At 41.8% G+C, this 56945-nt stretch overlaps 1 protein-coding gene across 1 annotated transcript; it reads right to left on the bottom strand.

Annotated features, from left to right (window-relative positions):
* Window positions 1–11942: 11942 nt before the first annotated feature.
* On the bottom strand, window positions 11943–51785 carry PEX14 (peroxisomal biogenesis factor 14; the record flags this gene model as incomplete). Its single annotated transcript, XM_009703902.1, has 7 exons — window positions 11943–12736; window positions 14973–15064; window positions 18297–18394; window positions 19666–19768; window positions 21034–21119; window positions 27863–27985; window positions 51634–51785. Coding segments are annotated over 7 exons (1120 nt in total), but the record flags the coding sequence as incomplete, so codon positions are not given.
* Window positions 51786–56945: the final 5160 nt, after the last annotated feature.

Below are 56945 nucleotides of genomic sequence, written 5' to 3'. Positions count from 1 at the left end.
AAACACCCTAAACAGGATGGTGTGCTCTGATTTACTTGAATCTGGTCTCTTCAGCACCTGCGTTATTAAGAACTGAATATTTTTCCACTTGAATTTAGTGCTATTAGAAATTTAATATATGTGTTTTATTTATTTGATTTTTTTTGCATGACTGATGCAAGGTTTGACATTTTCACTCAATAAAAACTGGAAAAAAAACCCCAAAGTTTTAAGTGATCAAGTTGTCTTCTTGATTGAGGAGGTGTTTTATTTTTTCAAGCGCTAACAAGTCTTGGAGCAGTTTGGGTCCTTTAAAGCATTGCAGTCCTAGTAATGGCCCTGCACCCATTTTCGCAGGCACTGTTTTAGCACTGGTCCTGAGGGGGTAAGTGCTTTTTTAAGCCACCCTGTAGTTTTATCTGAAGTGCTCATCGGAGCCCCCCCATACAAGTGATGCTTACATCGCCACAATTCGCTAAGCCGGGATCTGGAATTAGAGATGTAACTGCTCATATTTTTTACTTTTCCCATCCCACCTTGCCCTGCAAACTCAGGGTGGTGGACTGGGATCCGTGGTGGAACTGCGCTTGCTGTAACCCTAAAATGACAGTCAACGTTTGACTAGCACCCTAACAAAAGAGCGATGAGGAGCATGAACGAAACATCCTGTCTGCATAGAAGGGGTGGGGGGCTAATAAATCTACTGATCGCCACTGAAATGCAATGTTGAATTGTATACTTTGACAGACCGTAACAAAAATGCGTAAAGCTGTATGCCATGCATCAACAAGCTGAAAGAACGCATTCCTTACCTGGCCACTCCATAGCTTGTTCCTGCTGCAGAACCTTGCATACACCATGAGCTTGCCAAGTACGCCGCCTGCCATCTGGGCCGAGACCTTCTGAGTCTTTCAGGCAAGAGAGTGTCCCGACAGCCACAGTGCGACACAACACTCCCCTGGTACAACTGACCCAGCAGTCATGAATGCTGCCTGTAAAGGAACAATAGAGTCAATAAAACCACTGCACACTCAATGCAGCTTGTCCCCACCATTCTCCTACCCTCGACTCAGCCCAGGCCTGGGCACGTCCTCACAGGAGGTGGGGCTGGAACAGGCTTCCATCACCAGCATCCCTGCTCTGGATGAGGCAGACAAGGACAGGCAGTAGATGCCATTTTACATGGAAGTAAATGTGAGTTATGGGGAGGGGGGATGGCTGGACCCACAAAAGTGTGTTCACAGCACTTCACGTGCTCTAAAGTAACTGCCCTCGCAGTATCTGCCAGGCACAGACACGTCCCTCAGCACTTGCCCCTCAGTGCAGCCGTCCTTGGGGACATTTGTACCTCTAGCAAGCCGTAACGCCATAACCATGAGGACTGCACGCAGACCAGCACACATCCAGCTGCCCTTCTGGTAAGGCTGGGCTCGAGTGCCCTGGAAATGCAACTGGTTCTGCAGCAATGGCAGGTATTTGGGGGGGGTGTGTGTGTGTGTCTCTGTATCCATCCCCGCTCAGCCTCGGTCACAGCCTCTGCAGTGCCAGATGAACTGGCCTGGCATGAAACACTGCTCTGATGCCTGTCCTGCCAAAGTGCTGTTGCTGTTGGGGGGGGGGGGGGAGAGCAATGTTAAAGTTCTTTCTTTTTTTACCCCAAGACAGCAAAGAAAACCCGTCCTGTGCGGCTCTTCCCCTACCATCTCAAAGCAGCTGGGCCTTCGCAGCTCTCTGCCACCCGCCAGAGCATCCAGGCGCAGCAAAGCAGCCCTGGCCAAGCCTGATGCATTGGCAGCAGCTGCCTCCTTATTAGCAGAGAGGATTAGACTCCTCTCTCTTTCAAAGCCCCCTCGTTGCTCTGCTGCAGCTCCCAGCCATCCTGTTTTCAGATGTCATTATCTGAACATGCTCCTAATCCGACCTTGGAGCGCGGAGGTTTGTTCTCACTGGAGCGCTGCCCACAGCACATGGGCTATTTACATGACTCTGTTTCCGGGGGGGGTGAGGACGGGGGACGGGACAGAGGACACAAACGACAAGACTCGCCGCTTGAAAGCTCTTGCTGGAACTTGCCTGCTCTCTGCGGACCTCTGACTGCACTTCATAAAGCAATGACTAAGTCATGGAGAAGCTGCAAGTTGAACAAATCAAAGCCTCTCTATTGCATTCATTCCAAGCCCTCACAACTGGTGACACCGCAGCTCCGCGTCCGGCCCCTGCAGTTGGTGAGCACGGAAAGCAGCAGACACCCAGCAAGGCTGCTTGTTCTAACGTCAGGACAAAAACTGGGCAGTTGCTGCTGCTATTACACTTCCATTACATCAAGCGTACCCCTGTAACAGCTTTTTTTTTTTTTTGTAAGTGCAGGGCCCTACAGTTACACACATAGCCACAAAACTACACTGCCTGTTTTACGTAAGACACTGGGTGTCCACTTTTCAGCTCCCTACCAAGTCTTCTGCAGCACCCACCAACACAGGCACCCACAGCGGGAGCATCCCTTGACACGAGCCCAAACATAAAACGCAAACAGAGGAGCACTGCTTTCCCCCCCTCTAAACAATGCAAGACTTTAAACCAAGAGAGGCAGCAAAAGTTCAATCACCTCAAACATAAACGAGTAGCATTGAAGATATTCTAGGACACAGAATGGGAGACCAGCTGGTTCTGCTGCTGCTGGTTGTTAGGTGTCATTAACCAAACATGCCTAGTCCAGCCTTAGCACTTGGAGACCTGTCCTTGCTGGAGCTGTAAGCACCAACAAGGACAGAAATGAAGAGAGCAGATTATCAGTGTTGGCCAAAAATGAAGGTAATAGCCATCACGGTGGCTCAGAAAGATGATCATCACTATTCATCCCAGTGCTTCCCACAGACAGTCTAGCAAGGGCATTTTTGGAGATTACTACAAAAATACTTTGCGTTACACCTCTCCTTATGTCCCAGACCTACAAGGAACAGTTTTTCTACTGTGGCAGGCATTCGTTTAACAGGAATCTTTCTGACAAGCTCTTATCATCTCCAAACTTAACTCCCCTTGAGTCAAGCAGCCATCTCACAGGGAGCGGTGAAGACCAGAACGCAGAGCAGTCGGTGTAGGGCAGCCAGCGGTCATCCCTGAGCCGCCCCATCAGGTGTGCAGGGCTGCTGCACGTGCCCAACAAAATACTCACAGCTTGCTCGGCTGAGTACAGAATGCAATAAAGCATGTCTGACTCCGGGAGGATATTTACTCTAGTGGTACGATGCCTCCTACACCCAGACAGAAGGAAATTCAGAATTCTGATGCTTACCGGTACAGAGGAAAAGCAGCTGTTATGACACACAACACATACTGGGCATAACGTGCTTGCAAGGACCAACGCTTAAGACCGGCTTCCTAAGGCTTAACGACATTAAGAGAGACCTGGAGACTTGCAAGGGAAATAGGTCTGTTAAATAAGCTCATCTTTATACCTCTAGGTGAGAGAATCAAATTTGGAACTGAGCAGGATTTTAGCACAGAAGAGCAGCGGTCAGGTCCCTGGGTATGAGAGCGGCTGAGATGCCCACAGGAGCACAGTTTCAGGGGAATCCATAGGGCAGAAAAGGGGAACTACACATGTGCTGGCTGCAGCTTTAGAGAAAGCTACTGTTGAGAAAGTAGGGCAAGCCTCTGATCGGGCGGTAGGACTGGAGACTCCTAACTCTAATCTTAGAGGACTAGCAAAGATTCTAACACATCCTACTCCCTGTAACAGGACAAGAGGATAGAAGTAGAAATTTTGACAGAACACAGACACAAAAGGGGAAAAAACTCTCACACAATGGAGAAAAAATTAATTGAGCCAGCTTTAGGTACTGTCCATGTTGCTCAGGTATGGGAGCTAAGATAGAAACCAGCCATTAACAGATAACAACTAGCTAATAGATAATAAATGCCTTGAGACTTCCTGGTAAAAATATTTTCACTGGGCATTGGGTATAATAACACAAAGCAAGAGAGGAGTATTATGACACAGAAGTGAACAACAGAGCGTGGACCAATGTTTAAATCTAAGACCTTCACTTGACCTCTAAAATTTCCTTCAGTTCTGCACAAGCCCTTTCCAAGAAGTAAGGGTCCAAAACAACAATCCCGCTTACATGGTACATACAGACTGCATCAACGGTTTGTGTCACAGCTGAGTTTTGCATTTGCACTTCTGGGCTGTTGCACAGAGGCACAAAATTGTGTTCACAAACCTGCAGGGGCCTTTTCTGAAGGCCATGGGAAGCCCTTTTAAAGAAGCAGCTCTTGGGGAAAGCAAAGAGCAGCTATAACCAAATATCCCCCCCCCCCCCCAGGTCGGCATGCAATCTGCATGCAATCTGCATAGAAGACTGAAGCTTTCAAACAAGACAATTAAAAACTCACATCATCTTCAAGGGGAACATGAACTTTAAAGACTTCTCCGAAAGTCAATGAGCAGCTTGTACCTATTCCAAACCAAAAAAAAAGCACGTAGATTGTTGGGAACGTTTTTGTGGAGTTTCACATACACGTGTATGTGTGCACACACGAATAAATAAATAATTTCTGTCTTTCTCTACAAATCAGGGAGAGCTTATTTTAATATGACCAAACTTAGAAAGAATGAGAGCATGCATGAGTATATCTATACACAAGACTTGCACATGCATACCTACAGCAAAATATACAGGTTTGCCTAATACTTGCACGGGGACAAGGAAAATACGCCAGCTTTGGTGAAAGCATGCACTAGCATGTGAAGGAATTGCATGTGTGGTATTTACCATACCTGGTATATTTTATGGGCGTCTATAAAAAGGTAAGGGTAGGTGAGATGTTTTTGGAGTCCCTCTGTTGCAGACATTGTCACATGGAAATCCAACATTCAGGCAGGAAGCCCCTGCTTTTGGGGTCTCTGTCTGCTGTCTTGAACAAACTTCACCAGTACCTGACAGCTGACACCACCTATGCTGGAGGCAACAATCTCTACCAAAGGGGTGAGCGCAAAGAGGGGAGAAAGGCACTGAATGGCATTTGTAGGTACAGTAGGTGTTAGAAGGGACGATGAGTTCTTCATGCCAGCCCTGGGGCGAGAACTGGGCTCACTGGAGTCCCTAACATGCATCTTCCCTCCCAAGGGCCAAGCGGTTGCTCAGAAGACAGGAAGGTGGCCCCTCCAGAAGCAGATCCCTTCATCTCACCCGGGGGAGGCAGGGTGCTCCGGCCCCTCGTCCCGCTCTTGCCCCTGAAGTGCCCCAGACCCATCCCGGCTGAGGAGGGGTGTCCAACAGAGGCAGCTTCCCTCCTTCCTTTTGCTCTTTTTTGGCAGGGAAACTCTTAAACAAACAAATGAAGAAACACTGAGGATTTAAGTAAACAGACGAAGATTTATCTGACAGGCAGACCGAGCCCTTCCCTACCCCCTTCCCTTCCCACAGGGCAGGGTGCTGCCTTCTGCTCTCGCCGTGAAGCCAGCTACCAACAGCATTTGCCCCGAGCCCTTGCTGTCACCCACAGCCCCTAGGACCCTCCTGTGATCCCAGGCCACAGCCAAGCTCTGCCTAAACGTCAGAGCTCTACAGTCCGACCCATTAAAGAGGGTAAAACAAAGCCATTTGGTCGGTGGCCAAAGCAAGTTAGAGAACCTCTCACAGGCAAGCAAGCTTGTTCATCCAGCTACCAGGCACTAACCCTGCAAGTCACGGCTCAGCGAGAGCCAGTTGTGCTCACAAGATGGAAGGGAACCAGCTCTGGCTGGAGGCAGCACCATATCCACCTGCCTGCGCCCTGTTCCCAGGCCGGTAACACAGCCACCCGGGTAGAGGTGGATCCCCGCAGCTGAGACGGCTGCAGCCCCTTCACATCCTCTCTGCGGAACTATGGAGGGGACACGCACTGCCAGGGGATTTCACTGCACTTCTCTGTTTTACACAAATTTGCAGAATTTAGAGTTGGGAAAAAAAAGGAGGTAAGAAAAAGATGCAATAGTGTGATGTTCCAGTTTCAGTTGAAACACCAGGCTGCACCTAGGTCATTCTGGGGAACAGAAGAGACTGGGAAACCAGAGGGAGCCCCAACCTCCATCTCACACCCAAAACTTGCTGGCTGCTGCAGTGGAAGCATTGGCATTAGTGCACAGCAATGCACAGACAAAAACGTACAAGTAAGCAGGTAAATACATATGCAGAGATGAAATCTACTGTTGATACTGTAAGAGGGCAGGAAGCAAAGAATAGTTCATCTACACAGGAAAGCTGCGGCAATTTAGCACACAGTCTTTTGTGCATGCACGTATCAGTTGAAACTGCTTAAGTAAAGAAAATCTGTTCAAAGAGATGGAAGAATGTCCAGCCAAGAATTTGCTCTGGTTTAATTAAATCAGCTAAAGAAATTAATTTTAAAGAGGTGTTACTCTACCTCCACACAGATAAAACTTCAGTACTACCTTACAGAAGGAGAGGGATAAAGTTGGAAGCAGTCTGTTTCTGAAGTGTTAGAAAGAAAAAGGAAAGAGCATTAGGAGACAGGCAGGCATGACGGAAGAGTGAAAAACCAACAGGGATGCGGTACAAAACAGACTTGCCAAGCAAAGTGACTGAGAGACAGACAAGCAGGCTGGCAAAGTGACAGACACAAAAAGAAAAATAGTTGTACTTCTAGATCCTCTGAATCAGCCCTATCCAGCCAATCACCTCCTCACTCAGGAGACAGAGTCCTAAAGAAAAGCAAGCATTTTACCTAAACCAGAAAAAAATATAATGTCAAATCCCATCTCCCCCCCCCCCGGCATGTTCTTGCAGCCAGCATCATAAAACATCTCTCATTATTTGCGCAAACATAGAGGGAAAAAAAATCCTGAAGGGTTAAATCCTTCAGCAGATGCAGAAAAGAAGGGCTTGGTGGGAAAACAGGGGTGTTCTTCTAAGATGCTCCATAATGTAAGTAACCCCTGAGAAGTCCTTGCAAAGCATCTGGGGAGATTTTTAGTCTGAAAGACACTTTACAAAAATAAATTGTAATTGAGTTTAATAATCTTCCCCGTTTCAGAAAGGGCCTGACAGATGCTGCCTAGTGCTCACTTCTGCCCCATTTCAAATATTTTTACCTTATTTGGATGAAATATATTATTTTTCTAATGAAAGGAGGTTGTTGTTTTTTTTTTTTTTCCAAAGAGCTGGTTTTCCCTTCGTCCAGCTGGTGCCTTTATTAGGTTAGTGCTTGCTCCCTTTTGGGATGGGACTGTTTTTTTCCCTGAGCTGGGAGAGACCATGCCAGCCCCTCAGTCTCCAAGTGCGCAGTTCAGAGCTTCTACTGCAGAGCAAGTGGAGGAGTTGGGCCCTGCCCTCCATCTTCCCTCTTCCCTGATACCCCGACATTCACCTTAGAGACATTTCCAGTGTTTTATTTCATTTTTTGAAAGTGTACATACTGGTAAGAGCCAGCCTTTCATCAGCATAATAGGTGGACACAGCTCTAAAGGTGCCTACAGAAGCTGACTCCGGAGGAAGCAGCATAGTCTGGGGATACGACGATAAAAGGGAAAATGGAGAAAGCTGGAAGCTCTCTCCTGTGTCCTCAGGTAAATCATTTCCTATGTTTCACCTCCCAGCATCCCTTTATTTATGTTTTCAACCCCTGGAGGCCAAGCCCGTCTCTTGCTTTGCACTTGCGTATCACCCAGTGATATGAGAGGTCAAGTCCAGGCTGGAAGACTCTCAGCTCAAGCTTAACATCACTCTTTGGTGTGCAGGGTCACCACTACATACAAGTTGGGCTTAACATAAAGCACCACCACACAGAAGGGACCTTCCAAAGCTTCCTGTTGTCAAAGCCCTTTGGAAACACTTAGGTGCTCCACAGCCTGCTGGGTGTGGAGGGTCTAGTCAAGCACGGAGACCTTGACTTTAACCCAACAGGTTTGCAACAAAAAGCTGCTCTGGATTTGCTGTCTAGCCTTTGTTTTCCCCTAGCATCACACTGCCCCACCAAAGGAAAAGCAAAGGCAGCCTCCGTTTCTGTAGCAGGCACTGCAAATGAAAGCAACAGAGTAGGCACAGACTGGGTTTTTCCACAGCCCACTCCCTGCCCCAAGCAGCAGCCCAGCATACACCGTGCTTCCTTCCCCCAGTACACATCAGGATAGACCTTCTGGAAACCCTTCTAACAAACCCCAGACCAGGGTGAGGTAGCCACTGGAAATGCAGACAGTTCCCCCACTCTATTGAAGACAAAAATCAAGAAAGAACAGAGTTATTAAAAAGCACTTACATGCCAGAAGAACCTGGGTTGCAATAAGCAAAGGCCAGATCTAAAATGTCTGCCTCCGAGCCAGGGCAAGCTGGTTAACCAAGCAAGGCAGGCTGCTCCAGGAGGGTAGGGCAGCTCCTCTCCCACAGCTGTGCAGCCCAGGCTATGAGGGGATAGTGGCCGCAGCTGGGTGATGTGCTGCAGCCTCCCACGGCTCTCGCTCCAAAGCACAGCAGTTAACGGGGTTGGGGTTTTTGTGCGAGCTGCAGGACCTAGCATGAAACCTGGTTCCCAAAGTTGGCTTTCTCTGCAACTTGTCTTTGTCACGTCTCTGTATCTACCAGCCAGTATTTTTTACCACCGCATCTGGAAACTGAGGCACATTTATAAGTAAAATACTTTGCAAAGCATCATGCAGCAAAGCAGCAAGATCACAAGGGATCCTACAGTCCATTATCTTCCTTCTGATCCCAAACACTGTTAGGTTACACTCCCAACACACAAAAGACAATAAATTCGTCCTGCTTTTGACAAAGATGCACATAGGACTTACTTGTCACATCTTGGGATGAGGAAGGTTGGACAAAGATGATCATGAGACATCTCTCAACCCTTTCCCACATTTCTCCTGCAGCTATCAAAAGGGAGCTTTTTTATCCTCAAATTACTACAAACCAACAGCCTGATACTGTTTCCTCTAGGAGAGAGCGCACAGGCTCACAGGGTTTCACTGAAATGTGCGCAAATGACACTGTTCAGAGGAAGCTCCCTTCACCTGCTTTCTATATGCTACCAAGGACCTCTGGAAACCATGTTACAAACCCACTGAACCCACCAACCAGGCTGTTGTTATTCTTCTTCCTGTGTCAAAACAAAGGCTGATTACACAGTGAAACAGAGCACTCGAATAAGCCAGATGGTGGGTAACTGCTGCTGCTGCTGTCTTTCTTGCTCTGCAGAAAAAAGGTTCACTACCTGGTCATCTTTCAGCTAGTATGATGCCACTCTCAGTGCCTACGGGCCAGTGGGCTAACCATTTCACAGGGCAGCTGATCTAAGAAATTTGTTTCTAGCAAAAGAAAAAGAAAAAAATTACAAGTTAGCAGTCAGGCTACGTGGTTCATAAGGACCAAAATACTCGCCCTACAGCTGTTGCTATGCTAGAAAGACAAGGAACACAAGACAGAGGAATAAAACTCGTGATTCATGACAATACCTGCTCGTAAGAAGGTCTGGCTTCTTCCAAATTCTCTGCTGGTGGGTTGGATCTCTTCAACAAAGTACACAAACACCCCATCAGCAGCCAGAGGCCCAGAGTTACATTTTTTTGAGCAACAACGGCTATGATGGAGTTTTCTGGGATTCATCAGGTTGGGGACAGGAAAAACTCCGACCTATTAAATTGGTGAAGGTTGTAAGAAGCAAAAACTAAGGGAGGGAAAAGGGCAGTTGAAGAAAACTGCCTTTTACTCTGTACCAGAAATCTTGAGGTAAATTAATTGAACACTGGCAACATGGAGGAAAAGGGGGGAAAAATGAACCCACAGGGATGCTTGTACTGTAAACCTCGTAAGTCACTCTGCAAGGCACATACCTCAGCAACATATTTTCCACATTTCACCAACTGCTGTTGTCCAGGCACTTTCTATTTTCAAAACCTTCTATGTATATAAAATGTACACAGGCAGGACAATACTTTTTCATCACATCCCTACGTTGAGTCGTGTTTTCTTTTCACAAGGATTCTTGGCTTGGAGGAATGAAAAGTGCCATCTCTTAAGAAAAGCCTTTCCTTTTAAACACTTTCAAATTTGCCCTGTTTTAGCTAAACGTGACGTTCTTTGTGAACGTTAAACAGTGGAGAGAGAGACTGGGAGAGAGAGGGAGGGAGAGAGAGACACACTCTCACTCACTCCTGGGGAAGATATTCGTCCATTTAAGGAATGAGAAATCATCACATTCAGCAGCAGGTCTAAATACAGTAATATGAAGGTCCCTTTCGCTCCCCCTGAGCAGGAAAATGTCACTGTGTACCAGACACCCAAATACTCAGGAATCAAGTAAATCCCTCATTTTTAAGAAGGCAGCCAAATACTTCTGTTGAACAAAGATGGAGCTGCAGTAGCTACAAATTACTTGCTGTATGCCACTTCTTTCAATGGCTTCTGTACCGACATGGCAGGGTGAGACCAGTCATGGGGCATGGCACAGCATTCCCTGCTGATAGAGAAGGCTAAGAGGTCATGGGATATGGCACCCGCTCCCTTCAGCTCCTCCTGCTGCCAGGGGTGGGAAGGAGCGGGGTGCTGTGTTTTGCACCCTGCAAAGCCTCTTGCTGGGAGGAAAAGAAGCAGAATAGCGACATTTGACTCACCGGATGATACGTCCGACTCACCGGATGATACGTCCATCTCACCCTCTGCAACCGCAGAGGCAACCTAGCATTGCAGCGCTGTTGGAGCTACTTACAGTGTACCTTCTATTGCACTTATACCGTTCTCTACGCTGCCTCCTGCTGACAAAACCTAGTATTGGAGCAGTCAGAAAATGAACCATCCATGTCCTTCAGAAAACATTTTATAAGGACTGAATTTTTGTAACAGTCCCTTTTCCTTCCCTTTACCACCCTGCATGCATCTCTCTCCCCAAAATAAGAGCCACAGTAATCCAGTAAAAGCCTGGTGTTAAATAGTGGTAACTCATATTTATTACAATTATATACAATCATATTTTATATTTGAAATCTATACATGATCACACAGACGAGCACACTTGCTTGGTGAGGACAGTGAGACTCAGTTGTTACAAGAATTGCTCTGCTAAGAGGCTCTGATGCAGTGAATAATATAATTGGACACCACCATTTTACCAGCTGAGAACACAATGCTGCAAATGAGAGGTTTCAAAATTCATTGTTTTAATTTGTGTACAGCCCCAATAGGGAAAAAAAAAGGCTGGACTGGGCAAGAAGGGCCAGTGGTTAACCTCAGAGCTGGAACTGCTCTCTCTTCTGTAAAGACTGCTTTGCTGAAGCAGGTGCCTGCCACTGGGTAGGTACAGGTCTCAGCTGATCATTAAAGACGGGTTTTCTCCGCATTTAGGGAGAAAAACAGGCTAAAAACCATTGCAAAGATTCAGAATTAACCAACTATTTCAGCATCTGATATCACCTCATTCATTCATTCATTCAGGGCAGCTATAAATACAATGTAAGATGTCAAAAACTGATGTGAGCTCCTTGTCTTTGGAGGAGGAAGGGTAATAATTGGGATGAGTGGAGTCAACGTCCTTCAAAGCCTTCTTTTACTGGGGAGCAATGAGTAACAAAGCCACCTGTTCTCATGGATTTTACTGTGGCCATGAAACCTGGACTTGGTCCCTAGCAAGAGGCCACTTTTTGATGAGCGTAAGCATGTGGGGTGGAAACAGTGTTCTTTGGACCCCACAGAAATTTAGTGTTTTTAGATGCTAGGTAGTTTCAGGAATTTGAGGCTTGACATAAGGCTTGGAAGAGCCAAGACTGAGATCTGGTGAGCAATTCAGGGTTAAAATGTTCTTTTTTTGGCAACAGAATATCAAGTAGTTTGAGAAATAAAACAGAGGGTTATTTTGGGAAACAGAGAACTGGTTTGGGCCTTATGTGGGGATTAAAAGCTTGGTTTTCTGATTGGTTTCTGAAATTGGACAGAAGGACTCTAGGATGCAGCGAAGACACTGACTGTTTCAGGAGAGATGGTGTTTTTGTAGGAGGACTTATTCTGTAGCTGTGGTGCATGGTAAGGCGATTGGTCTTCCAGCCGAGGCAGTGACCCCAGCTCATGGGGAGAAGGTGGACCTGGGAGGGGAGAAGAAGCCACTGCAACACTGCAAAGCCCTGTGGTGAAGCAGGGCCCACCTTGTTCACTGGGCAATCATGACCCTGCTCGAGGTCAATCATAGGAGAATCACTGGAGGGGATGGTGGCACTTCTCTCCACAAAATGGGAGAGGCACCGGGGGACAGTGCAGGAGGCTAGGGAAGATGTACAGCAGCAGCAGCAGCAGCCAGGGTGCCTTAGTCAATCTCATTCTCGTTGCTGGCCCCCTCAGGTCTTCGTAGCTTTTCCACTTGCTCATTAATCTGACCATCCCCTCCTCGCCGGTCCTCAGTCTGGACACCCAGACATTCCTCCTCATCCACATGGCTAACATCATCATCCTCATCGTCCTCTTCTTCCTCTTCATTCCTTTTGGTTTCCCTTTTCTCCTCCTCACCCTGCACCTCCATCCGCACTTGGCTCTTGACGTCAATCACTGCCTTGTTGCCCTCCTCCGTGCTCAGCAGATGGCAGCTGACCTTCGAACCCTCAGGGCTGTGGTTCTCCTTGACTGGTGATGAGGTGGTAGACTCGTTGCTGACAGGTGAGATGTCACTGCTGCTATTATGGTTGGCAACAACAGGGTTGGAGGGTGAGCTTGGCTTCACTGGGATCTGCCATGATGGGATCTTAGGAGCCGAAGGGGAGGGAGGGAATTGCCTCCTTGGGGGCGGGGAATAGGGGAAGAAAAGGAGAGAAAGGGGCTTTTATTAAAAACATTGAGGGGTTATCATTAGAGAGAATGGTATTTGCACTGGGGAAGTCATGTAAACCAGGACTGAATCTGCAAGTCTCCTTTGCCATAAATGAACAAAACCAAGGCCACTTCACTTCTTCAGCCAGAATCTCAAAGTGCTTTACAAGCACCCAGTAATCGAGCCTGCACACAAGGAAAATATCACAGCTGGGCAATCTGAAGTACTAAAATGATCTGGTTTGGCCAATTTCACAGAGTAAGTTAGCACTCAGGAATGCTGCCTGTGGAAAGACATGGGTGTTCCTTTATAAAACAATCACTAATCAATTGGTAAAGAAAATTCCCACTGGAGCAAGAAGTCAGACACACCAGGTCCTTGTGCCTGAGCCAAGGAATTTCACCACCTGGCTCTCACCTCCACTGTGATACACAGCTACTGCATTCTGGCTCATTACAATCCAGAGGCTATCTCCTAGTCCCAGCATGCACTTTACATGTTTGGGCCAGGTCCTGGCTGCCATGAACTGGTTCAGCTTCTCTGACTTGAATGGAGTCATACCAGCTTGCACCAGCTGAGAAAGCTGGCTGCTCTGTCCTCCGAGTCCTTTCCAGGTGGGCTTTAAGGATTTGATAGTGGCAGGCTAATGCCCAGCCCTAAGAGAAGAATCCAAGTACCAAACAGGACAAATCTAAGTGCAGTGGGGAGCGCCAGTGCCCTCAAAGTCATCCATCATGAAGAGCAAAGCAAAAAAGCATGTCTGATCTAGTACTCCCCATGCATCCCTGCTTGTGTATATGAAAAGTGGGAGTATGAAGAGGTATCAGATCAAGCTTGGAAAAGGATGCTGTGTGGCAGGGAGTCCTCATGCCCTTCAGGTGAGCTGGCTTGTGCCACAGACAAGACCAGAGTAGACAAAAGCTGGCTGCTCTCCTACAGTGACTGTTCAAACACGGCAGACTACATTTTCTTAGACTGAACTAGGAACAGTAGTTGCTCTCATGTCCTTCTCCCTGCTGCTGCCACCAACCATCGAAGAACTCTGCTGATCTAACCTCCATCTCCTGTGACTGCAATAAGCTAATGTCTGCATTATTCAACCGGTATCATAAATACCATCAACAAATTCAATCTGGACACCTTCTTGGCTCCTGTTGCTGCGTTGCCTCCTCACTGCAGAAACATTTGCCTTCTTGTTAAAAAACAACCCCCCAAAAAGTTTTCTTTTTTCCAAAAAGCACTTATCCCCCAGCTGCAACTTTCCCATTACTGAAGAGGTGTCATTACGTAATGCTCTCTCCCCAGCAGTGACGCTAGTACGACCCAACTTAACAGACAGTAACTTAATACGTGTCCTCAATCCTCCAACACTTCCTGCTGTGACTCCTGGGAGGAATGGGAGGTGTAGCGAGAATTTAAAAGGATATTAAAGACAATACACTTTTTAGACTTCTGAAAAGACCACTTGCTGAGATCCAGAACATGTCTAGTCCAATCTTAAGACTGATCTTTGAAGTCCAGCTCTTAGGAAACAGATGACTTGAGAAGACTTATTTACACGTAGAAGGAGGCAAGGGAGGCATATCAGAGTGAAAGAATCAATAACTGAAAAGCTAGATAAACTCTTAAGTAATGTACTTGGAAAAAAATAATTTCCTCAAGAAATGAGATCTGATACCTGTTCTTATGACTGTCCCACAAGCTGGGATTTATATCACCTCATTTCAGACATACTCTACATTATAAGATGTCTATACCTGAGCTAGCTGATCGAGAGAAACAGGCTCTGCTGAAGTGCTATTCTCTTCGTGCTGGTTATGCCCTAGCCATGAACAGGTCACCTGAACTGTATCCAGAAGTGACTCTCTCTGTAACAGAATGCAGGTGCAGATGCAGTCAATACCTCAGACTAGGTGAGAGGCATCCTGACTGTGGTGAATGGCAGAGAATTCCTCTATCGCAAACAAAAAGGGAAAATCTTATTAATTACCCAAAGTGCTCTGTGATTTAAGGCAAGTTTGAAAAGCATTTTGAGACCTGCGAATAGAAAGTGATAGTGGAGTGCAAAGTGGCATTATTAAAATATCAATAACAGGATATACAGCTAGTTCCTGTTGGAAATGCCTTTACTCTCCATGACTGAGAGAATCCCAGAAAGCAACCCTTTCCCCGCACAATAATCTCCTCATGTATTCCATCCGTACCGGTTCAGGAGAAGTCCTTTTAATGAGTAGATCTCAGACTTCAATTCGTTAATATTCTGCGATTCCAGAATCCAGTTGGTGGAAGTTGTGGCCTAGAACATGAAAAAGAAGACATGAAGATCAAAGTATGAACTGGGAGATAGTTCACAAATGTCACTTTTTTCCTATGTTATCCTCCCTCTCCTCCCATCTGGGAATCTTGAGCCCTGGGGATAATATACATAAGCTTTATCATTTAAAATCTCTCAGATCTAAGCAAAACAATTTCCACAATAGAGAAGGACCTGAATGGATCCCCACGATGATCAGAAATAATAATTGTCTCAAGGTGCTAAGACTATTTAAATATTTGATTTCCATTTGGGGGACTAATTAATCTTGCTCCAACATACCATGCACAACCATTGCTGAAGGGGACCTTTCTTTTTTGATTAGGAGGAGGTCAGCACTTGTGAGAATTCAGACAAAGGCAGGTCTACATAGGATATTTTCCGCCAACATATCAAACAGAGCACAATACACAAAGAGGTAAACTAAATCATTTGACACCAACCTAATGAATGATTTCTAGAGAAGAAGAACTAGAACTAGGATTCTGAAAGGCAGTGGGAGTTGCACTGAATCAGGTCCTTTACTCCTTCCTGTGACTGCACTTAGCTGAGGCAACAGATTCAAATATTCTATATTAACAACTATTTTTAAACCATTTGTTCGTTTCTCCAAAATCATGAAATTAAGAATTGATTATCTGCACTCTGTGGTGTTTAGAAGTGGGCTGATAAACTGATGCTTGAAAGTTGCAAAAATTTTCCCTACTAGATCTGAAGAATTAGAGCTATGCTTGAGTTACCAGATTGTATCTCCAGGAAGCAGCTGGACTAGGCACTGTCTCTTGGATATTTCAGGGCAACGAATGCAATTTGTTGGGGAAAGACGGTAAGTAACTCATGGAAGGCTGGTACAGCTGCTGTCAGCACTGCATCAGAATTGGTGTGGGCTATCAGGCAGAAATTAGAGTAAGGTAACAACTGAGGAGAACATGCTGCAGCTAATACTTTTGGTAATCTTTCTTTTAACCCTTTGGGGAAACTTGAGAAATGGGAGGAACATTCTGAAGGACTGATCACGGCCTATGGTTACCCCATCCTATCACTCCAGCAACTCCTGTAGCGCTGGACTGAGTATGGGACCAAAGAACACTCATATCTAGCACTTCCCACAGTAACTTCTGCTACAAGCCATTAGGAATGAACCCATTTGTGAGCATTACTCCAGAGATACTCCTAATAAATCCCCTGACAAAGGTAGGCAGGACTGCAGTAACACAAAACTCTCCCTCAGCAGTTCCTACTAGATGTAGCCAGAACTGGTTGTTCCTACTTATTTTTTAAACAGACTTCAGCTAGTGCTGAGTAACCCTGAACACCTTCACAGCCAGCACTCCTCACAGAGACTTCTGGGCTGTGAACCCAGCGGGTGGGGAGAGGCTCAGTCTGTAGTAGCTGTGATATACACAGATGCGTTCCCTTGGGATTCACACTCCCAGCCTTCAGGCAGCAAGAATCCAGGAGCCACTGTTCTGGCTTTCCAAGACCTTGAAAGCTACAGCAGCACATTAACAAGGGAGTGATTTCCACTCACTGGCCTGCAAAGGACTCAAATTTCCAAAACACATATGGTGCCAGATGCCTAGGATTTCGAAATAAAATCTGACATCTGGGGCTTTTTAGCCAGTCTCTTTAAAAAACAGTTGTACAAAATTCAAGCCTTGAATTTTTATGTACGTTTTTTAATTACTTAAAGTCCCTCTTTTTAATTTTTTACAGCATGCCAGTAGGAGTTTGAAAAGCAGATATAAAAACTTACATTACAGCTGAGAAAACACAGCTTTTATTCTTTGGTTTGTGGGGTTGCCCAAGTTTTTCTTTGTACACATGAGGTTTAGATATCATAACAATGTGTGCTACCATTTCAGTGCAGGGGGTAGAGAAGGGGAAGGAAAAACTTCTTCAAGACTCTCTAAACCACCAAGACTCTTATGCCCTTTTTCCTTCTTAAAGCCCAACATGTGGTCTTAATCTTAACACTTAAGACCTGAAAACAGTTTTCCAATTTCCGGACTGGCTCCAGGCCACTGACAGGCCACAGTTCCCAAGGAAAATTGAAGCAGGGTGTTGTGACCATAAACTGGCTTTCATGGTTGGGTTTACAGCTGTGCGACTGAGGGATTCCTACTGTACAGTGTGCACACCACATAGTCAGCTGTGGCCCACCAGCTACACACCATCAAAGGGTTTGTACAAGATTAAAGTATAGGTAAGGGGAGAAGACGACTGTTCATGCTACAGAAAAAGACTAAGTATTGTCTAAGGGATTTCACAGTAAAAAGAAAAATCTCTCCCTGTACACATAATACTGCAAGACAACTGGGCCCTGAATAATCACAAGTTTGTGAGTGAAAGGAAGCCTTCATCTCTGTGTGACTGGTTCAAATCCATCCCACCTCTCATGTAACCAAGACTTACTGGCTGATAGAATGCTTAGGCCAATGGCTGCGAAGTACTTTGGAGGTAAAAAGCACTAATTCTCATTGCCACAAAGAAAATCAATTTTGGTTAAAAGTGGTTACTTGTAGTTACATGTGTAACAACACAAACTAGTCAGAACTGACGGTTTTATTACCAGGGTCAAGTCAGGAGTCAAGGGGAATAGGCCACTGTGCATCACTCATGTGGTTGTGATGAAGCCACCTGTTACACTGAGATGACCAAAATCATTGAAACAAGAAACCAGATATCAAGAATATTTGGCCATTACCTGGCCTGGATCTGAACAAGTGACTTAAATACAGTACTTCAAGTGTGTGCTTGGCTGAACAGGATTAAGTCACTGTTTTGACAATGTAGAAGGGTACAGGAGAAATATAAACATGTAAAATTACATAGTACACACAAATAAAACCTCTGCACAACTGGCCTTTACCTCTTTGGTCAGCAGACTAACAGCACAATTATTTCATCTCAAATGCAATGCAAAAGATACAAAGCTGAGAACAGGTCTGAGGCCTCAGACACATGGGCTGCATGCAAAGCTGTGTAACAAAGCCCTCTCAGATATATTTCACTGTGTACCCAATTAATAACCAGTGCTTTGAAGAGACTGCCTATGGAGAAGTCAGATGCATAGAAACTGGCCGGGGATATGACAGAGCTGAAGGCTGGATTGTGAATGTAGTAAGGTGCTTTCCACATGCCCACAAAAGAAGCCATGCATGTTCCAAAGAAGATGGTGATGTTCTAAAGGCGAAGAGTTGGAAGTGAATACCTTAGAAGCAGCCAGTTCTTGGGTGAGCTCCTGGATTTTCTGTTGCTGCTGGATTAGCAGTTCCTGGACAGCTGCTAAAGTTGTCTGTAACTGAGTCACTGTGAGGGAAAAAGCAGGAGAGTGTTAAACTGTGATACACGCACATACACACACTCACGCACGCCCTTCCTGCTGTCTAGCTACAAAGATGCCTCTATTCCTACTATATTTAATTTATCTACACCCGCCTGCTCACTTTAATCCATATGATTTATCTGCACTACGAGTAATCTACCTGCACTGCATCTAACCTCCAGTATTTCTAGTTTATCTTTCCATTGTATAGATGTCTATAGCCCACAGTATATCCGTCCAAAACCTCTCCCTTCTAATTATATTGGTTTATGATTTGTACATCTCCCTGAACTTACACAATGTTTGTATCATTTATCTATCCTGGGCCTCACGCAGGCAAACACTGGGGCTAGCTCCAATCTGGGAAGAGGCTGGTTGCAGGATTGACCTTAGGGTACCACGAGAAATGAGAGATGCTTTTCTCCTCACCTTCCACTAAAAAGTGTAATTAGCAACCTCCCACTCTCAACCCACCAGCTCCTTCAACTCCAACATCTTTAACAAACTTACTGCTGAAAATCATAATTTTTTCCACCCCACCAACTGAATAGACTTTGCGCTTTTCCCGTTTTATTTCAAGAGAACACCCTGTATTCCCCTCCTACACCCCATCAAACACTGAAGAACTTCTGCTGGACTCCGAACTCCAGCTGTAGGACAACTTTTTCTACTTTGGCACTTTATCCAAAGCTTCCAGGCAGTAAACAAGCTGATAAAATAAAATAAAATTAAAAACTCTATTGGTGTGACAGGTAACAGCTATTCCAGACCATCATTAGGGCATCGGGTAATGAACAGACACCCTATAGAGTCAATAACAGAGAAGGTGGCTCAGGTCAGGGAGGCACAGTAATTACAGACTCTCCTGACCCTTCCTCGGATTTTCAGATGGAAGGTGGGGGGAAAACACCAAAAAAAAGCCCCTGAAAACATCAGAGAAGCAGAAATTAAAAATGAACTTTACAGCCCTCCGAAAGGCTGTCATTTTATTCCCCTTATTAATATTCTGAGGTTGGGAGCCTTTCCGTAAAAACATAATTAATTGAGGCCGCGCCGACAGTAAACAAGCAATTTCAAATTAAACCGAAATGACGGCGGCTTCATTTGCAAATGTGAACAGATTCTCAGAGCAGATAAATGAAGTCACCACATAAAGTGGAGATGGAGGGAAAGAAAAGGGTGGGGGTCTTGGCAGAATGGAGGATACGGGGAGAAAGGCTTTGAGGGGTGAATTGATGGACTCATTAATCTTTACCTGTCTGTGTCACACTGCCACTCATCTCAGAAATGTTTGACTCAATCCTCTGAAGTTGTTTCCTGTCTTCTTTGCCTCCCATGATGAGAGGAAGCAGGTATTTCTGCATGGAGTACAGAAACTTTTTTAAGAAATGGGGATACGCAAAGCCATCTTTCTAATCTACCTGAAACATCCTCAAAGCCCACCACCCAAACCTCAGCCTTTATCACAGAGCCAGTGATCATTTATCCACACACCTGGCTGACAAAAGAAATTCCCTCTACAGTAGGTGTTAAGAGAAGCTGCAGAAGAGAAGATATGAGTTCTGTGGTTACATTTTTTGGGATGCTAAAAAACAGTTCCTAACTCCATTAGGGAAACCTTAAGGTTTCCTGGGACAGCTCTCCGTCCAGAGGAACATCCGTCACGTATAGAGTACAATTTCAGATCTTACACTGTCGAATGTGAACACACTGATGTGTGGCAACATCTGAGCTACACCCACAAAGCAAGAAATGCAGAAGTGGGAAGAAGAGGAGAAAGGCCCAGGAAAGGCCAGAGGAAGCACAGGGCAGGGAACAGGAGGTATTAGAAAATCTTTTGACCCTTGGCAGGGGAAGGGTTATGCGTCACGGAGGGAAATGCAGAGATCTGGAGCACAGAGAAGAGAAAGGAAATGTAGCAGAGTTAACAACAAAGCTCTTCACACTCTGCTGTGTTGACCTGAACCACTTATGTCTTTCTATGTAGCCACAGAATATGATTGTTTACCAAAGACATTATCTAATGTCATTTACCACATTGCAGGAAAGCAAATCCAGAGTGAAAGAATATGTTCAATCGGAGAAACGTTGCACAAGAGATAAGAAGGGGCTGCTGTCTCTACAGTATACAAGCAGACATACGCTTGCTCTACCTTGTTCTAAGCACGTTGGAGGAGATGTATGACAGACCTGGAAATTAGCACCTTCTTTCCAACATTCTGACTGGTCAAAGAAGATTCTTTCCTACCCATAGCACAGGATCACCAGTGGACAAATCATTAGACTGGGGCTATACAGTAATGCCTGCTGGCCAATGCTGGGAGAATCCCTTCACTGAACTGTATTCAGTTTCTTTAACTTAAAAAATTCCAAAATATTTACACACAATGAAAATGACTTTGTTTCCAGTAGTTTGAGGTCCGCTGCTAAAAACTAGTTTTGTTTGCTTGCTACTTTTTCACTCTGCATTTTCATGTTAAGCCTCTACATTTCTCAAAGATACCAAGGCAGTGACAATAACAGGTATGCTTCACCAACTTGGAACCAACATGACCATTTGGACATGAGCAACACAACATCATTCTCTCAGAGTACAGTGTAAAAGCGGTGAGGGAGATATTACCTTGTAGAGCTGGTGGAATCCAAAGGCAATTCCTGCCATTATGATAGCCAAAGCCCCGTAATCTCGCCATCTGGAGCCAGGTGGACCTAAATGCCAAAAATCAAGAAATAATCATAGTTAGAACTGCAGGCGACAACATTTTCATACACCGATTTTATCAGAGAAAAGAGCAATGAATAATGCCAGTTCTGCAGTTTCTTAGCAGGCACAGATATACTGAGCAGGGGGGCATGAAGATGTTGGTAGTCCCTCAGGTACAGTGTGCAAGCTTCTGGCCCTAGGACACTGAAACGTCTGTCCAGACCTCTAGCATTGACACTGGCCTTGCACAAAGTGTCAAAGGGAGACAAATCACAGCAGCAATTTAAAAAGTTCCATTAAGCGGTTTTGCCCTACTCTTTCCTCGCAGAAGGCGCTCTGAACCCTACTGCACTTTCCCCAGATAACTGTCTGTGGTGTTAGGACTAATTAAGGTTAACTCATTACTTGAATACATACTGTTATCCACTACCACAATTTTTGAAAATGAGGACAGAGCCAGAGACCAAGAAGTGCGCAGAAAAAAAGAAAACGGAAGTGTTTTGAGAAAGAAGAGAAATCTATCAGGGCAACAAATGGGTTTATGAACACTGTGTCAGCAATTATGGACCATTTCAGTAAGGAAGGATCCAGTGTCTTTCAAGTCTGAATTACAAATAGGGACCAAAGCACACATAAACAGCAGAGAGGAAATATGCAATTAAATATCTACAGAGAGAGGTAAAGAAGTAGATAAAAGCTTGAGATATTTAACACACAATTCTGCACAGAAGCTTAGAGACTCCACAGAGCAAAGCAAAGATATGGTATGCTCTGCTCCTTCAAGCAGAATCAGAAGATACCTGTAGTTTTCCACCAGCTTTATCCTTTCACCTCCCTCGCAGTTCCCTTAACAAATCTTGTACTGCCCCCGGTTTTCTTTAATAACAAAGAGGATGCAGAGTGATCTTTCCTAAAGTTCAGTGGCAGGATGTGGGCAGAACTGATGAGGTGGAGGCCGGTGTGCACTCTCCAAACAGACAGATCCAAATCTACATGTGACCTACAATGTCTCAGAAATGTATTCTGCTCTCCCAAGTTTCAATTTAGGCTTTCAAAGGGAGGCTTTGACTGCCTGAAATGGTTGGAAGCTTGTCCCCTTTCTGCTTTGCTTACCTATTGCCATTTTTCCTGTTGCTGAGATCTTCTACAGGCATTTCATTGCAAGAGTTACTCCTAATCCCAGCCATTAGGCTCTACAGACGGGCACTGACTCTCAAATATTGGCACTGATAGCTTCTTGCTGCGTTTTAGGACACAGCTCCTCAAATTGCCCACTGGCTAGAAATCTGAACAAATTAAAGCAGCTCTGTCAGAATTGGTGAATAGTGTCACCAGGAGTATTTTGGGTTGCTGCAGTTGCAGTTTTGGAGCTTAGGCACATGATCAAATTATCATAACTTTTTAACTTAATGAGTTAACACACGTCAGCTAAGCTGCAGTAACTGGCTGTGTACATGTCAGGATTTAAAATGATCTCTGGCTAATCTTGCTGCAAACCCCAGTCATCCACCCCACCTTCCCCTCCTTACTCTGCTCCCACCATCATTTCTGGTATCTGAAGTCTTTTGGTGGTCCAGTTCTCTGCCCTGAACTTCTGACTAAAAACATCCTTCTATGACAACACAACTTGTTCCAGGCTGTACTGCCTATTGTAAGGGGTTAATTAATCTCAGAGGGTCTGTGGGCCCAACTGTGCCCTGTCCACGGCAGTCCTTGACTGGCTGTCCCCACCTACCTCCCAGTCGTGGTGACCCCCGAGTAGAACCCGTAGGACCCTGTCCCCTTCGCCCTTTCACCTCACTCTTCTCTCCCTCCATTCCTGTAATGCTTGAGCTAAGAACATTTTATTGCCCCCTGGTTTTCATTATTAATGAAAAGGGACCAGAATGATCTTTCCTAAAGTTCAGAGAGTCTATAAAGACAAGAAGCTGAAATGCCATTTTACTCATTTTAGAGATGTGTGAAATAATTCTGTCTTGTGGCAAAAAAAAGTGAGGGAGGTGGAGAGGAAAAGTGAGGGAGGGACACAGCAAAGGCTCTGCATTGACCACATCAGCTTTACAATGTTATGAAGAATGTCACAGCTCTGCCTAAAATCCACATTCAATCTTCCTTTTCCTCTGCAATACTCTAAAATGTGGGGTGGAGAGAGGGTTAGAAGTTTCTCAGTTGTAACCTCAGCGCTCACACTGACTTCTTTGCACGTCCTCAGTTTCCCCACTTGTAAAACTGGAACAAAATTCAGAGAAAGTGAAAAAGCACTAATAGCCCAATACCCTTCAGTTTACGCACTGGGGAAGTAACACACCATTCTACATGAGACCCTCAAAAAGCAAATGGAAGGGACACAGATATTTTCTGCAGCTGTAAGTCTGTGTTTTCTGTAAGTATATTTCATTTCCACAGTGGCAACTGTAAATTGCACTTCAGATCCCCATTCATCTCAGAATTAACTTTCCTGACATCAATTAATTAGGCCTTGTGCATCCAAGTAAGGTCAGCCTCACTAGTATCCACATTTAAAACTGTAGAAACTGAGGCTGGAAGAGGTGATTTTCCACGAGCAAACAGTGAAGCCATAGAAAGGAAGTGGGGGGAAAAAAAAGACTTTGGATTCTAGTTACCATTTTTAATTGTAAGAGAAAACAGTCTGTATTCTACAGCCTCCCACATAATGAAGACACAGGGGTGGGAGAAGAAGATCCAAATGGCAAAAAAAACCCAGTCACTGGAGCTGATTTTTAAGCAGGTGTAAAATCTGCACAAAAACCCCATAAATGGAGACCATAAATACCATGGGGAAGAACACAGACAATACCTGGATGATAAGCATGCAGCTTTGCACACCTTGCTCAGAAACTCCCCTGAGTTTGCTTGTAATTATAGGGGTTAGAAAGGTAAAAAAAAATATAAACCCAATTAATCATTTAAATATTTAAAGTCAGATTTTTGTCCTCACTGTTGGATTAGTATATTTCATAACGCCAACAGCAGACAGCCCTGGTTTTTTACTGGGGGTTCATTTTAGAGCACGTTTAAACTAGTCAGATTGAGTGATGCTTCCAGCAACTAATCGCATGTCAAATAAAAGATATTTTATGTAATAAATTACTGCTACAAGTAATTCAAATGTCATTTATCAGTTTTATTATCAGTCAGGCAAAGTCTTGTTTCTCTATATTAATCAAATTCAGGCTTTTTTTAAGCTTTTTTTTTTAAGCAGTTTTGACACCTCTTGGCAAAAGTACAAACTGGAGGAAAAGAATTACTCCTCCAGAACAGGAGGAGAAATAGTAGAGATGGTATTGAGCTAAAATACAGTGTCCAGAAACTTAATTCTTGTCTGTTCCTCCCAAAAGTTATTGTTGTTTCTCTTAAACCAAACCTAGGAGGAGTTCAGCATACAAGAACTATGCTACTCTGAAGGCTTACAAATACACTTCTTTCTTGTTAATTCTTGAAGAATAAGAAGGTACTTACATAGGTAACAGCTATTTCCAACCAAACATTAGAACATTAAGTAATATCTGCACTAGCACTTCAATTTGTACAAAAGGAAGTATTTAAGTGGTATGAATTACTTCCTGCAACTTTAAAAATCAGAACAGACTGAGTTGACAACAGCAGGAGATTAAGCAAGTAAAATTGAAAGGTGCACATAGGATTTATTGTTCTGAGTCACAAGAGTGGACACCTTAAGCTGGCGTTGCTGCCAAGATCACCTACTCAGCTGTTTGTTTTCTGAGTAAACTCTTGAGATGGTTCTGAAGCCATCCTGAACTTCTGTACTCATAACCCACAGCTTTAACATAATTTTTAAACATGAAGCAGCAACACCTTGTCTGCTTACGTTTCTAAAGACACTAGCCACCGCTTTTCAGAACAGTACCCTCCTCAACTGTTTCTCCTTTTTGCTCTGTGGGGGGTAATTCTTTCTAGCTTCGTGATTTTGTGTAGAGGTATCAAAACTACTCCAGAAAAACTTAAAAAGAACCAAAAATACCAAACACAAAGTAGTTCACAAGTCTTCAAGACCTGAACTCCAGCAGATCTGATGCTGCTTCACAAGAAACTCAGATGTCTTCTTTGGGGAAGGCAGATAAAGCTCATAATATTTTCAATATAAGCTCTTCCAATATGAGTTGTTCCCATCAACAAGTCAACTTACAGATTCAGCAGTCTACCTATCTCATTAGTCCTTTAGATGTACTTTTGAACTTCAAACCTTGAAGTGTTCCAATGCTAGTGTCATGAGTACCCTGTAAGAAGATGAGCATAACAGATAGACAGAAAAAGTAGTATCTATCTTTCTCTGCACATGGCAACCCCTGACAAATCTGTGAAAGATAAATTGACTTAGTAAACTATCACAGAAACAACTGTCCTGGAGTAGATTTGGACCAATTCAGAAATATTCATTACAGGATTAGTATCCAACTGATGAAAGAACCTACAGCAAACAAGGCACCTTGAAAGAGCACTGAGCCACCGCACAGTCTTATCCATCAGCTCTAGAGAAATCCACATATTCTTTTTGCAGTTCTGATACCATGGAAAGCACTCAACAGGAAGACACAAAGATGGATCCATCGTTACCACCACCAGTACTACACCGGTCAAGGACTAGAATAGGGCACAGATGACACCTAATCAAAACAAATACTTTGGTCAAACACATACCATGTATATTTAGCTATTTTTTCTTTTCATACATCCATTCAGAGGTTAAGCTTAAACAGAAGGTCTGCAAAGAATGGCTAGAGAGGGCAGGAACAATACCTAATGAACCTATTGACACAATACCTCCGATTTTGGGGGTTGCTAAAAAGGACTGGCTCACAGGCAAAAGCTTTTGGTTCAAATTATTTTAAAAGCACCGATCAGATTGCAAAGCTAGAGCACCAGTTTACAATTACAACCCCTACAAAAGCTTTGCTTTGGTGGTATTTTTATTCACCTTTGGTTTCTGAGCATTACAGAATGATACTTTCAGATTTCTCTTTGGAGATGTTACTGGAAACATTTTGATGTTTAAATATTAGTTAAGATTCTTACCTAATAAGAAGACATTGGGAGCTGGTGCTCTGAGGAAAGCCAAAATGGTAAAAGGAAAAAAACCAAACAGTGATAAAGCTGCAAGGGTTAACAATGATGACAATGTTTTCCAGTTTGAATTGCATACTTCTTTCCTGCCCTACTCATATTAGTGGAACACTATAAAATAAGGGAAGATTAACTCTTCTGATATTGGGTTGTGATAAGAGTTAGCTGAATGAGCCATGGACAGCACTAAGAGGGATCTGGCACTGGTTCTTCTGCAAGAGAGCAGATTTTGCTTTTCTGGCATTTTCTGTGAACTACAGTAGATAAGTATTAGCCCAGGAGGCAGAATTCAGTCCTGGAGTTCACCAGCACACCCAATACAACAGTCAGAAATATTCCAGTTCTGAGCCCAACTCCATCACAAATGTTTTTCTTCCCAAACTGTGCCAAACCAGAGTACTTAAAACTCAGAAAGCAAGTCTAGTATTGTCTCTAGCAATAGGAAGACTATGCCATAAATGAATAAACACGGGCCTAAATGGACTGTTACATTGGTCAATATCTGACCTAGAGCTGTTTAGGAGCAGTATCAAAATCCTATTCTTAATACTTGGCAGGTAAGTGAAGTGATTTTCAAACTGCCAGACACACATGTGAGCTGAACAGCTTCTTTTGATGGATTTTTAATGGTGTGTACTTTGGTTTTTATTGTTTGGAGCTTAGATACTTTTTTGCGAGGTTTGTTTTAAAATGCAAATATATATGTAAATTTTGCGTCTACACAGATTATGTTGGGACTTTAAAAATTCTTTGAGAGTGTATTTTGTACACAAAAATCATACAATCACATCCACACAGCCTACGCAGAATTTCTGCTGTCACCCCTCAGATTATTTAAGATTGAAGAGAGAAAGCTTTTTAAAATTAAGGATCCATATGAACTGTTATTATTATTTGTAACTTGACACCACTCGTAAAACTCACAGACCTTAAACTCACATGCTAAGTCCTGAAGACCTTATATTCTAGCTTGCTGCTCATTCTGAAAATACATCTCTTTCAAGTAACTGTTCAGGGAGTTGGACTCCACGATCCTTACGGGTCCCTTGCAACACAAGATATTCTATGATTCTATGAACTGATCGGTTGCCTGACTGTTAAGAAAATAAGTCCTCTAACCAAAATACAAAACTTTGAGACGATGTCCAACAGTTTATTGAACAGAGTCCACTGCTGCAATAACTAAAGATGTAATAGTGTTGCACTTTTACAGCACCTTCTATCCAAGAATCTATCAGGTCCATTGTACATTAATGATGTAAATATTAGAAAACGCTGCTGCTGAAGGGAAGCACGACCTTAAGTTTTACAAGGGAAGAGATAGTCCTACGTTGGCTAAATGCTTTTTTCAAGTCCTTACAGTGGGTCAGAATCTAATTTGTATTGACTATACACCTCCAGGTCAAGAGGTGTCACAGGCTAGTATGTATGATGTTTGTTTGTAGCCGATGATCATTTGTATCTCATTTTCCTTGTGTAATATGATCTTGTCACAGGCACCAACAATTATGAAGTGCATTCAAAGTAACATTTGCTGTCAGATTCTGACAGAAAGTGTGGCATTAGTTGAACGGAAATCTAGGATCTGGCACAGAAATCACCACAACAAGCAACAGGACCAGATGTTTTTCAAAGTGTTACTTACTATACAGCACGGGGTGAGAGGGCTGAGTTGGCACCAGCTGCGTAGAAGGACCTGGGGACTGCGACTCGTCCGTGCTTGTGCCCGACTGCTGGAACGCCAGGTCAATTTCTTCATCTGTCAGGCCTGGGGGAGCAGAGGAAATGAAATCAGTTTAGCACCTTTACCCACTTGATGCACGCATAATTAAATTCTCAAGCCAGGCAGAACCCTTTCAAGCTGCAAAGAATTTTGGCACTGACTTGAGCAGTAATGCCTCCCCAATTTTGGATTCACTGGAATGTCTCCCTCTCTCTTTCTCTGTTGCAATTTAACCTTAAGCGACAGAATATTAGCCTCAACGCTGCTTCCAAATGTGGCTCATTCAATTTCCTTAATTTATCCTTGAGTTTATTGCTGCTTTTGAAGTAGCTTTCTATTGCAATTCTCCATTCTTCCCCCGAAAAAAAGATACCATCAACTGCAAATGTGGCTCATTTTAATCTGTAATGGTGTAAAAAAAAAAAAGAGGGGAAAAAACTAACAATAATGCATGAAAACAGACAGGGAAACAAAAAACTAATTATTGGGTTAGACGACTAATTAGTCTAGATCGTTTCCGAAGACGGGAATAATTTGCTTTATTTTATGACAAATGCAGAAATAAAAAGAAAAAATCAGGACTGACTGTGATTAGTATGAATGGGACACAGAATGTAAGGAGGAAATAAAACTATAACAAAACAGATCAAAACAAGGCCAAGCCCAAACTTTCAGCTTAGCATTGCCCCGGCCTATTGCTGCACGATTAGATTGCCCTAGGGCAGCCTGGTTTTTATTTCACGCAGAGCTGCAGTAACACTGCACACATGGTACGTGCTGGTGCAGTCACTCCTGCCACCAGGCAATGCCAGGATGACCATCTGTAATTGGCCACAACATATGGAAAGGATTTGGCCAAGAAGGGTGAAAAGGAAAGCAGCTAAAGGATTCACAACGACCAGCATCTGTGAACAAGGAAGCACAGCTGGATTATTTTTTCCAACAGGAGAAAACATCCTCTAGGAAAAGAATTTAGTACTCAGATGGCAACCACGATGTGGGGCCTGGACAGCTGTGGATTTGTATTGTTATTCTCCTGCACAGAAGCAGATAGAAAGCCAGTGTCCCTGCTATGAGGAACACGAGACGTGATTCAAGACCTTTTACTATACATGCAGCGTGTATGCAAAAACATTCAGAAAGGCTGGAAGTGAGAATATAGAGTTAAGGAAAGAGATTTAGAAGAGAAGAGGCAGACCACTCGAATCTCACAAGTTGTTGCAGGGACTGACCAGAGTGAGAAAAATGGTATGAACATGACAGCCGTGGGAGAAAAATGGGGGAATACTTTCTCTCCATCAGCTCCACTCGAGATCCATGAAGTATTGCTGGGAGATGAAATTCCTGAACTTAATCCTTTAAAACACTTAGCTTTTTAACATTACAGGGAGCTACAATATAGAAAACAGCCAGTCTTCTGGGCATATTACCTAAGTTTCGAGACATTTTTTCAGGATCTTAAACTTCACTGCATACTGGGGGTCTAGACAGAATAATCTGCAGCACAAATAATATTGCCAGAAATAAACACACAAGTCCGTCTCAGAACTGTTGTTTAATATCATAAAGCACTAACACAGTGCTTCTGGTATTCAGAAGGCTTTATAACTATTAACAGATCTTCTCTCTGTTCCTGTGAGTACATGAGATACTGTGAGTCCCTGTGAGATACTATTCTACCTACTCTACAGGGCAGATACTGATGCACAGAGAAGTTAGGTGATTTCTCTAACATAAGAGAATACTGTCAGTGTCAGACCAGTATCAGACATCTGAAGTTCCTGATCTCTGGTCCTGCAATCTGACAAAATCACCCCTTTACTTGTACTTGATGCATGCCTCAAATAGTAAGGAACCAAAGCCACACGTAACAGTATGGAACAAGACTTGCGGTGAGAGTAATAAAAGGCACATGAACACAACTCAGCCTACTGTTCTAGTCACAAAAGCAGTATTTATGGTGTCTAATCCATGTTAAAAAGCAAAGTCCTAATCAGAAAGAAACTGTTCTAACCAGCTCCTAATTATCCAATGTAAGAGAAAGCACAAACAGATGCCAACACTGCAGATCACTAGTAACTATGGAATTTCATAATGATGGAGACAACATTAGCTGCTGCCTGAAAATGCAGCTCCCACTAGAATAGGGCATGTTGTTCTATTTCCATGCAAAGATAGCAAATTTGATAATATTTAACACTTAGAAATGTATGGAAGTTACGGACAATCCTTATTTCATTCTACAAAAAGAGCAGGAAACAATGCTTATCATATCCTAACCATACTGCCCCTTCTATTCACATCCTGTTTGAGAAAAACATCTAAAATCTTCTGCAGATAAAACATACTTCTAGGATTACTCTGGTCCTGCCAACTAGGGACACTCAAGTATCACGGTTTCCATTAAAACCCTGCTGTACTGAGAAGAAAAAGCTGATGTAAATGATAGAATGATAGGAAACCTATCATATTTGAAGTCCTGGTTTGAATCCTGTGCAAAGTCGTGCAAATTAAAATTGTTATTACTTCCCTGGACTATTCTGCTGCCTTGTGAAGTGGTCTTGTTCCTGGTACTAGTGGCAATATACAAAAGAACATCACAACTACATTCCTTCTTAATTATCAGAGGAGAAGACTGGGAGTGCTATCACCTTGGAACACCTCCTTATTATTCATCTGAACAAGATGTTTTTAAGGCCCTGTCATCTTGGCTTCCAAGCATCGAGGGAATAATCTCCCGGAGCTGATTCCTTAAGCATATATATGGAGTAAGTCTGCACTGCAACTAGTCATCTGTGGATTCAGAAATATACCTGTCTTCATGGTTGTCATTTCTTACACACACTAACAAAAATGTACAAGATATTCTAAGACTGTCCTCAGGCAATTATAACTAACTCATCAAAATTCCCTTTGGACTGAGTTTTTTTCAGATTCACCACCTACACACATGTATGCACACAGTATGAGTTTTCCATGCCCCAAATTATTCAACCCCGATATATTAATTACATAGAAAAGTGGGAATTTCTAAACCAGATCAAAGTGTCATCTGTTCCAATATCTCATTTTGCTTTATTTTATCACAGCCCTTCTATCACTGCATTATATAAAAAAGTATCCATGGTCCATTCATTGTTTTAACCTAGTAGGAAGCTGGTAACCCCAAAATAATACCACTTCCCTTGGATGCAAAAGCAGTGCCACAAAAACTGGAGTTTTGTGTCCAATATAACTCTCAAAGAGGTATGTCAAGAAAATCACCTCAGTTTAACAGAGGAATTGCTCTAAATCGACTTTCTCAACACTCTGGAAAACAAACATTTTAGTTCTTCTGGAGTTGCAGCAAGATCAAGACCACGCAGAATGCAAAAGGTTAAAAGGAATAATAAAGGAAACTGCCAATTGTAAGTGAATTATATTTGGCTTTGAAAGCTGAGCCACGGCTATATTATAAAAGGCATCTCTTTGCGTTGTTTACCATCACCCTGACTAATGCAGACCTTTTTTTTTGTTTTAAATAATCTCATGCAAATTAGACACACACTTCCTTCCAGTTGATTGCTATCTGCAAGGAATAATCTAACCGCAGAGGGTACTGAGCAAGGACTGAGCTGAGGAGAAGGATGCAAGGAAACTGTCTTCATAGCCCTACAGAATGCAAACCTATTCCCTTCCCCCAACCATCCATTTCATTCCTCTACAACACCACAGCCATTGCAAAGAATTAGTCATAATTTTCACACAGAAAATTCCCTTTTCAGGCTTCAGGGTGTTGATCTGAATAATCCAGCACCCATGATTGTTTTGCACTCAACGGTTCTTGCTGACCCTCTTTTGTGATTGTCACTGCTGCCACTCAATTTTCAGGGATCACTCAGCCTCTGTAAATTGTAGTCAAACGCAGAATCAGAGCAAGTCACAGAATAAAACGGGTTGTCACAAACATCTCTTGGCGCCTGCACCTCAGGTATTGTATAAAAAGCTCCTTTGCCTGGGAACTTTTAAGACCTGACTGTCTGTTTAGGCCCTTTTATAATATCTACTACTATTTAATGTAAGGACCCCGCGTACATCAAAATACTGCTCCTTTTATGACCACTCTGAAGTAAAGGAGTACTTAGAGGAGTACTGTTATCCGTATTTTATAGATGAGGAAGAAATGAGACATACAGGTATGAGAAGTGCTCCAAGGTCAGAACTGAACCTCTAACAGTCAGAAAATAACACAGGAGATGTGAGTCCCAATCCATTGTTTTACCATAAATCCATTCTTCTCAATTTTCTGGATGAAACACAGTAGCAATAATTGCAACGCAAAAACCTTGCACGAGCTTAACTACATGAGCCACCAAGTTCCTTTTGACATTTCAGTGACAATCCTTTTTCCCATCCTATCCGCTGAGCATGACTTTTTCTTCATTATATTCCTTCTTGCATTGCTCAACCCAATAATTCATGCAAGTTTTCACAACCTGAACGTAACATTAGTTTTAGGGAGAAAATTTCTGGTTAGGAAGAACTTACAAATTCTGCCATAACAGGGAAAGGTGGTGGAAAGAATTAAGTTCCTTTTGTGGGTTTCCAAAGCCAGCTTTATTACCACGCTGACAGACCACCCTGGAGCGATCATCACACCCACCCTTTTGCAGGGACAAAAGGCAGGGGAGGGGTGTGGGGTGGTGCCCGTTGTTGTTTTCCTCACACATGCACACACTTTCTATTAAGAAGAAAACAAAACAGAACTGGACAACTTGTTTAGCTACAACAAACTACATGACGACCTGAAGTTAGTGCATGGTATCATATGACTAAAAGGAAGATCTACTGGTAGATGCTCTGAAACGACGTTACGCTCCTGTTCCTGGAAGCCACTGAGTCAACTCTGCTCAGAAAGAACATGGCCACATTTTAAAAGAATCGTCATAAAAACCTTCTGGGATCTGATCCAGCCTAATGATTCCACCTGTTCAGTCAGTTACATACAGTGCTGGGTGGTTCTTTTATCAAATGTTTGTCCGATATCCTACTGTGTGCTTAGTTGAACACACTTCAAAAGGGTCAAAAAAGCACAGTCTCCTGATCCATTTTCTTTCACACATCTTGGTTCATGGGGCAGTCATGGGCTGAGCCCAACTCAACATTTTAACAAAACCTAAGGTCGCAGAAACATCGCTGTGGTTTTTTACCCTTCACTTACATTAAGACACTGTATTTGAATGTAAACATCCTGCTGCTGCACTTGCAGCTCAAACTTTTTGTAAAGGAACCCAGACATCAAAGAGAAATGGACTGGTCTCAACTGCCAGGCCAAAAAATGCAGAAATAAAAGTAATTTGAAAAGTTACTGAAAGGGCTTTGAATTCGTACAGCTTTATTCATCTACAAGACTGTTAATTATGCAATTGCAATCTTTAAGAAACATTATATACTTTAACCTATCAGAGTGACTAAGCAGCAATCAGAACTGATAACGGTGCTCTAACCTCAGCTGCACAGCTCTAAAATAAGGCAGGAAAACCTGCCTGACAGTACAATGCTAAGAATTACAGTGAGCAAACCAGGAAGGAAAAGGTTAAAATAAAAAGCATTTCGGCATAACAAATATAAATAAATAAATAAATAAATCTGGTAGCAGATTCTCTTCCTGGCCAAGCTTTTTGGAGTCTATAATAAAATGAAGTGTAATGGAGGAGAGGAGGGCAATGTCAGAGGGTGAGGGTTTGGGAGAGAGGTTGTTAAGTATCTCCCTCTCCTCAGCTGTGTTTACTCCATTTACAGGACCCCAGGTGATTGATAGACAGACAAAAGAAAAGCAAGCAGATAGTAACCCCCCTCTGAGAGCATCACTAAAGGGGATAACTCCTGACATCATCTAGAGCCCCAAACTCTCCTTAGCCACTTGTAATTAAAAAGACAGAGCAAGATACGCAAACCGGAGAAAAAGTAAAAGAGGATTTTTTTTTTATTTATTATTAACATTTTGTTGGAACAGTAGAGTGCAATAAGGACTCTCAGAGCCGTTAAAAGTCGTCGGGTGACCTGCAGACCCCTATTTCCCAGAGCCTTGTATAAAATTGAATTTTTTAAACATAAATTACACGTAATGACGACACTGTAAAAACTAACAGTAATGGAAAGCTGTGCTGTATTTCATTAGCCTGTATTATTCCGTGCCACCTGATCCAGCCGGGCCTTGTTTATGAGTTAGTGTGTTAGCAGATGCCGATGGAAGCATTTGCTTCGACCTTGCTCTTCTCATTGGGGCATGAAATTACGACGGCAGCACCTTGATATTACAGCCATAAATACAGTAAACTGCAAATTTAAGCCAACGGCTCCTATTGTCTCTGAACATAAAGCTGATCGGTATTTATTTAAAAGGAGAACGAAAAAAAATATTATATATCACCTTGTTTATGGGTCCAGTCCCCCCCCCTTCCCCTAATCTGCCTTATTCACTTGGTTAAATACTAAACAAACAAACTAAATCCTCCCTATTTTCTACTGATTAAATATTCTCATGAAATGAGTATTGTCTTCAGAAAACTGGATCAAAGTATTTTCACTCTGAATAAGAAAGGGCAAACGACTTGCTTAGCATGTCTTGGCATTGAAAAAACAGGAACAAGTACTACAACTTCTCAGTTTTCTATATAGGAGAAGTTCAAAATGTAAAATGAAAAAGTTGCTTCTGGTCATTCATTCATGTTTGTGTGTAACATGTATGTGTACACACATCAGAGAGAGAAAGAGAAATATGTTTCCTTCCAGTCTCCCTTGTTAATACTATTTCAAATCAAGGAGGAAAGATAGAGGGGAAAAAAACTGCAGTAAGAGTAATAGGAGGGGAAAAAAATGCCTAGGATTCCTGCTCAGAAACAGCAAACAACAGGGAACTCAGGACAGCCTCATTCTCCTATGGGCATTTAGGGTAAATACCCCCGTGCACTGACAACATACCCACTGAAATTTATTAGAGGGGAAAAAATCAAACACAAAGGCAAAAGGACATTGTAGTATCACAAAGCATATCACAGCATAAATCACAGCATTATAAGTCAGTGCAAAATGTATTTCACTGGTAGTTTCAAAGCAGTGAAAATACAGTTTCACTTGTAGTAAGAGAGGTCAGGTCTTCCTCTTCTAATGTAAAGTAAGCTCCTTGCTTGTATAAAGTATGTTAACTCTGCTCCCCATAGAAAAAAAAGGGATACCTTAAGTAAAAGCTCCCAATACTCAGCTATGTATTTCAGGGACCAAAGAGCTAAGAGGAGAATACGAGGAACAACAGGCAGGACAAAGTGGCCAGATAATGGGACTCGGACTCCGGGTTCTGAAATGCAAAAGTCCTACTAGATGCAGTGCTATCACAGCCTTAACAGGATTTGGATGCCTCGTTTTTTCATTAATCTACAACAAATCTTCATGTAGAAGACAGCATAATTCAACAGGCACAATTTTTCCTTCACAAAAAGTTCAAATTAGAAAAAAGGCAGACAGCAACATGACTCTAAATCAAACAAGACATGTCCAGAAGGCCTGACTAACCTGAATTACAGAAGCAGAAGTTTTGTTACAAAGCCCAGTTAAATTCCTACACAACAAGCACATGCAAAACCACAGCAAAATTCAATCTTAGGTACCTTCTTCCAAAGACCTGTCTATTACAGAGTCATTCTAAGAATACCATGATCAGCAAAGACGACAGAAGAAACATGTCTTTCTGGTTGGACTTGATGATCCTAAAGGTCCTTTCCAACCTAATGATTCTATGATTCTATAAATAAAAATCTCTCCTTCTAAAAACTGGGGGAAATTTTGTTTTATCACCACCTATGGGTTTTATTTTTAGGTATCTCGCCTTCAACTTCTCCTTTCTGTTATAATAGAAGCAGAAGAACAGTACCTCATAGAAAGCCTCCTTTGAGTGGACAATGGTAGAGTAAGCCCACCTGTCTGTTGCACCACTAGTGATGAAAAGACAATGCATGTGACTAACCTGGAAGCCAATGTTGTAACACAGGAACACAGGACATCCAATTCAGCCAGTACATGATGTGAGAACACTACACAGAGGACAAAAAGCTCTGCATATTTGAAATTATTTCAAATTTATATCTACTTTGGGGGTTGAAGGCTTTGAAGACTATGCCAGGATGCCAGTTCCAAGGTAGTTTATCAGGAATAGAATATAACCAGGGCTCTGATATTTGTTTAAAAGAAGCCCGTATAAGGCAGAAAATCCAGATAATGGAAGAGACGCTACTCTAGTAACCATAGTGCTGTCATAATTTGTTACCAGAGCTGACAACCTCCCTAGGAATGAGACTATGCATTCAGAGAAAACAAGTATTAGATACACTAAACGGGTAAGCTTCCAGGCATACCCAACCTGTGATCTGCAAATGCTTGCTGCGATTCCTGCAGGGGAACGAGTCTCCTGGTGATGGTTCCTGATCCTTAATTACTTGTATTATAACACTCCTTAGAGACGCCAAAAGGCATTCACTGTGCAGGTATTGTGCCAGCTACTGTGCAGAAACAGAGTAGAAGGCAGTCTGACCCAAAGCGCTCAATAGTCTATGTGAAGAAAAGCCAGGTTGGAAAGAAAAACACTGCACACATAAACAAAGTGACTTACCCAGAGTATACACCAGGTCTATAAAATTTTTATTAAATTTGGAACCACAACAAAAAACATTCTATAAAGGTGAAAGGATAGTTCATTTCCAAAAGTAGAACAATTTGGCACACAGCACTTCAAATCCCAGAAACTAAACTTCATTACCAACACTAAGCACAAATTTTAAAAACAGCAGTGTCAGAAAACCTTTGTGCTGCAGATCCATTTACTTTGTGTGAAAGAAAAATATTTTGTTAAGCAGTTTGTTGAGCAATCGTAACAAAATGATTGGCCTTTGGCTACTCTTTGATCTGTGATATTATCTTTAGGAGCTTCTAAGGAGAAAGCCAGAGGTTGTTTTACCAACTCGGGTAAGGTAAAACACCGGCAATACAGGAGGTTTGGTTTTGATCTATCTTTGGAACTCTAGTTTTAAACTGTATTTCCAACAACTTGAATGAGCACTTCACAAGAATTCTGCCACTGAAGTAGAAGGAGCTGGCCTGGAGGATCTGCAGTCAACCAGACATCTCTAACTCCAACATCTCCTTTGTTATTGCAGCAAAGAATAACTAGGTCTTTCAGTGATATGGGCCTGAATACAGTCCGTAATAGACTTGACCTAGCAGACTGGCCCTAACATGGAATAACTCCAGATCAGAAGTCACTGCTGATCTGTTATTACTGGACTAGGCTGGCCAGACTCTCTTTCTCCCCAGTTCTGTGTTCAAAAGAAAGGAATTGTGTAAAAGAACAGCAATTTCAAGCCATTCTAAGGAATTCTTTAACCAGATTTGTCAGGATATCTGAAGGATGACTTAGTTTGATACATAAGAATGAGAAAGTCTGTCCTGATGGACCATTCCCAGTTCCTTCTATTACTCTGGAATTACCCCAAACACACTAACACGAGCACCTGGATACTTTCTATATTAGACAATAGAGTAACCTCTGCAGAATAAGATTAACTGGAATGTAAAGAGCAACTTGCCTCAATGTTATTTATTTTCCCTTTTACTTTCAAAACCTTAAACTTTAGAAAGGAACAAACCAAACCCATTAGAGTCCAGACTTACCACACGAAAAAATCGTATGAAGTGCATACTAAATGAAGTTTTAGTGTTTGAAGAACACAAAGAACGGAACATTGACTATGCAGTACGACAGTGCATACTGTGCACTCTCTCTGTCAGGAAGTTGCTATAAGGAGCATGAAGAACAGCGCTACAGCTGCATGTTTCTAAGAAAATGTAAAAATACATGGAAGTATGTATGGAAAAACATACGGAAATGTAAAGAAATCAACACTGGGTGATGAGCCATGAACATAGGAGTCTAAGTCCTTTTTCTGACAGTTTCTCACAACCTTATAGAGAGTCTTTGCTCCCCTAAGCCAGTTTCTATAAAGTGGAATCAAAGTTAGGCACCTAGGACTCAGGTATCATCGCACTGAGAAGATAAGCTCAATTAAGGAAAATATATCTAAATACTACATATTTGATTATTATGGTACAAATGTTTCAGGTAAATCTGGTTTGTACTTCCCCCAGAAAGACCGAGACACTAATACACAATCATAAAAAGACACGTCAGCAAGTATTCATTACAGATTATAAATCACCTTCGTTCTTTCTTTTGTTTTAGAGAAATTTTTTTACATGCCATTAAAATATTGTTTGCTGAATGCTACTACAAAGCTAGCCACCTGTAAAATTAAAGGTTGGTGCTGCCAATAACAGTGTTGAAATACCTTCTGTTTAAAAGGTAAACCTACTTTGTAATTTTTAACACAACTGTATAAATATTTCTCCACCCACCCTTCACAATTTTGTTGGTTACATCGCGTCCATTTAGACAACAACCATCTATGTCATCACACAGGATGTTAATCTTGGGTGGAGAAGAAAGAAACAATATCAAATGAACTTTTAAGAAATCCAGATTATGCATTCAAGCAGGGTCCTTCATGATAAAAGAAGAGTGAAGACAAAAAACACTAGGGGACAAGTCAATAAAACAGCAGAAGTTTCAAACGATCATTTTTCATCTTTTGGCCTGTTTATTGTTATTTTTTTCTCCCCATGTGCCTTCAACAGCTCTTCAGAGTTCTGGAGAAAATTAAAGGAGTCTGGATTAAACACCCAAAGGACGACTAATGCTAACAATACTAAAAATAATGAGGTTAAGTGGTGGAAAAACCATGGTGACCACACACGGAGAACTGGAGTGGTAAGGTAGAAAAGGAGTTTCATCATTGCTCCCGTGGGACATGCACAGAACATACTAACTGCTTCTAGTTCTCTAGGGTTCCGATTACCATGCCAAACACACCTCCAGAGTTTCTTTATTAGTATAATAAAAAGCCTCGACACATTTGCGTTCTATTCCCAGCCTTGCTATTGACCTTGTGTAGGTCATTTAACCTCCATCTGCCTCAGTTTCTACATCTGTAAAACAGGAATAATATTATACCATATCCTTTGTAAAACGTTTGAGACTGACACGATTACAACATGCAAAGACTACCTGACAGTTTTGAGAACCTATAGATACATTACACACATTTGAGCTAGGTAAGGTGTTTGCAACAAATAATTTATTCAAGGAACAACTTTATCCCTTTTTTTTTGTGCTTGTAGATCATCTTTGGAAATACTTCCGATTTCTAACTCTCACCAAACTACACAAAGACTCAAATTCATGCACTGCTTTGACTGGGAACTAAAATACATGGCATTTCTCTGGTCTCCTTTTGCCCAAGTGTTGTCCTTAAAATCCAGTCACTGGGGCTGAATGTTCAAAATGGAAATACCAAAATATCTAAGCCTCACAAAAGTTCTAGCCCAGGAGTTAAAACAGGAACGGTTACACAGAATTCGCAGAGAAACCGGAGTGAAGATTAAGAAACATTTACGGGCATGTTCCTGCAACATAACACAAGTCAGATCAGTAGGTTAGGCAGGTGAAGCAGCTGAAAAACTCGCTACCAGTATCAACTCGTACTGTATGAGGATCGCTTTTGGAGTTCCAGGACTAGGAAATATCCCCTAAACAAAGGAATCACCTCACAAATAAAAAGGGAGTGATTAAAAATGGGAGGATATTCCCTTCTGGACATTACAAAAGAATAAGTCTCCTTTCCAGGGTGCCAAAAGGCTCATCAACACCACTATATAGGGCTGCCCCAAGAGCTTTTCACAGTCGGGGTCAGCAATGAAGGGCCAAGGATGCACTTTGCAGATCCCTCTCTCTCCACATAACATTTCACACTATACTCTTGAAGCACAGGAATCATGCCAGGCACAGGTAGGACACTGTTGCAGGGGAAGCAACTGTTGGATGTGCCGTTTAAGGGGCAGACCTCCAAGCAGCAGCTTCGCCCGGGGTCCCCCAGGGATGACACAGCCCCCACGCTCCTGAGTGCCAAGTCCAATGACCAGACAGAACAACTTACCCTTTACAGTCACCCCAGTAGATGAAGCTCACCTAAAGGACTCCAATTCTTTTCTCTCCCCATTTCCTCCCTGGTTTTCTTTTACCGCTACTCCTGCCTGTCTCGGGTGGCCTAGCATGAAAAAAGCTCTCCTTTTGTGATGCAGTTATCTGGGACCAGGTGAGGCCCTGACTCTGCAGATAACCTAACAAATGGGCAAGAGCAGCTTGTGTTCTTATTGACAGTGCACGTGCTAGTAAATACCAACCTCCAGGGTATTCTCAGTAAACATACAGCCATCCCTAGCTTCTAAGACACACACACACGCAAGCGCTTGCTTTACCCGACACTGAACTCACACCTCACAAACAAATTATTTAACTACTCTATCCCCCAAGGAAGACAGTGATCATTTCAAATGCAGCTCCCTGCTCGTCTCTCACATACACGCAACGGCCTGATAGGTTAAATGCTGCCATTTAATTACAGTAATGGAACCTGCTATTTTTTGGTTCCCTTGAATCCTCTCTCGCTCTCTTTTTAAAACAGAGTCATCTTTTAAACATGTGTTTTATATTTCTGAGTTTAACAGCTGCATTCTCCCGGTTACTTGAAGAGCAGGAGCAATGATATTCTGATATTCTTCTCTGTTCCTCTGAGCAACTAGCCTTTTAAATGCTACATAAAAAGGAAGACAGGCTGGGGGAGATGCTGTAAGAAGGGATACATGCTAACACTGCAGAGGCCAATCTGCCCCTTCATTTACTTAGACGGTTTGCGTTGATTTTATTGAATAAAACTAGCTTAATCTCTCCCACCTCCGGAAAGCAGCTGGGGCCTGGAGAGGATAAACACGAAAATGCTTTGAGTAATTTTACTGAAAATGCTATAAACATCAGCACATCACACTGACAGTATGGCACAGTATGGTTATATTTTTATATATGTATATGACTGGGAGTCAGAATTATCTCAGATTTAACTGTTCTTATCTGACTCAGTTCCCCCCATCTAAAACAGGGACGGTATTTGCTCTGTTCCCACTGAAATTTGGAGTTTGCAAACTGTTTGGAGAATGTAAAGGTCTAACAAAGAAGTACCTTAAATTAATCTTATAATCTTGCCATTCCACAAATGGTGTCACAAGCTTAGTCAGTTAATATTTGTAGAGTACTTTGAATATGCAAAGCAGTATAGAAATATGGGATATATGTTTGTTAAATTAACGAGGACGCTGCAAAACACTTTTTTTTCCCTTGAGTGAACTCAGGAAGGGGGCTGTAGGCGGCCAAAGACTAGAGTTTTATGGTTAGTTGTTATTGAAGGAGGACATGTAACACAGTATGACATGAGTAGCACAATAACTACTTGTGGATTTTACATTTTGTATTGTGTGGCAATTAGGAAAAAAAAACAGAAGCAAAGCATAAGTACTTCCAAGTCAAAATAAATTCTTACCTATGCTAAGGCCACAACACTCCTAGAAAAATACCCTATTACACCTGTCCTCAGCTTTATTTGTCCTCTAAATGTGAAAAGCTTATTTATTTGTTCCGTGGCAGTTGGCTCACAATCAGCCAGCCAACCATGCAAGGATATTGCCCATCTTCATTCTCTGGTATGGATATCCACTGGTGTCTCTTAAGGATGGAATCTTAAAAGGTGAGGCAAGGCAGAGACAAAGACAAATTTAATTTTATCACCATAAAAAGGGACATTTCCACATGGGCAGCAAGGACATGAATATCATGTGTATGCGGGAGCGGGGGGGATTATAAACGCATTTTTGGCGAAATTCAATAAAGCTGATTCCACTGCATAAGGTCAGCAATTTACTTTTAAAAAATGATATGATTGCAACTTTTAATATAACCCATGTATTTGCTGCAAGATGCTCTAGAAGATTGTGTAATGTAGCCACCCGACCTCTCCACAGGAGCAGAGATCACCCCATTTACCCTTTATTGTCTTGCTAAATGCAATGCACATTTGCACGGTATGACAAAGTCAACAGCTTTTACTTCAGAGAGCCTCAGATTTCATGGAGAATGAATTCCCTGCTCTCCTCCTAGGGGACTGGAGTTTCGCCTGGACTAGGTTCCATCAGAAAGAATAGGAAAGCATGAACCAAAAACTAAATTCCCCTTTTAGCTAAGGAAAGAATGATTGCACTCCAGATTAAAATTAAAGAGGGAATAGTGTGTAGCAGAAAAGCAAACAGTAGCATTTCATGTTCACAGGCACCCAAGACATAGTTTTAAACAGAGTAGAAATGTTGTCTAAGAAAACCTAGAGAATTATCTCATACAGGAACTTATTTTATCTTTCCTAGCAGGAAAGTATCATTAGGTCTGAGATGGATTTCAGCAGAAGAGCAACACAGATTATCATAATTACACTCCTTTTTTTAGCCCCAAGAGAGAAGGCTGTCTCTTTAGACTTAGAATACCAGGTTCATTCTCAGAGTAGATCAGGAACTGAATTCCTTTACTTGGTCCAGGAAGACTGGGGGGAAACCCTGGGCTGGATGACGACCATGGAGAGCAAATTCCTTCTATCGCAAAAATATTTTTATACAAACGTACATAGATTTCTTCAACTGTCTCAAGGTGAAGCTTGCTTCAAAGGTCAAAGCTGCAGGGCTGGATTAGGATTGCACGCAATCTGCCTGAGCCTTGACATTATGACATTCTAAAGTTTGCAGCTCTCCCCTCCCATACACAGCTGACAGAAGTAAATTCTCAACCTCTCTGCAAGCGTGGCTTTTACTGCAGCAAGCAACTTCAAAAATTGCACGCTGCAGCATCAAGAACTCCAAAACAAGCATATCAAAGCAGTTTATAAACATAGCTAACATAAATCTTACCAAGTCAATAATGCAAAACTGGTAATTAACCCCATTTTACAGATGGGCAAGCTGAGAACAAGTAACTTGCCCAAAGCCAAGCAAGCAGTCATATCTCAGACCTCCAGTGCCTGCTCTTAGATTGTGAGTACAGAAGTGACTTTCTTTTGGCACTCTGCATTTGCTTTCACTTGAAAACATGACAAATAAATTCTTAAATTTACAAGTCACACTTAGGGTCTGGGTCTTTTTTGCCCATCACTAAGGCTAACCATTTCAGGATTCAGAATATAACTGACTATTTTAGCACTGTATTCTAGAATAGACTTCAACTCACTCTGCTGTAATCATATTGGTTTTTCAATGCTACCAGGAATGGAAATATTATTTTGACAATAAAAAAGGCAGATATGACTCAAAACACACTGAGTGAGCAATAGGAGTTAATTTTGCAAAGCCATTTTTAACGGCTCTTTTACATTACATAGTTACTGTCAGATAGCCAAGTGGAGAGACATCATTAAACCCATGACATTCCAATTATTTCTTAAAATTAAGCTTACAACCAATATTTTGTAGCATGCATAACTTCCTAGGCATCAAACTGCTCTGTTCCAATTTATCAATAATTTTCAAGCTACAAAACCATGGCAAAGGTAATTCTGGACTTCTCACTGAAATCATGAGGAATTTCTGTGGTCCAACAGAAACAGGAGATGTAGCAGACTGTTTACGCAATGTACTCTAAATGAATCACCTCTCTTGTTCTGTGGAGTATAGATCTAAACGGTTCAAGATCACTGTATGTTGAGCCTCAAGTGAGAGAGGAAGGATATTACCACTAATGTGACTTGTATCCTCTGTTACAGAACACGTATATAGGCATTTAGAGGATGTAACATTGGAGAGTAGTTTCCTCAATGTCTTCTTCACAATACCATTAACCATCAAAGGGGTGCCTCTTGTGATACACCTTCTCAACACTTCACACAGAAACCAAAGAGAAAGCCACTGAGATTTTCATGGCTTTAGTATTAAATAGCAGATCTTGTATCAAAGCCCTTTAAAAGAATCTTGCTTAAACCAATACACTGTGACGATTAGTAGGCCTTAAGTTTTCCATGCCTTTTTTTCTTCTGCTCCCTTTAAACAGGCCCAAGTAGGACTTTTTCCCTCACGTTCAGCAACATATTGGGTTCAGAGACAGGAGCCTGGAGTGTTGAAGCCAAACGTGCAAGTACAAAACAGTGTAAGATGACAAGCTTGATGGAGCTATCCAGTAACAATGACGATATATTTTCCTGCCAGGGAAAAGCACCTCTATGAAAGAATTCTTTAGTTCCAAGTAGGGCTCATCAACAAACTTCTAGGACATACATTTTTCATACAGAAAGTGTTTCTTCAAAGAATCCCAAAATGTTGTGGAGAAAAGTAATGATTTCATAACAATTAAAGAACCATTTTTCCAAATATTTTCACTGTAATATTATGGTACATATTATATTATTCTATCAATCTCTTGTTTTATCAGTTACAATATTACAGACTCCAGTCTAATCAATACAGAGTGGCCTTACAGGCCTGTAACATTTATTTTTTCTCAAAAAGTCTGCAATTTTAAATGTTAATCCCTACTTAATATGAAAACAAATTTCCAAATATCAGAATTTCCAGTGGGATAGAAATGTATTGTTCAACCTAGTTTCTAGATACCAGTCAGCTATAAAAAACAATTGTTACGAGTCAATGAAATTACACCAAGTACAACGTTCTTCTACTCACTTGTAAGTAACTATAGTTTCTATCAAACACACACACTCTTCTATTAATCATCTGGCTATCATGAAAGGTAGGAAAAGCTATTAAAAGGTAGGAAAAAGAAAAGATTACCTTCCTTTGTACACTGCATTACACAGCTAGTTATGCCTAAACTAATGACAGGTGTTTTTCCACCCTCTCGTGAATCACTCGTGAATCACTAGTGGCTGGGACAAGAGTCAAAGATAAGATATGAACTCATTTCTCCATGTAGACAGGGACTAAACAGATTACTTTTGCCAAACTTCCTTCCAAATCTTGAGGAATAATGGTGAAGGCTTTCTATCAACTATAAAGATTTCCTTCCAAAAACCCTGACAACTCCAAAGAATAGCCATATCTGATTCCCCAGGATGTCCTAAGGTTGATGGGTTTATCACATTTTGTTAGTACTACTGCTGCAAGTTTCTTCTTGCCAGAGAAGCCAAGAAAATCTGTAAAGTTCCTGACAAGTTCAGATATCAGAAACAGTGGTAAAATTGATGGGAAAAAGAGTCAGCATGATGAATAGGCTGGTACTGAACAGCAAGTGACAGATATGCCAACAGAAAACTGGCAGGACAGGGAGACATCTCCTTCACAGCAGATGAACAGAGATTCTCAGTCATTTTCAGGAAGAAAAAAGAAGGCAACTAATACAAAATACAGAACTGTGGAACCAATTTCTGGATCATGAGCACATCTGTTCTTCTGGATTATGAGACTCCAGTGGTGGAAATCTTCCCTGTACGTTGAACATTATCAGCACTGGGCAAACATAGCAGAGTACCAAAAACGGATCTGACTACTGATAATGCTGGTTCAGATAGGAACTGTTGTGAGTTTGTTAGCAATGAAAGCATTCATTCTCTCACTCTCTATTCTTCAGATCCCTAATAAGTTCCTCAGGAGACAACCAGATTTCCCCATTTATGCATGGCTGTATTGACCCAAAGCTTGGATGGGAGGCACCTAAAGAACAAACTGGTTGCACGAACAGGTGTAGGACATGTTTTTCTTTAACCTAAGCAAAATACTGTAAGGCACATTAGCTGTCTTTCAAAGTCATAAACAGAGGCCTAAGCATCTTTAGTAATTAAATATCCCATAGTGCTTTTCAAGAATCTTAGTAAATTTTTTACTCGGTAATTACCTTCTCTATCCCTCAAGCTCTCTCTGCAAGATTACCTAGATAAAGCATTCTTCATTTCCTCTCCTAAAAACCATATAGTGGTGTTAAGCAGCCGCTGTCCTCTGCCTCTGAGGTGGATGCTTTTTAGTGGAAAGCACAGTGAGATTAGATAACTCTAGACGCACCATCAAACATGCCCCATGCAAATAGCTGCAAAGTTTCAATGGTTGACGAGTACAATGTGCTCCCAGACCCTCAAATGAAAAGCATTATGAAAATGTAAAACGCACTGACTTCTGTTTAACCTGTACAGTCCTTTCTGTAAGTCTACACAAGCTGTTAGACTCACTTTATGCTACTTGAACACCTGTTGCAAACTTCTTCAATAATCAGAAAGCACACCCTCCCTGGTTCTACCTATGCTACTGAACTTGCTCTTGTTGTGTGTTAAAGTTGTTCTAGACACATTATACACTAAGTATATTCTTGCAATACATTTTTATTATCAGTATCTGAAATCCAGGTCTCACGTGTAGCTTTCCAAGTGCAAGTGATGAGGTCTGCGCATGCATTGGCGCAAAACACTTATTAGACAGCGAGAGAACAAGTTACCTGATCTGCAAGTACAAAACAGGACAAGCACTCACTCACACAATCAGTTGTGCAGTGAAGTCTTCACTCCTTTTCTTCACCATCTCTTAAATCCACATCCTGTCAGCAAGTTCGAAGAGAAGGAAGTGTCATCTAGCATTCCTTGAATAGTCTACACTTGTGGCCTAATCACATATTCGTGTATCAAACATGGTCATGTCTAGAAAAGTATAATGTTTGGAGGGCCATAGCAGTTTGGCCCAAATAGGTATTTTGACAGCACAGGTTGCTAACTATATTTTTTTGTATGAGCTGTCACTGGACTCTATTGGCTTGCATTGTATTTTCTTCTCAAGGAAAAGCTTTGTAAAAACTGCTCGAGCTTCACTGAGACATGTTAAAGAATTAATTACAAAGTAAAGCTGAAGGAGAAAATTAATTTTGGAAACACAAGAGGTTACTTTTCTTTTCCTCCCTTTTCTGGAAGTGGGGGAGGAAAGGCAGTTATTTTCATCTTCATGCTGGGGGCAGGAGTTGGGAGCTGTCCAGTCGATAACCTAGCCATCAGAACAAGGTTTGTAATTAAAAGGTCAGTGACCTGGAAAGCTAGGGCCTCACTCTCAGGGCTTCTCAGTAATGACGGCGCTATTAAATTAAGACTGTTATGAAATCAATGCTAAAAAAGCTTTCATGGTAACGAGATTCCATTCAAGGACATGCAAACTGCCTCATGAAATGGACTTAAATTATAAAAAAGAAAAGTAATAAAAGAGGGTTAAATTGAAATCTGCTGAAGAATTTACTTTCTTTAAAACCCTCCAGCAGTGGGCTGTGCCCCCTCCTCTCAGGTCCTCAAGGTGATCCACTTGGGTTTCTCTGGCAAAGGAGAAAAGGCAGGGGTTCAACTTCCAAGAAATGCAGACCTCAGAAAGAGGAAGAAAATTAAGTCAGTTTTCTACTGGAGATTCTGGGGCTGACAGCATTTGTTTCCAAGGAATCAAGTGTCTTTGAGCTCTGATTGGGAAGGGGCATGTACAATTAAATAATTTATTCATCTCTTCAGAAATCACCACAGACTGGCATCTTGACACTGGCAAAATTTTCTGGAAGTCTGATGCACTGCAAAAAACTGTGCAAGACTTTCTGGAAAACCCTGTGTAGCAACTCATTTCCTACTGGCCAAAGCAATAAAGCAGATCAGTAGACACAACATGTAAAAAGGGCAGCGCTTCCAACAACCTCCAACTCATCTCACCAAGCAAGAGTTCAACTGCTTTTGGAAGGATGTAGCCCATTATGTTACATATTTATATAAAAGACCAATCCAGGTAGCCTATCTTCTGAAGACTGTCCAACCTTCTGGGTAGACATTTTCCCAATATAACTCAACAATTACACATTCACTTGCCCTAACGCACTTCTGTTCTCCCATCACTATCATTTCTGAGCTCCTCATATGCTTTTGTCTGTTCCCACAATCCCACCCTGAGAAGGCATTACTGTACGCATTCTACAGATGAAAAGAACAAGCAACAAAGAAAAAAGTTCTTCATCCAAGATTACACAGTAAGTCTGCAACCTAGCAGTTTTTCCCTTCCCTGCCCCAAAAGACTAGCACCTTGAAAAATCGAGCTCCACATGTATAGTGCACTTCCACTCCCTTTCTCTATCTTGCCAGAAGTTACAGATTCAGAGTACACAAAATTAACAAGCCACATGAGTTACCGGATGGGTAACTGAGCAGTACAGGACATCTGAGGCACAACCGTTAGATGACAGACACATTTCCACAAGGGTTTAAACCCCACATGCTGTCTAATTACTCCCAAGGCGCCGCTGATTCTGTGGCATGTCATCAGCAGAATCAGCGAGTTGGACAAAAAACAAACAGCATCTTTTTTTCTTTCTTTTCTTTCAGATACTCTGAGGGGAAACAGCTGTTTTTCCCTTCATCTGAAGAAGTTCATGATAAAAAGGAGGAAATGTCATAAATTACACAAAATGCCAGTGTAAGCTTCAAAGAAAATGATAAATGATTCTAATAACTTGATGTTTCTCATTAATGCCTCTGTATTTGGGAGTTTAAAAGTGCTTAAGACAACAGAGAAATCTCATCCAACTTTTGAAAGACCTTTTATAAATCCAGGACACCCTCAGTCTCCCAACTGTCATCAACACTATCATCCCATGTTCTGGAGAGAGCAGTTCAGCAAACCCCTGACCTGCAAAGTAACCAGGAAAGTCTGCTTTCAGCCTCTGCAACTACTGCTTCACAAGAAACCAAACCCAGTCCAGCTGATGATCCTGCAGAAACTTTCATTTCTCGCTGCACTGAAATTTATTAAACAAAATCCAGTTCTTATATTAAATATTAACTAATATTAAAAGGAAATAAAATTTGATTGGCCTTTTTTTAGGAAGAAGACGCTTATAAAAAAGAAGAAAAAATGATAATTCAAGGTGGAACCATCTCTGCAAGTCTCAGAAGTGAAATTTCTTAGGCAAAGTCAGGATTGCAGGACCTGAAAGCTCACCCACAGCTAATCATAGAATCATAATGGTTGGAAGAGACCTCAAAGATCATGAAGTCCAACCATATACCCAATGCCACCATGCCCACTAAACCCACTAAACCACGTCTCAAAGGCATGTTCCAATCCTATCCCCTGTAGAGCTGGGGTAGTGGAAGGCTCCTGCAGGGGCAGGGCACCTGGTCCTTCCCCTCCGCATTCACAGGCACAAGGTGACCCAGCACCATCCTCTCCACTGTAGGAGTTTTTAACTAGATTTAGTGGGGAGTCCCAGACCTCTACTGTACAGTTCCACCAAAATAACCACAAAAGACAAGTTCATAAATGGTGTACAACTATCTATAAATATGAAAATTCCCCTCCACTGAAATTCTTCTGGGGTCCATAAAAAGATCTTCTACTGCAATTTCTGCTAGAACAAACGTGGATCAGAGCAACTGTGAAAAAAATACAAGGGTACTTCTGCATTATTTCCGACAAAGATGATTTTAAGAGAGATTCTTGTAACTGAAATGATTTCTCTACAGAAAGTGCTTTCTGGACTGGCAGTGAGAACTTCTCTACCAGACAGCCTAACTCTTTGTAAACTGGGGATAAACATTAGCATTGGGATGACAGTGACTGTATATCAGAGAACAGGGGGAACAGTCTACCAAACAGTGTAATCCCTCACTGACTCAGGACTAAACTAGCCACGACATCTACGTTTCAAGAATAATTGCCTCCATCTGCTAGAGCACATAGGTACCATGACAGTATGTGCCTTCTGCTCTCAAGCACTGAACAGAAGTCCTGTTGTAAGCTCAGTGGTCGGATTCCACATGGACATGTTTCCAGTGACTGCTGGGTACAGGCACTACTGGACCCTGCCCCTTCCTATCTCCTACTTATAAGTTTTCAAACAAACAATTAGCACAAAGGGAAGGAGGGCTAATTAACAAACAGAAACAAAAAACCAGCTCTACCAAACCATTTCTGCTTTTTAGTAATTATTAGCCAAGTAATTCATAAGAAGTATGAGTCGGGCCACAGTTTCCCTGTGCCTCCATCTCCCTACCCTTCCTCTTCTCCCAGTCAGGGATTTATTAAAATTAAACAGATTAGATGAAGCTCCTGATACTAAAAACTGTTCAGCGAAGCCTGCAGTGGGGAAGTGCAGAGCAAACACCAGAGACATTTGTCTCTAAATTGCTCTAAATACCTTCTGCAAATGAAATTCTAACCCAGCTGTGTTGAGAGAGAAAATGAGGAATAACTGGTCATTGTCAGCACAGAAGAAGATCAGGCAGTTATAATATTGCACGATATACTGGGGGCTAAGGATCTCTCGGCAACAATAGATTTTGTATCAGGTTACCTTGGGTAATCAGCACAGCTTTTAGGCTCAGCTTTCCCTTGCTTCATTGCTCCGATGATAGAGTTGAAATCCCCAAGCTTTTATGATTAATTACTCCCCATAGGTCCACATATTTCAAGGAAAATCTCATGGAGCACAGCAGCCAACAGACTCCAAATTTTAATGCCATCCTGATGGCAGGGCAGGGCAAGCAACATACCTATGTGATTGGAATGTTCTCTAACTGGCACTAGGACAAGCAGTGAGAGGATCACACTCAAAATGATGTACCCATGAACTACTTGTCATGACATCACTGCTAAAACACAAGACTGCCATTCCCTTCTTGGTCCTTTGCTATTCAGGATGAGCAAAGTAGTGCACGTACTTGAACTCTCCATCTCATGACATCAGGTCTCAGGCATCTCAATAAACAGTTCACAACCCCAAACACAGTAATATATATTTCATAGGCTTCTCTACTTTTCAAAACTCAAGGTCTTTAGCTGTAGAATTTGATGTACTCTGAAGTACACATGACTTCAGTCTATAAGCGGGCCGCTCCCCTCTGAAGTCTGGACTTTGTATTTTCAGTATCATTCCAACTGCTTAAAGTGCTCCATAGTGCATGCAATTAACTCCAAGGTATGATTGTCCTTATTATTTACATCTTGCGGTAAGGATCTAAGCAATATGGTCCCAGGAGGGTAGCATAAGATGGAGTGAATTTCACCTGAAATGCACTGTAAGTCGTGAACTAAAAACTTCAGAAAGAAAAAAAAAGAACAGAAGATAGTTCCGCTATGAGTCAGAAAGTAAAATAAATTCCTAGTAGGCAATGGCCAAAGTATATTCCATCTGTCTAAGACGATATAGGATTTGTCAGGATCGGTTCTATCCCTGCTATAGAAAAGGGCTAAACTCAGTCAGTAGTTTACCATTTCAGCCTGAAAGTCAGGTTGACCCCAAGCTTGACCTTAACCTGACCTTGTTTACTTTCACCAAGTCCTTTGCCCTTCATTCCTCTCTCTGGCTCTCTTCGGAAACATTCGACCTTTTCACCTAGAAGCTGGCCATCCTAAAGCCAATGTCACTAAGGTTAGAACTGACCAACTAGTCCACAAGTCTAAACTGTCCTCATTGCAGAAAAGATCTGATAATAGTTAACCCAGAATCTTCCAATGCGTCTTCTGTGTTCTATAATTCCACATCTGGTGCCAACATTGCTCTAGTCAGTTTGGAAGAAACGAGACTGATTATTTCTTACAAACTTCAACTCTTTTTGTGAGACAGACTATTTGCTTTGTCCTTACCACCTAATTTTCCATCGCAATACACTTTGGCTTTACACGAACTCAACCTCCCTCATTAACGCTGAGACCACAAACTTAAGAGTCCATACCTTTCTTCTTCAGAAATGCTCTTCTGGTTGCAAGAGGACTTTGGCGGACTCGTGGATTCTGTAAAAACTTCACTGCTGTCACAATCTGACGAGGGTAGGAGGATTGGAGAAACAGAAGAGAGAAAAGATCCAAGTTAAGAACAGTCAAATTCCTATTTTACATTATGCATTCTGTACTGCAAAGTAAGGCACAGCATCCAACACATGGAGATGGTCTGCAGCTGACACCGATTCAACTTTCAGAAACAGTTCAATGAGCACCAGAGTTTGTGGCTCAACTCTAATCAGACAGCACAATTGTGGTATTTCAACCTAGAATTTTCTTGCTGAATTACTCTTGGAGCAGTTCGACCTGTACAAAAAACTCCATTAAGATTCTTACGGGTTTATGTCATTTATCTTGAGATTTTCCTACCTAAGTTGGTGCCTATAGTTGAGGGCAACCTTGAGACAATGCATGTGATCTATAACAGTAGGCTTACTGGTAAGAATGCTTCCTTACTAAAAGCTCCCTGCAAATTCTAAGAGATAAAGGCCTTTTCAGCCATCATTCTAACTGACTGAAAGCAATAAATAAACCTCAACTTGTCACGACTGGAAAAGAAGCAACTTCATATGTTTTGGATCACATAACAAAAATATCAAAAAAGCCACTTTTCATGACATAAATGGGTAGGTGAGTATTTAAATTTATGTTCCACACCGGCAGAAATCACAGATCACTTTTGTCTAAAGACTGACATCTGCATCCTTCTTGAAGGTGACAGAGCACTTGAAACAAACCACTTATTCAAACAAAGGGTAAAGTATGGGAAAATACTCAATGGCATCAACGACAACAGCACTAGGGGTTTTGTACATTGCCATTTAGTGCCAATAAAAGGCATCTGATTTTTTTTTTTTTGGTATGGTAGGTCAACTTGCCACATACTGTCCTATACTATTACACACATTATTACATGTTGCTGCACTACTGATTCACTTTTATACAAAGACATCTGTTCTGATTGTGGCATCAGGGGGAATTACGTGCCTGAAGTTAACAGCACTTAGAAGATGGACACATGCATGTGAACTAGTGGAAGAGATTACTTCCTTCCTCTAGAGCTAAAAATAACCATGCATATGCACGGGAGAGGTTCTTCTCCCCAGACACTGGCATAAACCTTTTCCTAAAATGATGGTATATGGGGGACCTATGTTAAATAGGTCTTGAAGAGTTTATCTTAAAATACAGTTTCTGGCATTCAGTTCCAAAAAGATTTTCACAACTTTTCACAGCACAAAAAGAAGGCAAAAAAAATAGCATCACTACTGAAATCACTAAGTTTCACTTTGTGTTTGAATCAAACCCTTCGAATATGCATTTCTGGTCAGAGAGCAAAGTTCTGATGGGTTTAATGGCACTTTCAATGTACTCCTCAGTGCATTCCATCAATGTTTTTTTTCTTTTAAATTGCATCTCTTATTTCTTTAAATACATTAATCAGGCTAGTGTAGGCAAAACGGATCCATTGGACAATGCAATAAACATGAATTATCATCTATCCAACACGCATAATGGCTTAAAAATACATAATAGCAGGTGTAGTTTAAATGATTAGTTATTACACCTGTGGTGGGTCTGATTCAATTGGGGAAAATCATCTTTAATAGGTTAAAAGGTTTAGATCACCAGGCTTCCCTTAAAGTGGCTGTAGAGAGGGTATGATGGAGTACGCTGTCATTACTAATTCATTTAAGAAAAACATGGGGGATACAGCAAAGAACAGCATAAACGAGCGAATCCAATTTAAACATCAGGTAAAGCAGAAAACACCTTTTAAAAAAGCATGATAAACGACTTTGGAAGAGAGATGATATTGACATATTTATTTTAACGGGAATTTGACAAAGTCCCAGCACACTTCAAAGTTGGGAGGATAAAATGAATGGGGTATTTTTAATTCTTTTCCCTTTCTTATTTTCCTTCATTTTTTCCCTGAAGTTTACATTCAGTAATTTTGAACTATAAAATACTATAGCAAAATACCCCACGTAAAGTACACTTCGGTTTCATTTATGTGCACTTGATCTGTCTCCAGCCGAAATGCAGGTGACAGGCAAATCACAGATTTAAACTGTCCTGATATTGCTACGCCAGATGCAGAAATATAAAGCGCCCAAACTAATAACCTTAAGACAATATGCTGAATAAGAAAGATGCCGAAATGAGCAGACCAACAGATACGTGAACATATCAAAACCAGTTTCCTTCTAACAATAATTACTTATTTGTTTCTTCAGAAACTCCTCAACACTCCCTCCTACATTTAGTGAGCTAGAGACGCAGACACAAACGGCCTGCAGACGTGAAATTCTGCAAGCTCTCATATTTAATTATTGGTTTTTAAGCATTAAAAAACCTGTAAGAAATAAGCAGTATTTTTCATTGTGCTATTTCAATCACAACCATGTGAACATTTTATTGATTCTAACCCTTTATTAAAACTTATTTTCCCTTGTAAAAATGTAAACATTTCAGTAGTAAATTTCACTCCAAAATAAACTTCTATTTTATCTTTCCCCTGCATCACTTCCTCCATTATGCACAACATTTTTAATCTTAAAAAAAAAAAAAATAAATTACAAGCAACAACAAACTTCATAAAAAAGAATCCTGGACATGTATTCCTCCTCCTAATAATCCCATGTTTCTCATATTTGTGCTTGCATTTACCTCTGAACATTCCTCCTGTAAGCTGAGCTGAAACTTCATTTTTATAATTCATCTTGTATACAAGAGCAACTTATGAAGCAATTTTGGCCATGTCAAAATGCCAATATTTTCAACAAACAGACACACGAAGTTTCCTACCTTCTATGGATCATTTTCTTTGCACAAACAAGGGCAACTGCAGTCCATAATTTAAACAACAGAAAAAGGAAGAGGACGCTGAGAAGACTTTGCAGCCCTGTGTACAGCCAAAAACATCACGCAGCAAACAGCGCTCTGACTCAGCTGGTAACATTGTTCCATACTATTACTGTATCATTTGTAACACTTCTCCAAATTTTTACAGTATTAGAACACTGCCAAATAATGTGCATTGTATCACTACTCTGATTCTTAGACTGCCAGCACACACTGGCCAGCAAACTAGTTCTATCTGGTGGATCAGGTACATATTTCTCTTAATGAAAGACAGTGTATTTGGCTTTTAAAAGCAGGTCAATTCCATAAACTTGCTATCCCGCCACCTCTTGTCCTGTAGTGATGAGATACACATACAGACACATTTCTGACTGGGTGCTGATGGGTGGAATCCTGCAGCAGGTCTTGTCCTATGGTTTGATTTTCTAATTAGAAGACGAATGTAACTATTCATGGATTATATTTGCGTCTGGTCAAATTACATGAATTCAGGCCAAATATTCTGTTTCAATGTCAAAGATATAAAACGGAGGCAGGAACTTTATTGCAGATGTTGTGGGAGTGCAGCAGGCCGGTGAAATTCTGGGCCAACACACAGCACTTTGACGTTACAGCCAAGGTCCCCCATTCCAAATCTCCCTTCCTTTTCTGTTAACAGGGAAGGTAAATCCAGCCTTATTTCTTACTATGCTCAAAGCTGCAGCGTTTCCAATGACGCAATCTAAGCTACTTTATCAGTTACTAATATTAGAAAAATAAACCATGAAATTCAAAATACTGTTGCAAATGCCCACTTTCTACCATCTAAAAAAACCCAAAAACCAAACCCCAAACCCAATCAATTAAAAATGTAAACAAAAATCACCTTCATCAGTAAAAGTTCCATGGGATTTGGTAACAGAGTTAGTTCCACGTGGAAAACAGAACCAAAAGCCACCAGGAGCGCAGCCCGTAAGAGCTCTAATAGAGTTCCCTATAGGTTATTACTAAACAGCATTTGTTGATAGACTGAGACTTTGAGATGACCTGTGATGTAAAGGTTGGGTCTGAATTATATGTTGCAAGGGATGGTATTTTGTCTTTCTGAGTGGATCTGTATCTGTTTAAATGCAACACTTCTTTTCATTAAGCAGAGGCGGTACAGGCCATGAACTATGCACAGACAGTTTACATTACATGTGCGGAAGCAATCAACACTGGCAATATACATGACGTATGTAAAAGAAGTTGGAATTAATTTTTTTTCAGTGTATTAAAAAATAATAATATGGCAGTATCAACAAACACTCAACCTATTTCAGCCAGAGCAGAAGGCCACAGCTATAGGGCAAATGGAACTGATCAATATATTAGCCTACAGCAACACCCCCTCAGTGTACGGCTGTGTGTTTGCAAGGCTCAGAAGATTAAATTGTCTGTGAAAGGTTTCTGCACTCCTACTCTAAAGGAGATACCCAGAATCCTGTTAACAAGCATCAGGCTAAAGCCAACTTACGTTTTAACAAGGGCTGACTTAAAAGCCTGGCACTGCAACGAACAAGAAAACCCCTTCAAACAGAAATGCTGCATTTTAGTAAGAAATCAGTGCTCTGCCAGGACTAACTTGACAAATATGGTTATCGGTGGCACACGGAAATAGTTGCAAAGCAGCTGTTAATCAGGGAAACACATCATAGAACGCTGATGCTAGCACTCATGAAAAAATGCAAGGGGCTAATTATGAAGCCGTATATCTCACTAAAGAGGCACTGCTCCTTGAGATTCCAGGCAGAGCTCTCCCCGAGCCAGGGTCCTGGGACACTACAGACACAACGTTCTCTAACACAAGCTTCCTTCTCCCAGGACAAACCTTTTCCAGGTTAAGTGTTCTGGGCCTCAGAATTCCTGTGAAATTCGTATTTCACAGAAACTGCTTGTTATTTCTAAAGAAATTCTCTGCAGGTCAGTCAGGAGAGAGGGAACACTTTAAAGCTCCTATGATTTCACTGAAATTTTTACGAAACCGTACAGAACCCCAGGAATTAGTTCCGTTGTGAGAGAACCTAGAAACCTATAAAGTTTGGCAGATCTCAAAGTCGTATCAAAAAAAGTTTAAGAATGCAATAACAACAACAAAAAAATCCTCAGGTAAAACAGAGGGAAAAAAAAATAGTAATACAATTTAAAGCAAGATTCACAGGAGTCAGAACGAGAAAAGAACAAAGGCAAGGAAGAAACAGGCTTCAAACCATATCTGAGATTAAGAACTAAAAGAATACGGAAAAGTAACCAAAAAAAAAGGGTAATACGAGCTAAAAATGAAAAATCCCAGATGCCCGGAACCTCAGACCAGAGAGTTCTATGAATGAAATCGAACTCAAAATCGTCGACACCAACAGCAACCAGACGAAAGGCAAGA

Source organism: Cariama cristata, unplaced genomic scaffold (assembly GCF_000690535.1).
Source record: "Cariama cristata isolate BGI_N322 unplaced genomic scaffold, ASM69053v1 scaffold13367, whole genome shotgun sequence".
Taxonomy (NCBI): domain Eukaryota; kingdom Metazoa; phylum Chordata; class Aves; order Cariamiformes; family Cariamidae; genus Cariama; species Cariama cristata.
Note: the sequence above shows the minus strand (reverse complement) of the source record. Positions and strands in the feature narration are given on the sequence as shown.